Source organism: Bos indicus, chromosome 17 (genome assembly GCF_029378745.1).
Source record: "Bos indicus isolate NIAB-ARS_2022 breed Sahiwal x Tharparkar chromosome 17, NIAB-ARS_B.indTharparkar_mat_pri_1.0, whole genome shotgun sequence".
Classification (NCBI taxonomy): Eukaryota; Metazoa; Chordata; class Mammalia; order Artiodactyla; family Bovidae; genus Bos; species Bos indicus.
Genome location: NC_091776.1, coordinates 67,013,472 through 67,084,356, shown reverse-complemented (window position 1 = coordinate 67,084,356; position 70,885 = coordinate 67,013,472). Strand labels below are relative to the sequence as shown.

The following is a 70,885-nucleotide window of genomic DNA, read 5'->3' as shown; positions in this document are numbered from 1 at the left end:
GCATCCGCCTCCCGGCAGAAACCTTCAGCGACACGGGTGGTGTCAGCGCAGGGCCCTATAATCCGGGGAAGTGGTCGCCGCAGGCCTTGCTCAGCATCCCATGGAAAAGAGAGGCCCAGACGCCGGAAGCACCAGGGGCGTCGGCCCAGGAAAGGCACCCTGGGAATCTGTCTTCCTGCCCATCAGACTCCACGAGGAAGACCCCTCGGAGACCGTGGGATTCGGAATTGAATTGGAGCTGCCAGGGATGTATTTGAGTAGCCATTTGATGCCCTGCTCTTCTAAGCCATCACACACACGTAGCTGAGTTTAAGCTTCCTCAGAACACAGTGGGGTGTCTGGAGGCCCGGGGGGTGAGGTGCCTTGGCTGAGGTCACTGTGGATCGCTGAAGGGCAAAACAACGCTGGACCCAGGCCTTCCTGACCCAACGATCAAACACTTAAAAAATTGTTTTTACCGAGGTATTTTAATGCCCATGAAATAAACCACGTAATGTTGGCCTGTTGTTGTTGTTTAGTCGATAAGTCGTGCCTGACTCTTTTGCGACCCCACAGACTGTAGATTGCCAGGCTCCTCTGTCCATGGGATTTACCAGGCAAGAATCCTGGGTTGGGTTGCCATTTCTTTCTTCAGGGGATCTTCCCGACCCAGGGACTGAACCTGGATCTCCTGAATTGGCCCATGGACTCTTTACCACTGAGCCACCAGGGAAGCCCAATGTCAGCCTATGATGATATAAAGCAAAACAACTCGAGGTGCAAAGTCCAGACTGCAGATTCCAGACTTGTGATCTTTCCAATAATGATAAAATCCATGCTTGTTTAGTTCTTACTATGGATCAGCGACTGTCTTAAGGGCTTCCTGTGTATTAACTCAGTTTAATCCTCATAATAATCCTACGAGGTAGGTACTCATAACTCAGCAGTGGCCACAAGACTGGAAAAGGTCAGTTTTCATTCCAATCCCAAAGAAAGGCAATGCCAAAGAATGCTCAAACTACTGCACAATTGCACTCATCTCACACTCTAGTAAAGTAATGCTCAAAATTCTCCAAGCCAGGCTTCAGCAATACGTGAACCGTGAACTTCCTGATGTTCAAGCTGGTTTTAGAAAAGGCAGAGGAACCAGAGATCAAATTGCCAACATCCGCTGGATCATGGAAAAAACAAGAGAGTTCCAGAAAAACATCTATTTCTGCTTTATTGACTATACCAAAGCCTTTGACTGTGTGGATCACAATAAACTGTGGAAAATCCTGAAAGACATAGGAATACCAGACCACCTGACCTGCCTCTTGAGAAATGTGTATGCAGGTCAGGAAGCAACAGTTAGAACTGGACATGGAATAACAGGCTGGTTCCAAATAGGAAAAGGAGTACGTCAAGGCTGTATATTCTCACCCTGCTTATTTAACTTCTATGCAGAGTACATCATGAGAAACGCTGGGCTGGAAGAAACACAAGCTGGAATCAAGATTGCTGGGAGAAATCTCAATAACCTCAGATATGCAGATGACACCACCCTTATGGCAGAAAGTGAAGAGGAACTCAAAAGCCTCTTGATGAAAGTGAAAGTGGAGAGTGAAAAAGTTGGCTTAAAGCTCAACATTCAGAAATCAAAGATCATGGCATCTGGTCCCATCACTTCATGGGAAATAGATGGGGAAACAGTGGAAACAGCGTCAGACTTTATTTTTTGGGGCTCCAAAATCACTGCAGATGGTGACTGCAGCCATGAAATTAAAAGACGCTTACTCCTTGGAAGGAAAGTTATGACCAACCTAGATAGCATATTCAAAAGCAGAGACAAAAGCAGAGACATTACTTTGCCAACAAAGTTTCGTCTAGTCAAGGCTATGGTTTTTCTTGTGGTCGTGTATGGATGTGAGAGTTGGACTGTGAAGAAGGCTGAAGCGCCGAAGAATTGATGCTTTTGAACTGTGGTGTTGGAGAAGACTCTTGAGAGTCCCTTGGACTGAAAGGAGATCTAACCAGTCCATTCTGAAGGAGATCAGCCCTGGGATTTCTTTGGAAGGAGTGATGTTAAAGCTGAAACTCCAGTACTTTGGCCACCTCATGCGAAGAGTTGACTCACTGGAAAAGACTCTGATGCTGGGAGGGATTGGGGGCAGGAGGAGAAGGGGACGACAGAGGATGAGATGGCTGGATGGCATCACTGACTCGATGGACGTGAGTCTGGGTGAACTCCAGGAGTTGGTGATGGACAGGGAGGCCTGGAATGCTGTGATTCATGGGGTCGCAAAGAGTCGGATATGACTGAGCGACTGAACTGAACTGAACTGAACTGATGAAGAAATAGAGGTATGGATGGGGAGGTTAAGACCTCCCATTCAGGAATGATGATTCGTGAGTTTGAACCCAGGTGGTCCCCTTGGTATCTTGTCTGTTCAACCTTCTGCTCAGAGATGCACCACTATCCTCCTGGGGTGTGATTTCCAAGGGACCCTGCATTTTCATTTTGCAGCCTTGCAATTAGGTAGCCAGCCTTGTGTGTAGCAGTTAAGAAAAAGGACTCTGGACTTGGTTCAGGCCCCTTGCTTGGGCCCTGCTCAGCTGGGGACTCTGAGCAATTCACAGCCACTCTCTGAGCCTTCATGTAGCCCTAGTCAGGTACCCAGTGATATGTTTCACTGGGTAGGGGAGACGCCAGCCCTCCCTGGTCCTTTGTTGGTACCGGGTGGGTACCTGAAGCTGGGCGCTGAGCACCTGCCCTGAGCATCCCATAGGGATGCAGGGAGCACGTGAAAGGCTCAGTCCTGTTACACTTGGGCATTCTGGGGTTACGCCCTGAGCCAACTTGATGAAACCCAGCCTCTTAGTGGAGCTCTGATCTCTTTCACCTTGACGTACAAGAATTGAGCTTGTACGTCAAGCGGCTTCTCCGTGATGACTGGCTTAGTCCTGCTGGAGAGCCAACAGCAATAAATACGCCACCAATTTGCTCTCTGAATGTTCTTATTTGCAGCACACCATGCAGAAAAAATATTAACAAAAAACAAACTCCTCACTCATAACAGGCTGACGAGGGCCTCTTTAGAGAGGCATGTTTGCCTGCGTCTCCTCTCTCCTTTTTGTTCTTTCTAAAGAAGCTATCACTGGAGTTAAGCAACCTCTGGTAACATCTCCTGGGGCACTGAGCCAAGAGTGGCGGATGGCTTGGGAGAAGAGGGGCCCTCAAGGGGGACAGGGGAGTGAAGAATCGTCCTAGGGAGCCAGAGGCAGAGGAATGGGGGAGGCTTGTCCACTTGAATGAGGAGAGCCTGGGACCCAGAGAATCGACTTCAATTCATGAAGGGGGATCCGGGGGTCCTGGGTACCAGGAAAGCCACTCCTACTTTCTGGGGCTCAGCTTCCACATCTGTAAAATGGGTTGATTCAATGACCTCTTCCAGCTGCAACACTCTGTATATGCCAGCCCATTCTGTATCCTTTCTGATCTTCTGAGTCCTGATCTAGCAAGGATCTGAGGGCATGGGTACTGTTCTGTAATTCCAGCATTGCCAAGATCCTTGAGACTCCAGAATTCAGTTGTTCTGTTGTTCCCTGACTTGAAGACTCCAGGTACATAGAGGTAGGAAATTGTAATAAGAGTAATGTGAGCTAACATCACCCATGTAGACAATGCCGGCTTTATGGGCACGTGACTCGTGCTGTCACAGAGGGCCTTGAGTTCCATTTAATGCTTAATTGTCACTGACTTGAAATTCACAAATTTTGAACAAGGGTCCCTGCATTTTCATTTTGCACTGGGCCCCACAAAGGACGTAGCCAGTCTCATGGGCGTAGCATTTCAGAGAAAAGACGCTAGAGCAAGAGGACTTTCTTCTGATTCTGCCTCGACCCCTTCCCAGCTGTGGGACTCTGGGCAAGTGACAGCCCCTCTGTGTATTTCACCATGTCCGTGAGTCAGGAGTCCCGACATGGCTTAGTTGAGGCCTCGACTGAGGGTCTCAGAAATGTGCCATCAAAGTGTCACTCTTTGGCTGTGGTCTCACTGAGGGTCAGCTGGGAGAGGTCTGCCTCCAAGATCACTCAGATTGTTCCTAGAATTCATTTCTTCCTGCTTGTAGGATGGAGGGCTTCAGCATGTTGTCAGTCAGAGACCACCTTCAGCTCCTAGACACCATCCACAGTCCCATGCCGTGTGGGCCTCCCAACATAGGGAGCCTACATCATGGCAGCTTGCTTCTCTAAAGCCAGTTTACAAGCTGGAGATTATAGCAAGACGGGCGTTACAGTCCTGTAGGTAATTATATACATTGTGTCAACTTTGCTGTATTTTACCGGTTAGAAGCAAGTTAGGGGTCCCACTCACACTCCAGGAGAGGGTACTGTGCAGAAGAAAAATATTAGAAGGTATGGATCTTGGGATGGGGGCACCCTAGAGTCTGTTACCACGTGGTTCATTCATTCATTCATTCAACTAGCTCTTACTGATGGCTTGCTCTCTACCAGGCATGGAGGCAAACACACTGAGCAAGACGGATGAAGCCCCAGACCTTGGAAAAGTATGGAGAAAGGGAAGGATGGGCCAGCGCCTGACTTAGCGGGTGGGGGAGGGCGGACCCAGCTCTAACCCTGCTGCCAGTCTTCTGACTTGACCCTGGCCCACCTGGGCCTCCCTGGGCTCTTCTGTCCAGTGGAATGCGTGCCACAGAGCCCTCCTTGACTCAGAGGCGAGATGAGCTCGGTCATCGCTGTGAGAATATGTTGAGCGAGTGTATCGTGTCCCACATTAGCTGTGGTACCAACTCACCCTCACCACAGCCCACCCCTAGGAACTGTGAGCCTGCTCTCAGCCGCGATTCCATTCTGTCACCCACGAGGATACATATGCAAATAGGCTCTGGAAAGAGTCAAAGGAGTGACTTTGGGGTGCCCTGGGTGTGGAAAGAAGAAGGGGACAGAGAAGGGAGGTGCTTGAGTGGAGATCCACTCTGGGCCCCGACTCTCGCTCTTTGAGAACTTGATCTGGACTCAAATGTCTCCACATGCTGGTGCATTCATACCTGTACAGCCATTTGAGACCCCACGTGCAAGAGGGCCTGATGCGTGGTTTAACGCTCCATTATTGCCATCTTGCTGTTTTTGATAATTTTTGAGCCTGGAGCCCTGCATTTCATTTTGCACTGAGTTCCCCCAAACTGTGTAGCCAGTCCAGTGGCCATGAGACCTTGGACAAGCCACTTAAGCCCCTGTGGCTAATCCCTGCTTTGGAAAGAGAGATAACCAGATCATCCTAAACTCAAAGATCACTGCAACAACGATAACCTCACCGGCAGAAATAATGACTCTAAGCTGCATGAACAGAACCCGGGCTTGTCCCTGGCTCTGGGCTAAGTGCTTGAGTGCTTGAGTGATTTCACTTCCTGCCCCCGTTATTCCACCACGAAGGAACTATTGTCACGTCCATTTTACAGATGAGGAAACTGAGGCTCAGAGTGGCAGAGTCGTCAGCGGAAGTCTGGAGTGGAGCCGTGAATGCAACACGATTAGAGCCGCCTCTGATCCTGGCTCTGCTGCTGCTGCTCTGAGGGTCTGCAGAGCGCAATAGGTGCGCCCCCCCACCCCACACACCCTCGACCCTGCACCGCTTCCTTCCTGGACACAGCTATCTACAAGTAACATTTCCCCTACCCAGCTGTCTCCCCTCTTTCCTTTCTGAACCTGGAGCACGAACAGTATTTTCAACAAGCCGTCCAGAGAACAAACTGTCTCTAAGGAGGAGGAAGGCTTTGTTTCTCTCCATCCCCTTCCCCAGCACCGCCCCCCACCTCCAGCCTCCTCAGCAGACTCCAGCCAAGACCTGAACGATTTCAGCTGCTTTGGCAAGAGATAGTGAGAGCAGGGGCTGGTCTGGGTATAGAGTAAGGGCCCGGGGGAGGGGAGGGGGGGGATGGGGGTGGGGCCTGCGGCAGTGGGGGCGGGGCTTGTGGGGACGGCGCATCCTCCTTGGAGACTCCAGGAAGAACACCTGGGGCAGGTGGTTGTGGCGGGGGGCCCACGCAGACGCCCTCTTTTACGGTGCCCTGAGATGCGGAGGGGCTGCAAGTTGCTCCCTGCCCACCTCACCAGCTGGAGGGCATGGAGCGAGAAGACCCGCCCCCAAGTCCAGCCTCCGCCAGTTGACTGGGTGACCTCACTGCAAGGCCCTCCCCTCTTTGGGCCTCAGTTTCCTCTTCAGAAAACAGAGTGAGTGGGCGCATCTTTCTTCTCCGGCAGGCCGTTGACATGAAAACCGAAGAGGAAAATGGAGAAACCACACTATCGGTAAATCAATACCTTCCCCTCGCCGCCTTCTGCGCGCTGGCCTTGACCTGGGGCCCGGCCCTGTCCTCAGCCTGGGCCGCTGCCTACGAAGTTGAGGTGACTGAACTTCCAAGGCTGAGAAGCGACCCGCTGGAAGCGCCATCACCCTGGACTGTAGGCTCCCCGAAGGCAGGCACGATGCCTGGCCTGGCTCCCTCCTGGCTTCTAGCGTGGAACCTGCTGTAGGGCTGGTACTCAATGAATATTTGTGAAATCAACGACTCAGAGACCCTCTAGGTAGGACCATGAGAACACTGGCCAAGAGAGAACTAGCCTGGGAGTCAAGGAACGTGGTTTTGAAACCTGACTGTGTCTCCCGTTCTCAGTCTTTGAGCTTGGGCTGGTCCACTTCCCCGCTCTGGGCCTCAGTGTCCTCACCTGTAGAATGGGGGCACTGGAGTAGCTGAAACTGAAACCCTCTCCAGCTCTACTGGGCCTGAGGTTGCTGTCATCAGCCAGAGAAACCAGCCTTGGAAGGGGACACCAGACAGCTCCTTTCTGTCTGTCCCAGGAGAGGTAATCAAGGCGTTCTCCATTTTCATTTGTGAAATTGCGAGGGACGTCTGGGCATGCAGGGAATATGCATTGTCCCTGGAGCCTGACCTCTGGCCTCTGATCGATCAAGATGTATTTTCAATGCACATTTCCTGGCAGAAGAGCTTGGAGCACACTGCACTGGTCCCAGCCCCCCAGCCGCTCCGTCCAGAGCTCTGTGAATGTGCACTCCACCTCCCTGAACCAGGCCTGGAGTGGCCCATGCACGTTGGTCCAGATGGTCGAGTAGACCTCGGAAGAGAGTCTGGGGGCTCTAGGAGGACAGGCGCCAGGGCTCTGGGCTCTGGCGTGTGGACCCCACCTTGGCCTGTTGGCTCCCAGGCTATGGGCCTCTGTCCCTACACTCCCTTACAAGGCTGGATCCACCACTGATCACGAGGCCGGGCTGTCCTCCATTCTACATTGCTTGCTAGAAAAGTCCTACCACTATTATTAATGATAATAACTAACTTGGATTGGGGGCTTCCCAGGTGGCGCTGGTGGTAAAGAACAGGCTTCCCGATGCAGGAGACGTAAGAGAGACGGATTCAATCCCTGGGTCAGGAAGATCCCCTGGAGGAGGGCATGGCACCCACTCCAGTATTCTTGCCTGGAGAATCCCATGGACAGAGGAGCCTGGCGGGCTACAGTCCATAGGCTCGCACTGAGTTGGACATGAATGACTAAAGTGACTTAGCACACATGCGCAATGTGGATTGAGCGCCTGCTGAGTGCTCAGTCTTTTATAAAATACTCCAACTTAGAAGGGAGGGGTTAAGAGCATGGGGCTTTGGTTTCAGGAAGGCTCAGGGTCCAGGTCCCACTTAATGGTTCTTACAAGTCTTTGAACAAGTCCCGCTAGTGTTTTAAGTCCCCAGAACCAAGCACAACTGCATTCAAACCTCAACCTTCCACTTAGCTCCTTGCCTGACCTCGAGCACAAGCCTTCAATCCTCGGTGCCCCAGCTTCCTCATCTGTGAAATGGGTATAAAAACATTTGAGGGTTTCGTGCACACAGAGTGCTTGCCACGTTGCCTGGCTGCAGGAAACACTCAAAAGCACCCCACCCATGAATACTTTTGTCTTTTTCTAGTCACTCCCGGCCTTCGGCAGGTTTGAGTTACTGGCATCTTGACTTGCAAGGTCCCCCATTCTTGAACTTCACTGGAGCAGAGTTGTGTGTGCCCTTTGTTGCCTGGTTTCTTTGGCTCACACTGCATGTTTGAGAGTCGCCCCTGTGATTGTGGATATTAGTAGTGTGTTCGTTTCATGGTGGGGAGTTCTCAGTTCTTTGAATCTCCCAGAGTCTGTGCTCCGTCCATTACTGATGGGCATCTGGGTAGTTTCTGGTCTGGGGTTATTAAGAAGAGTGGGCTGCTAGCATCTGCCTGTGGGTCTCTGGGACCCACGGGCAGCTCTTTGTCCAGTTTCAGCAGATCTTGCTGAACAGCCCCTTAGGGTGCACCAAGGATCCACTTCCATTTTTAATTTTTTTTTTTTTTTTTTGAAATTGAAGTGAAATTTACATAACATAAAGTTCACTATTTTAATGTGAACACTTTGGTGGCATTTCGTATATTCATAGTGTGATACAACCACCACCTCTGTCTAGTCCAAAACACTGTTTTCACCCTAAAATTAAACCCTGTACCCCTGATACAGTCTGGAGGTTAAACTCTGCATTCTCCCTTCCCACCCAGCCCCTGGCAACCATCAATCTGTTCTATATCTCTATGGATTTACCTATTCTTATTATTTCATATCAGTGGAATCATACAATACATGGCCTGTTGCTTCTGGCTTATTTCACTCAGCATCATACTTGGAGCACGTATCAACACTCTGTTCCTTTTAATGACTGAGTAATATTCCATTGAATGAATGTATGACATTCCGTTTATCCTTTCATCAGTTTATGTATTCTTAGAAAAACTCTTGCTGTGGGGGCAGGTTTAGTGCCAATAACAAAAAATCTCCCTCCCTCCCACCCCTTCCCCAGATAACCATGGTCAATGGACCAGTGTCCTGAACACACACACACACGTCAGACGCACGCACACGTGGCCAAATACAGAAGTGAGAGGCTGCTGGATGTCTTGTGTTGCAGCTGGCTTTGGTCCCCTCCCTTCACAGTCCCTGGAAAGAAGGTGGCAGCTCTATATACTCTCCGCTGGAAATCTGCTAGGTGGTGGCTCCATTCAGGGCCCCAGCTCATACATGGCTGGAACACTCTCCACGTCCCCTGACTTTGGGGACAAAGGGGTCTCTGCTGGGGAGGAGAGGGGTCCTCTCCTGGGACGCCCTTGTCCTTTCCTCTCTCCCCTCTTGACTTTGAACGATGCCAACCCAGACTGTGCTGCTCTGGGAATTTCAGCAAAGCATCACTCAACCCTCACTTCTTTCTATAAAAACCGCTCTATTCTTCAGCGATTCCTCAGGGCTATTATCTCCTTGGTCTGTGACTTTTAAAATCATTTTCTCCCCCTTTTGGCCCAGCTGGCCCTCCCCGCTGGCTCACAAAGCTTTCTAAAATCCTCAAGAATAAGATGCAGACTGGAGGGGAGAGCAGGAGGGGAGGGGTCTGGGTAGGGGGGCCTGGGGGGTGGGTGGTGCTGGGAGCCCGGCTGGGGCAGGCCAAATTCTTCAGGGGTTGGATTTCCTCCAGGTCGGCTTCCCGCGGTGTCTCTCCACCTAAAGAAAACAAACTGAAATCCAGTCCAGGCGGCCACCTCCTGGGGTCCTTTCACCTGGAGGAGGATGGTGCAGACCGCTCCCTGGGAAGGCAGCTGCGGCCAGGAGCTGGGGCAGGGAGGGGGTGGTGGTGTCCTGTGACCCCCACGGTGCCTCCAGACTCTCAGCTGGGGACTCAGTACAGGGTGAAGCCAGAGAGGGGGACAGGCCAGTCCATGGCATGGGACCCCCTGTACTTGCCCAGAACTCCGTGCTCCAAAGGGCCCCACGCTTTGTTTCATGCTCTGCCACTGTTATCGTGAAATTCTTTTTTTTTTTAATTAATTTATGTATTTGGCTGTGCCAGGTCTCAGTTGCGGAATCCTTGTCGTGGCGCTCGGACTCTCTAGCTGTGGCGCTTGGGCTCTCTAGTTGTGGCACACGGGCTCAGTTGCTCCGTGGCATGTGGGATCCTAGTTCCCTGACCAGAGATCGAACCAGTGTCCCTTGTATTGCTATACGACTTCTCAACCACTGGACTGGCAGGAAGTCCCCTGAAAATCTTAATACATTTTCAAACAAGGGATGCCGCGTTTGCATGTTGCCCTGAGCCCAGCAATCACGCCACCTTTCTTTTTTTCTTTCCTGGGGGCTTTAGTCACAGCCTTAGCCAGGCCACCTTGGGCCTGGCACACTCCCTCTATGAGCCTCAGTTTTCCCAACTGCAAAATGGGGGGACCCAGTTGCAACTGGCTGTATGGAATGACTTTTGGGTGCACGACCATCCCTACCCCAAATCTGTTCTTTTGAACTCCTCAGATCCTGGGCCAGTGGCATCAGCTTCACCTGGAAACTTGTTAGAAATGTAATTTCTTGGGTCCACTTAGACCTTCTGACTCAGATACTCTGAGCGTGGACCCAGCAGTCTGTGTTGTAACAAGCCTTCCCAGGGAGTACAGACGTTGACAGCCTCTGCTGAACCATGGGATCCCAGCCTGGGAACTGAAGTCTCCTCCTGCATCTGGATAACCACCTTGTGACCCTAACCGATTTCCTTCCCGTCTAGGTCTCAGCTTCCTCATCTGTAAAATGGGCAAGTCAGATCTACGTTGCCAGTGGCTTTGTGGACAGTCAGTTTAAAGCATTCCAAGCACAGATCAGTTTTAAACCACTTATAGGGAATAAGGAAATGAATGACTCTGACCCCTTTGGTTACCTGTGTGGGCTGTCTGCACTGACTTTGGCACCTGCAGGTCACCTCTCCCTTGGTGCAGACTGGAGGCTTCTCTAACCTCTAGACAAGGATTTTGTTTGTTTGTTTTTGGCAACTGGTAAATGATGAGGGTGGTGGAGAGAAAGCTGGACTTTTAAGTCCTTTTTTTCTTCTTTAAAGAGAAATGCAATTGGGCACATTTAAAAACTTCTCTGAGCCTCAGTTTCTTCATCTGTAAAATGGGGAGAGAATTAACCTCCTTTCAGAGTTGTCATGCAGATACGTGAAATAATGTACAGGAAGGAAGGGCTCCGTGTAGGGACTGGGGTGCAAGTGTGGATCAAGAAGATATGCATATGATTACTATTACTAAAAGATCAATCATCAAGTCCCGCCTGCCCTTGTGTTAAAGGGGTAGAGATCCGGAGTTAGAATCCCCTTCCTCTTAGAGTCATATGAGCAAGAGAGCATGAAAGTAGAGACACAAAGATGCTGAGACCCCTGTGGGCCGCCCCTGCCCACCCAAGGTCTCCCTCCATCCTCACAGAGGCCCCCAGGAAGGCCGGGCACCTATGATGCTACAGTCCCAGGAAAAGGCTGCAGTCAACCAGCCAGGACGAACAGACCAGTCTTAGCTGCTGTCAGCCTAACTCTTGCCAGATTCCCCCTGAATGGGGGCTGGTGGGGGGGGCTATGTGGATGGTTTGATGCCTGCATTTCAAGGGTACCACCACTCTCAGAGTCAATGGAGGTTGCAAAGATGACCCCAGAGTGAGCTGGTCCTACAGCAGAGCGATGGAGGAGAGTCCATGGGGCGAGGGGGTGGGCGGGGAGCAAGGCCTGGGGAGGCTGAGTGTCCAGGAGGTCAGCTGGTGGCCCTGGGGCCTCCACTCTCAGCGGGAACAGGTTGGGATGATAAAGATGGAGGGAGGGAAGGGGGAACAGGGGAGGCAGAGTCCCTAGGACTTGAGGGCAGGGGTGAAGGGGTTAGGGGAGGGAGACACAAAGGCAGCCCTGGGGGAGGGGAGGGCAGGAGGAGGGGCCTGGCTCCCCATGTGTTTTGAGTTCGGGGCTGGCTGAAGCTCTGAGCCCTGTTTGCTTTGGAAGGGCCTCCAGTTAACTCCTTCCTGCCCGGCGGGGCACCCGCGGCTGGTTGGAGATGGAGGGGCTTGGATGCTGAGAGGTGGTGGCCAGGCAGGGAGGCTCGGGCTCATTTTTCATACCCGGTGATCCAGGGGGTGCTGGGGTGATGGCAACAAGGACCCCCAACCAGGGCTGGGACTGGGCACCTCCCTAAACTGTGTGCCCTGCACACCTCGCTGGTCTCACCTCGGTCCTGCTCTGGTCCACACACAAGCTCAAATCTCTGCCCATGCTGTGCAAACTCACCTACATGTAGTCACACTCATTTTCTCTTCTGGTCTGCATCACACTCCCCAAGGGATGGGGAAACTGAGGCTTGGAGGGGCGTAGCGACTTGCCCTCAGTCACTCTGTAAGTGGCTGAGCCATTTAAACTCAGGTCTCTTGGGCATCAGGGGCTGATTTAAAAAATCCACCCCCTCCTCCACCCTGGAGTGTGGCCATGGGTCCTACTAGAGGCCCAGAGGGGCTGGGTCCTCATCCCCTTCTCCCACCTTCCTTCTGTTGGGGTCAGGCCACCACTCCCGAGTCTTTTGTCCACACTTTGCTGGAGCTCATCCTCTGCAGTGAATCTTTGAGCTAGAAAAATTGCAATGCAGACTTGGGGCTTGGAGGAGTACATGGAGGGGGACCCTCCACCCTGGAAGGCCTCAGGGACAGGGGGACCCCGGTGGCTATCTTTTTGCACATTTAAAATTTTATTTTCATATTAACAGATTGAAAAGAGGTGACTGAGGCCTCAGTGCTGTAACAACAAGAGCTAATATTTAAGAAGAGTCTACTATGTGCTAGGGTCCACCATCCCCATTTCACAGATGCACAAACAGAGGCCCCAAAATGTGCTGCTGTTCAGCCCAACTCTCTTGTGGCCAAGCTGGAGTTTGAGCCTCAGATGGGCTAGATCATTAGTAACTCCTGCAGCTGCATCCCACATTTTGGGTTTTTCCTGGCACCCCTGGGACTTCTTAGCAGCTCTGCATGGGGTTTGATGGAGTCAAGGTTTGTTGATTGAACCATGACACAGAAGGGCCTATGGCTGAAGGTTTTTCTTCTTCCGTTTGGGTGATTCTCAAGGTTACCACTGGTAGTTACTGAAGCTCAAGAGGGACTGGATTATAGAGTTCTTCCCCCTTCTGATCTCAAAATCATAGTTTTCCTTGCCTCTGAAAAACAGCTCTGAAGGCTTTGCTGTTTGAAGAGAACTGAGAAGGGCTTTTTTTTTTTTTTTTTTTTCCTTTCTTTCTTTTTAACTTTTTGACCACACTGTGTGGCATGCAGGATCTTAGTTTCCCAGCCAGGGATCGAACCCCTGCAGTGGAAGCACTGAGTCTTAACCACTGGACAGCCATGGCAGTCCCAAGAATGGCGTTCTTAACCTGTAAGAAACAGCATGATCTGGGGAAAAGAATCCTTTCTCGGGAGTCAGGCGCCATGGACTCCTGTTCTGAGCTCCTCTTCTGTAGCTTTGGGCAAGGTGGTCAAGATCTCTGGACTTGGGGGGTTCCCCTTCCAATAACTGGAGGACCCTCACTTCAAGGAAAGAACACATCTTGAAGAGCCTGCTGAAGTTTGGAATAGAGTCCAGTTTGCGCGCTTGGAAGCGTGTCCGGGAACCTTGGGGCAGGAGGGCCCTCGTGAGTCTTCCTGAATCTCTTTGGCCTCAGTTTCCTTCTCTGAACATTGAGGCAACAGTTCCCGCCCAAATAGGGCTGGTGAGCAAATGAATGGAGGGCCCCTGGCACGGACTGGTAGCCAGCAGGCGTGCAGAGACTCCGAGCAATCAGCTAAATGGCGTTTCTCCAGCTGTTAGGGCAGGAAGGTTCTTAGAGAATCTCGGTCTTACTTTGTGGTCGGGGAGACAGGTTCAGTGTGGCAGGGACTCTTCTCGGACTCAGAGGGATGAGGCACAGTGTCCGGGCCGACATGCCCGTCTCCTAAGTCTCAGCCCCTCAGTCTCATACCCCACCAGGCTGGAGCCCCTAAAGGAGGATGAGGAAGACGCTCAGTGACACCCACACCATCGCACACTTAGCTCGTGTTCGTGAAACCTCATCTCATTGTGACAACACCCTACAAGGTGGGTGCTGTGGTTACTGCCATTTCACAGGAATGTGCTCTGAGGCTTGGAGGTCTAAAGTGGCAGGACATTTGGGTAGTGGGACTCCGCTAATTGCTGCAGTGGATCGGCAGCCACTCTCAGCCTTTCCCTTGCCTGGAACAAATCCATTGGAAGGCCAGGGAGGGAGGGTGATGTCACTAGAATCCACACTCAGTGGAAACGAAAAGGACCTAAGTCAGTTGTGAGTGTCAGCACTTGGACGGTTACTGGCAGCAAAAGTCTCAGGACGTAGTTCACAGCCAAGGGTACCAGGGTGGGCCTTAGGCATCAGCTTCTGCTAAAAGTCAGAAACGATGCTGTTGACTGCAGGGTCCCAGAGCCATGGGAGGGGTCTTTGGGAAAAGCTTTGGGGCGTATAGAACAGCAATACCGACTGCGAGGTGGGCTTCTCTGTGACCTCAGCGGCGTCACTCGGCTTCCTCCGGTCTTCATCTTCTCATTTGTGAAATGAAAGGGTTTGCATCTAATAATAACCCAAGTTCCCTTCTGACTCCAGGGCCCTGGACAGGGTAGCCTATATGTTGGTTAAGAGAATGGGTGTTGGAATTTAGCAGATCTGGGCTTAAGTCCAGATGAAAAACCCATCCTCTGAGAGGCTTAAGCGAAACAAGTCAAGACATATTAAAAAAAAAAAAAAGAAAACATACACACCAAAAAATAGGGGGAGTGGGGAATGAAAAAATACTGGCTGCAGTAATTGGCATCAGCTTCAGGAATGGATTGATCCAGATACTCAAATGGGGTCACCAGGGCTCCATTTCTCTGCCTCTCTAGCCTTATGCTGTTTTGACATCAATCAATATGAATGAATATAAAGTGAAATTAGAATTATTGTGTCCCGGCCCATTAATTCCAATTCTATTCCCCTCCCCAGAGATCAATTCATTCAATACCTTGATTTGTCCTTCCAGATCTTTTCTGAAGTGTTTTCATCTATTTCCCACAGTCCCCAGCATAGTTTAGCTTTAACTTTTTTTCTCATACACGAGACTGTGCTCTACATGTGATCATTACATTTGACTGAGCCACTTTTTGTCCACCTGATATCTACATACTCCCCCAGCTTGCTTGCTTTTGCTGGAGCAACTGATCTTCAGCCAAAGGACAGTGCACCCTAGAGTGGCCCTTGATGCCCATTCTTCCCGTGCACAAGTGATTGTGTGTGTGTGCACGTGTGTGAGTGTGCAAACGCTCAGTCGTGTCCAACTCTTTGTCTTCCCATGGACTGTAGCCTGTCAGAATCCTCTGTCCAGAGAATTTTCCAGGCAAGAATACTGGAGTGGGTTGCTATTTCCTTCTCTAAGTGATGACGGGGCCGCAGTATAAGAGAGTACACTTACACTGGTGGACTCAACCTGGATCCCTGAGTCCCTGTGTTGAGGGAGCTCTCCTGGAGGGACTGAACTTCCATCAAACTTTGTGTGAACAAGAAATGAACCATTTTTTGTAGTAAGCCCCTGAAGTTCTGGGGCATATTTGTTATCGCTGCATAACCTGACCTATGCCAACTAACATGTCACGTTCAGCTCACTTGCTCAGTCGTGTCTGGCTCTTTGTGGCCCCATGGACTGCAGCATGCCAGGCTTCCCTGTCCTTCACAAACTCATGTCCATTGATGGTATTGGTGATGACATCCAACCATCTCATCCTCTGTCATCCCCTTCTGCTCCTGCCTTCAGTCTTTCCCAGGATCAGGGTCTTTTCTAAAGAATCAGCTCTTTGCATCAGGTGGCCAAAGTTTTTGGAGCTTCAGCTTCAGCATCAATCCTTCTGGTGAATATGCAGGATTGATATCTTTAGGATTGACTAGTTTGATCTGTTTGTAGTCCAAGGAACTCTCAAGAGTCTTCTCCAACACCACAGTTCAAAAGCATCAATTCTTCAGTGCTCAGCTTTCTTTATGGTCCAACCCTCACATCATGACTACTGGAAAAAACAGCTTTGACTAGAGGGGCCTTTGTCAGCAAAGGAATGTCTCTGCCAGGTTGTCTAGGTTGGTCATAGCTTTTCCTCCAAGGAGCAAGCATCTTTTAATTTCATGGCTGCAGTCACCATCTGCAGTGATTTTGGAGCCCAAGAAAATAAAGTCTCTCTCACTGTTTCCAGTGGTTCCCTGTTTATTTGCCATGAAGTGATAGAACCGGTTGCCATGATCTTCATTTTTTGAATGTTGAGCTTTAAGCCAGGTTTTTCACTCTCCTTTTTCACTTTTATCAAGAGGATCTTTAGTTCCTCTTCACTTTCTGCCATAAGGGTAATGTCATCTGCCATGTCTGAGGTTATCGATATTTCTCCTGGCAATCTTGATTCCAGCTTGTGTTTCATCCAGCCCTGCATTTCTCATGATGTACTCTGCACATAAGTTAAATAAGCAGGGTGACAATATACAGCCTTGACGTACTCCTTTCCCAATTTGGAAAAAGTCCATTATTCCATGTCTGGTTCTAACTGTTGCTTCTTGACCTGCATACAGATTTCTCAGAAGGCAGGTCAGGTGGTCTGGTATTCCCATCTCTTTCAGAATTTTCCTCAGTTTGTTGTGATCCACACAGTCAAAGGCTTTAGCATAGTCAATGAAGCAGAAGTAGATGTTCTCTGGAACTCTCTTGCTTTTTCCATGATCCAACGGATGTTGGCAATTTGATCTCTGATTCCTCTGTCTTTTCTAAATCCAGCTTGAACATCTGGAAGTTCTCAGTCCACGTACTGTTGAAGCCTGGCTTGGAGAATTTTGACCTTTACTATGCTAGAGTGTGAGATAAATGCAATTGTGCAGTAGTTTGAGCATTCTTTGGCATTGCCTTTCTTTGGGATTGGAATGCAAACTGACCTTTTCCAGTCCTGTGGCCACTGCTGAGTTTTCCAAATTTGCTGGCATATTTGTGATACTTTCACAGCATCATCTTTCAGGATTTGGAATAGCTCAACTGGAATTCCATCACCTCCACTAGCTTTGTTCATAGTGCTGCTTCCTAAGGCCCACTTGACTTCACACTCCAGGATGTCTGGCTCCAGGTGAGTGATCATACCATCGTGGCCATCTGGGTCATGAAGATCTTTTTTGTATAGTTCTTCTTAATATCTTCGGTTCTGTTAGGCCCATACCATTTCTGTCACTTTCTTTATTTTGTGGACATCTTTCCCTGCCCTGACTCGTAGATCGCGCTCCCTCTTTTTAATATCTGCCTAATGTCCACAGCTCCCACAGCATGGCTTCACCTTGACTTATTTGACCTGTCCTCATTAAGTGGTTTGTCAGTTGTTTCCATATTTTTTGCTATTACACACGATGGTGTGTTACCATCAAGGCTACTATGATAGCCTTGTGTATCCTTACACATTTTTGTGCACGTTGATTGCTGGGTCAGTGGACATGTGTTATTTGCTGTTGTTCAGTCGCCAAGTCCTGACCGACTCTTTGTGACCCCATGGACTGCAGCACGCCAGACTCCTCTGTCCTTCTCTCTGTCCTGGAGTTTGCCCAAATTCATGTCTGTTGAGTTGGTGGTGCTATCCAACCATCTCATGCCCTGTCTTCCCGTTCTCCTCCTGCCTTCAGTCTTTCCCAGCATCGGGGTCTTTTCCAATGAGTTGGCTCTTTGCATCAGGTGGCCAGAGTATTGAAACTTCAGCTTCAGCATCAGTCCTTCCAATGAATATTCAGGGTTTATCTCCTTTAGGATGGACTGTTTTGATCTCCTCCAGTGAATATGTACATTTAACATTTCTGTAGATATTGCCACATGACTCTCCCCCCACACACAAAAATAATACTGGGTCTTACTCCCTCAGTGGTTTTTGAGAGGGCCTGTTTGCTCTGTCTTTAATATAATATCCCGAATGAAGGATACCTCTGATCTTTTCATTTTTGTCAATGTGGTAGAAGAGGGTGTCTCATAGCATGTTTTTTTCTTTTTTTTGTAGAGTTGATTTTTCCAGCTATCCTGGAGGCATCCCCCTACTTGTTTGGGAAAGAAAGAGATTCCACCTCTCAGAGATAGGCACTGGACACACACAGATCCGCAGGGACCGGGAAGTGAGACAGAGATGGAGGTGATGAGAGACGCTGAGATGCAGGTATAAATGTAGATTCCAAGGCTCTTATATGGTGGAGCTGGAGACACCCAAAGAAGAGAGAGACAGAGCACAATGCACCCATCTCCTCCTCAGCTTCCCACACCAGCTCCCCTATCAGTCTCACTCAGCTCAGGTCCTGAAGCTGGACTCCCATCACCTCTGTGGCCGATAACAGGGGGACCAGCCAGCATCTGGATGTGGGCTGGGTCTGGGGAGAATGGTTGGCTCCATTCCTGTTGGCCTGAAGTCACGAGCCTGGCTTGTTTGTGTCGTTCTGCGTGCTTCTTCCCCGTATCTTGGTGGTTTTGGCTCTGAAGCAGCCCCTTCCCAGCCAGGGAGGAGATAACCGCACTCAGTCTGGGCCTCTGGGGGCACTGGGAAGGATGTCAGGAAATAGCCAGAGCGTTACACACCTCCCCGCCCTCCGCTGTCCCGTCTCATCTTCCTAAAGTGTGGAAAAAGAACGTGGCTGCTGAGGGAGCCTTGAACATTTGGAGTTGCTTCCTGTTTTCTCTCCAATTAATCCTTTTCCCTGAGACGCCGTCTCTGGGCCTGTCGAACCCTGTCTTCTGGAGGGTGTGTCCTGCATGTCTACACTGGCCCATGCAGATGTGCACACTTGTGTACTCCGGCTTCAGCGAGCCAGTTGACAAACAGGCCTCAGGAACCCTCAAGGTGGACCCCTTTTCTTTTTAAAATCTTGCAGCCTCCCAAGAAAGAGAGGAGTCATCCAAATGCCTCTTCTTCCAGGAAGCCTTCCCAGATACCACAGTAACCCTCTTTGTTTCATTCATGTCTTCACCTACAGTGTTGAATGCAGGACCCAGTAGCATATAGAGGAAATCAATGATTGAATCGGGGCTACCCTTCTGTCATAGAACTGGGAGCAACTGTGGTCCAGAGAGGATAAAGGGCTTGCTGCAAGTCCTGCAGAGGGTCTGTGGCAGAGTGAAAAAGTGGAACTTAGCGTTCCTGGAGCCCTCGTGCAAAGTTGATCTTAGGATATTCAAAGAAACTGACAAATATCAAACAATGACTTCACATATTTATTTCTTGCTGCTGCTGCTAAGTCACTTCAGTTGTGTCCGATTCTGTACGACCCCATAGACGGCAGCCCACCAGGCTCCCCCGTCCCTGGGATTCTCCAGGCAAGAACACTGGAGTGGGTTGCCATTTCCTTCTCCAATGCATGAAAGTGAAAAGTGAAAGTGAAGTCGCTCAGTCGTATCTGACTCTTAGCGACCCCATGGACTGCAGCCTACCAGGCTCCTCCATCCATGGGATTTTCCAGGCAAGAGTACTGGAGTGGGGTGCCATTGCCTTCTCCATTTACTTCTTAGGAACAATCTATTAAAGAATAAAAGAGCCATTATTTCTCCAACATCGTTGGTGGAGAAACTGAAGTGGTAGAAGTTTAGAGCTGGCCCAGTGGCATGCTACGGATAATCCAGGATTTGACAGTCAAATTTCCCAAAACTGGTTATTTTGTTCAGGAGCCTGGATGGCAGGACAGAGCTGCCAGGCCATGGTGCCCAGGCTGCAAACAGCACTTTCTGTCTTGGTGTTAACAGCAATTACTGGTTGATCCCAGGTGGCCCTGTCAATGGAAAACGGAAGAAACGTGAAGAGGTTCCCAGAGGGATGGGGAGCCCATTACAGCTGCATTGAGGGCCACACCTGCTGTGAATCCCCAGTCCTCCTTGTGCCCTCTCTTCTGGGTGATACCCATGGGCTTGTGCACACCCACACACTCTCACACACATGCACACATGTGGATGGGCACCCCTAGGCTGGAGGACTTTGGAACCCAGACCTCATCTTTATCTCCGGGGTCATTTGGTGATCTCTCCAATCACAATTGCTCCCCTGGTAGCTCAGATGATAAAGAATTTGCCTGCAATGCAGCAGAGCCTGGTTTGATCCCTGGGTAGGGAGGATCCCCTGGAGAAGGCAATGGCAACCCACTGCAGTATTCTTGCCTGGAGAATCCCATGGATAGACCATGGGGTCGCAAAGAGTTGGACATGAATTGTGAGCGATTAACCCAACTGATAGCAGTTACTTTCACCTGTAAAAGGGGGTGAAATTCCTATGGATGAGTTAAGGATGCGGTGTGTGCCATGTCCCACTGGTCCCTAACATCAGCTGGAGTCGCTGTGTGACTGTAATGTTACCCCATCCCCCTCTCTCCTCGATTGGGTCTGTTCCACCTTTCCCTCTTAGGAAGCTTGCTCACTGCACTGCACATTCTCCTAGGAGACCCGAGTGGTCCAGTTCGTCCTTCCCAGCCAGATGCTGTAAGTCTCTGACCAGCCAGTGAGCGATTCACTTTAGATGATGCTACTGCTTTTGCCCAATCAGTGTGACCAGGGGCAGGTTGCATGACCCCAAACAAAGGACTGCTTAGGGAGGTAGAGGGGGCGGCTGAGGATCCTCCTAGAAATGGATGAGGGTGGTCTGGCTCCCTGAAACGAGCCAGGAGCAGCCAGGGAAAAGCAGAGGCTCAAACCCTGCTCCGTCATTTGGGTGCCTTTGGACAAGTCCCCGGAATGAAGCTCTTTGGCATCAGTTTCCAGGCAGCATAATAATTCCCAGCTCCAGCGTGTACATCGAGCTGCAGAATGCAAGCCAGGCTGTTGGCACAGGCTTGGCCCCAGGTAGACTGTCAGTACACATCCATTCCCTTTGACTCATCCAAGGGGTTCTGGTATGGAGGGCTTTGGACTACCTCCTCTCAATCCTTTATGGAAGACAACTTGCCCAACACCGACAGCCACTTGGACCCAGAGGCTTCATCTAATTTTAAGTCCCAGTGAGCCACTGATTTATTTTGGTCCCTGAACTGTTGCTCGGCACCTGTTGGCATCTTGGAATGCAAAGTCCTTCTAATTTTAAGCGCCCGCGGGGGCAGGTCTAAATTTAGATGGCTCTTACTCTGGGGGCTCTCCCAAGGGATGCAGTCTCTGTCTTTTGGAGCGCCTGGGGCGAGGCAGGTACAGATCGAGCTGGTGATGTGTCTCAGAGGGACTCACGCAGCTCGTTCCCACACATTAATGGCTATTTCTTCAGATCTTTTCTTTTGGTGGGTTTTGTACCAAGCCAAGCACTTTTCATGTAGCGTCAGATTTGCTTTTCCCTTCTAGCTCAGATCGGCTGACACTTCCTGAGTGCTGACTATGTGCTCAGTGCTGGGGATGCCCACAGGAATCTGATCCAGCCCCGCCTATGGAGCCCTCACGGTCCAGCGCTCACGGGCAAGTCAAGAACGGTTACGATGCAGTGTGATCAGGGGCCCGTGTGGTGCCTGGCACCCAGCTGTCTTTGAAGAAACATCTGGCAAATGAATGAAAGCAATTCTCACGAAACAGACAAGACAAAGTTGCTGCAAGAAGGCACATTCCAGTTCTCCTTAGGGCATTTGGAGAAGGTTGACTGGAGGAAAACTTATACTCCAAGCTAGGTCTTGAAATAGAGAAAGCGTTTCTCCTCATGGAGAAGGAAGGAGGATGTGGCTTGTACTGGGGACCCCACCTGTACCCCCTTGGCACACCAGCCCCATCCGATGGCTAGCGCCAAAGGTTCTTTGTCTGAGGGTTTGGCCACTAGTGTCTGCTCTGCCCTCTCTAGGGGCAGGCAAGAAGGGGCTGAGAATTAAAACCCTGGAAAGCCCTCAACCACTGACATACAGGAGCTGGTGCATCACCACCCCAGCTCCCTCCCGTCTTAGGCAGGATACCCCTGAGGCATGTGTCTATGGAAGCTCCAACGCTCCCTGGAGAGATGGAGACCCTGGTGGTACCTGCCCGTGATAACACATCCTTTACAGATGCCTCCTTCTCTCGCTCTTCTGCTCCTCAACAAGGGTTACCTTGCACTTTCCAAGCAAACGACTCATCTCAAAGCCTGCCTCTGGGGGATCCGAAGACGGTGGAATAGTTAGTGAAAACTTTTTTTTAAAGAAGAGCTACAACTAGAGAGTCCATGCACCGCAGTGAAGGATCCTGCGTGCCATGACTAGACTCAACACAGCCAAAGAAATAAACAAGATAGGGTAGCTATTACCCCAAATTAAAAAAAAAAAAAAGCAGGACAGTTGGGGATGGTGAACAAGCCACATTCCTGAAAAGTGATGCGGGACCCACGTCAGTGATTAGCATTGGACTCCGTCATCATTGGTCATCCCCATTCTGGTTTGGATCAACCCAGTGGGGGAATATCATTATTCTCATGTTGCAGACAAAGACTCCAGTGCCTACAGGAGGGCGGTGACTTGCCCAGAAACACAGAGCTGGTGGGCCGTAGAGTGCAAACTGGAGGCCAGGAGGCCATGGTTGCAGGCCCGGCATAGTTCCACACCCAACTTGCCAGATGGCTTTCGGGTCCCGTGACTCAGTTTCTCCATGTGTCACTTTATGGTGTTGTGGAGTGGCCTGCAACGCCTGTGGGCAGATGAATGCCCTCTGTCCCTCAGCCGCAAACCACCTCCATCTCTCGGGGCAGCTGCCAAGCCCCGTGGTCCCCTGGAGTGAGGTGGGGGACAGCGAAGAGAGAGTGTGTGAGTGTTGGGAGGGGTCCACGTTGGTGCAGATAACTCAGCCCTGCTGGGTTGGGCCTGGGTGCTTGCACAGTCCTCCCTGAGGTGCTTAGACAGTGATGTCTCCACTGAGGGGATCAGATCTGGAGGAAGGCGTGTCTTGGACTGATCACCTGGCAAGATCAAATTCAGCTTCTCCTTGCATACCTCCTTCCGATGCTCCTGTTCTAGGGACCGACAGTGCTGGGAACCCCTTCTTTCTCCCTGGAGGAAATCTGCTCTTCTCCAGCGACAGCCGTTTGAATTCCTGCTTCATTAGGTCAGGGCTTCCCTGATGGTTCAGACAGTAAAGAATCTGCCTGAAATGCAGGAGACCCAGGTTCGATCCCTGGGTTTGGGAAGATCTAGCAAAGGGCATGGCAACCCACTCCAGTATTTTGCCTGGAGCATTCCACGGACAGAGGATCCTAGTGGGCTATAGTCCATGGAGTCGCAAAGAGTCAGACACCACTGAGCAACTGACGCTACTTCTCAAAGGCCAAGAACATGCATTTAGAGACCGAGGCTGCTGGTCTGGGAACCACACTTTGAGAACTGGGCAGGATGAATGCACATCCTTGTGAGCCGAATGGTGTCTTCGATGTTCTGCTGTGCCCTCTCCTTTTCCCCAAGGTCCATAAGGCCCCAAGGGTTTTTGGAGGGGCTGGCAAACCCAGAAGAAGGGCCCAGAGCATTGCCCTGAGTTGGCTTTGAACAAATTCAGACGCGGCACAGGTGAGATGACTTAGAACGTCTGGGATCAATATATCTATGGAGACTAGGAGCACAGGGCTGGGGGGCGGTGGGGGTCAAGGTGACAGCTCCCGGAAGCCTCCGCTGTGCCCCGCCCCCCTCCACCTACCCACCAGGTCCCAGGATTCGCCCTGCCTCTGCCAGGCTGTTCTGATATATGGGCTCTCCCCTGAGTGCCTCCCCACTTGCAGTTGGTAAACAAAGCCTTTATTTCCTGGGCCGGTAGGGGAAAATTTCAGGCCTTTATAATTAAGTGTCCCGGTGAAGGGCAGCTGCCGAATTCTGGCGCTGGGTGCCCGTCAGGTGGTGATGGATGGCCACAACACATCATTCCAGCGCCAGCCCGGCTGTGAGCTATGGGGGTCGTAATTCACCGCAGGGCCGGCTGATCTTCACTGTACAGGCGCACGGGAAGCTTGGGCTCTGGCTAGGGACGGGGGCGAAGAGAGGACTGGGCTGGCCGGGGGGGCTCCCCTGACCTCTCATGGTGCAGAAGAGGAAGTCAAGGGGCCAGAGAAAGCTGGGGTGAGCCCCCGTGTCTCATCTCTTCTGCCTGCTATAGATGTCCCCGTCTACCTCATCACTCTGGGAGAAAATCAGAAGCCAAACTTGATTCCACCCTTTTCCTTACCTCTAACCCATCAGTGACATTCCTATTGCTTCTGCCTTTAGACGGCTGTGGATTTCCTCTACTTCTCTCCGTCATGGCCACCATCCTCATCCCAGCCACCTCCTCTGTCCCTTGCGATGTCCTCCCACTGTTGGGGGGATGTCATTCCCCACCCCTGAAGGAGATGGGCAGCTTGCTTTGGTCAATAGAATGGAACAGAAGTAAAACAGCCTATCAGTTCTAAGTCTGAGCCCCAAGAAGCCTCACAGCTCCTGCTTCTCTCTTGCCCTCCCACATCACTATGAGAAGGGGACCACCAGGCTAGTCCCCCAAGTCTAAGGAGGAGGAGGAATGTGTGGAGCAATGCTTCTTCAGCCTGATGTAGAGCACCCTCAGACACCATCTGACCCCCAGAGTGTGAGCTATAATAATTGATGGTACTTCCTACACTCCACTAAGTTTAGGGCTTGTTTGTTATGCAGCCGTAGCTGGCTGATACATACAGCCCACCGCTACTATATGATTTGAGCCCTTCTGACCTCTTCAATCTCATCTTAAGCTATCCTCCGTGATTATTGCTCTTTCTTGCCTCAGAGCCCTTGCCCATGCAGTGCCGTCTACCTGGTTCTTTTGTTCCCACACTTTAAGTCTCAGTATAAATAACAGCTTCTTAGAGATACTTCTCTTGACCCCTTCAAGAGTAGGTTTTCCAGCTCATTGCTCTCTGTTTCAGTTTCTTGTTTACGTCTTTTGAGAAACTTGAAACGCTTCCTTGGAACTGTGTTTTTTCTCTCCCACTGTCTCCCCAGCCCCCTTGGTTTTTTTCTGTTTCCTTCTCTGTACTGCTGGCCTGATGATGACAGGGGCCGAGTCTTGAGATCTCGCTCATTTGCAGCTGTGCCCCTGGCACTGAGCTCATTGCCTGGACTTGGCCGGTGCTCAGTCAGTTGTTGTTCAGTCGCTCAGTCGTGTCTGATTCTTTGCAACCCCGTGGACTGCAGCACGCCAGGCTTCCCTGTCCTTCACTATCTCCCAGAGCTTGCTCAAACTCATGTCCATTGAGTCAATGATGCCGTCCAACCATCTCATCCTCTGTCACCCTCTTCTCCTCTTGGCCTCAATCTTTCCCAGCATCAGGGTCTTTTCCAGGGAGTCAGCTCTTTATATCAGGAGGCCAAAGTATTAGAGCTTCAGCAACAGTCCTTCCAATGAATGTTCAGGGTTGGTTTCTTTTAGGATGGACTGGTTTGATCTCCTTGCAGTCCAAGGGACTCTCAAGAGTCTACTCCAACACCACAATTCGCAAACATTAGTTCTTCGGCGCTCAGCTTTCTTTATGGTTCAACTCTCACATCCATACGCAACTACTGGAAAAACCACAGCTTTGACTCTACGGACCTTTGTTGTTAAAATGTTATCTCCACTTTTTAACATGCTGTCTGGGTTTGTCGTAGCTGTCCTTCCAAGGAGCAAGCATCTTTAAATTTCATCTTCCAATTTCCTTTGATTTCGCTCAGTCAGTACTGTTGATTAAATGTTGTCTTGATGTGCCACAGTGTTTGCAAAGTAGCCCTGGGCTAGAACCAGGTCTTGGTGGCTTGTCCATCAGTTCCTGTCTCTGGCTGACAAAGGCTTTGTATTTATATAAGGTGCATCAGTGCTGTGTGATGGGAAACCCAGAGCTGCTGAAGAGGGCAAACCTGGACACAGGAAGGGGCAGTTGTGCGTGGGCTCCACGAGGCAGGGCAGGGACACGAGCATCAGGTCCCTGGGGTTCACGCCAAACCTGGCCCAGCACAATCTCCATAGCTATTGTTCGGCCAGCAGATGAAGGAAGGAGCTTCCTAACTCAGGGCTCAGATGGACCCCAGGGGCCCGTGAACCTTTGAATTGGTGAGCACTTTGCAGAAGTCGCAGCTCTAGGCTGTGACTCAGGACAGGCCCTGTGGGTCACTCATACTCTCCTGGGCTTCACAGAGTTCATGAGGTCTGGTTCCTGCAGACCTTTCCAGAGCCTTTAATATGCTAATGCACACTGGGACACCCAGAGGGGGTTTAGAATGCCTTTGTTGCCCAGCAATATTGACCAGGGAACTCTTTAATGAGGGGTCATTTTGTGGATTCCTGGTCTGCAGAACACTCTAGCCTGGAATAGGGTCAGGAATTATGACCTTCCTGGCCGTATCTAGTCCTCAGCGATTTTTCATTTGGCCCACAGAGGGTTTAGAAGGTCAGCAACTCTTACTTTAAACAGAGAAAATTCTACATTTCCAGCTTCTCTCAAAGAACTAAGAAGAAGTGGGTACTGTGGGCGCACATTTCTGCCTGGCAGTAGCGCCTAGAGGTTGGAGTGGTACTCTACAGTTGGCCCCAGTCCCCATCACTCCCCACTGTCTTGCATTCTGATTTTATGCATTTCCCTTCCTTCTTAGGCTCTAATCCTTCTGATATGTTACCTGTGGCCCAGGATGTCATGTGCAGCCCAGAAAGCTGGCCTTTGCCCAGAAGGAGAGTATGAATGTCCAAATCTCCTGACTGGTTGGCACATTTCCTAGGGGAAAGGCTCTGAGCCTGTCTGGAGAGAGAAGATGCTCCAACGACAGCCCCGCCCTGGGTGGGACAAAGGGAAGGAGATAAAGCGATTTCTTTTCAGAGGTCTTTGGGCTATGGGGTAGAGGGGGTTGAGGGGGGTTGAGGGCAGGTGGGAGGGGATGGGACCTGGAACCAGCTCGCATTTCCCCAGCAGCTTGTTGTTTAGCCTCCTCCTTGCCTGCAGCTTCCCTGGTGGCTCAGACGGTAAAGCGTCAGCCTGTAATGCAGGAGACCCAGGTTCGATCCCTGGGTCAGGAAGATCCCCTGGAGAAGGAAATGGCAACCCACTCCAGTATTCTTGCCTGGAGAATTCTATGGATTGAAGAGCCTCGTAGGCTACAGTCCATGGACTCATAGAGTCGGACATGGCTGAGCGATTTCACTTCTTCATTTCTTATCTGGGGGTGGGGAGAAGGGGTGGGGGTGGGGCTTCCCTGGTGGCTCAGATGGTAAAGAATCTGCCTGCAATCCAGGAAGTGAAAGTGAAAGTCGCTCAGTCCAACTCTTTGCAATTGTATGGTCCATGGAATTCTCCAGGCCAGAATACTGCAGTGGGTAGCCTTTCCATTCTCCAGGGGATCTTTCCAACCCAGGGATTGAACCCAGGTCTCCCACATTGACCAGCTGACCCACAAGGGAAGCCCAAGAATACTGGAGTGGGTAACCTATCCCTTCTCCAGCGGATCTTCCCAACCCAGGAATCGAACTGGGGTCTCCTGAATTGCAGGCAGATTCTTTACCAACTGTGAGCTATCAGGGAAGCCCCAGTGCAGAAAACTCAGGTCCAATCCCTGAGGCGGAAGATCTCCTGGAGAAAGAGAATGGTTACCCACTGCGTATTCTTGCCTAGAGAATTTCATGGACAGAGGAACCTGGCAGGCTGCAGTCTGTGTTGTTGCAAAGAGTCGGGCATGACTGAGCAACCAATACACACACAACACACACTTGTCTGAGAGGTCTAAGCTGGGGTCCTAGCAGTCCAGGTGAGGGGAGTCCTGGGAAGGTCAGGGCTGCCCCTGCTGATGTGGGGGCCTGGGCCTGGTATAACACTGGGAACAAGCGTTTGGGTCAAATTCCAGAGTCTGCATGGCCAGAAGTGCTCACTGGAGGGGGACAGTTATTACTCTTATGATCTGTTAATAGCATGACCAGAGCGATAATCTGGAGGGACAGGCCCCATGTCCTCGGAACTAGGTCCAGCCTTTATGTGCACAAGACCGGTGGTTTTCCATGTGGGCCCTGGCCTGCCAGCATCAGTATGACTGAACGAGCCCGCATAGTCGGGGGCCCAGGGGCTGAGGAGCCCCGTAGGCCCGTCTGGTCCAGTTCATTTCACCCACAACACACCTTGGTGGCCAGGTGCTGCCACGGCCTTGATCTTACAGATGAGAGACACCTGGGGACACGGAGAGGCAAACTACGTGCCGTGAGGTCTTGAACCCAGGCTGGTTCCAACCCCAAGCCCCAGGTTGGGCCCCAGTAGTCACAGAAATTCCCCTACTGGCAATGCATCTTCTGATTGCTCATCCCAGGCTTGTCAGTGAGGATGCTGAGGAGCAAGGGAACAATCTGACCTCAGACACGAGAAATCAAGGGCTGGAGAGACTGCCGGTGTGGTTCCACGGGGCAGGACTAGAGTCCAGTCTCTGAACCCTGCCTCAGTGCCTTGAATGGAGACCCAGAATTTCATAAGAGGGAGCCCCATGGGTTTGTGAGGGCCTACTGTGAGTCAGAAGGTGAAGTCGCTCAGTCGTGTCCTACTCTTTACAACCCCATGGACTGTAGCCTACCAGGCTCCTCCCTCCATGGGATTCTCCAGGCAAGAGTACTGGAGTGGGTTGACATTTCCTTCGCCAAGGGATCTTCCTGACCCAGGGATCGAACCCCAGTCTCCCGCATTCCAGGCAGACGCTTTAACCTCTGAGCCACCAGGGAAGCCCTAGTGAGTCAGAAACTCTTCACTATATCTGCAATCCAATGATTGTACCCATTGTACAGATGCCAAAACTGAGGCAAGGCAAAATGGCTTGCTGGAGGTCTCATGGAAGCAGACCTCCTGAGACCCCAGTGCCCTGCAGGGAAACTCTTTCCCCCGCCTCCCTCCCACTCAAAAGACCACGATGCCCCAGGTAAGGTCTTGCATGGCTGAACCTTTGCTCACATGGTTCCCTCCACCTGGAGGACCTTTCTCTTCTTAGTCTCGTGGGTCAGCTCCTTTCCATCCTTCAATAGCCAGACCACATGACCCATTGGCTCTGCGGCCTCTGTGATGCTCCTCAAAGCAGGACAAGCTCCTGAATGGGCTCAGCCTCCTGCTTCCTACCCCTGGGGAGGGCCCTCAGTGAAGCCCTGTTTCCAGGGGCTCAGGTGAGGGAGGGTCAGCTCTCCCCACTCCTAAGTCACCCTGTGCTTCCGTCCCCCATGACGTCACGTGTCCTCCCAGGCCAGAAGCTCTGTGTGGGGTGCCCGGCCAGGTTTGCTCTGCCCCTTACCCCCACCGGGTGCCCTTCTTTCCTGGAACCCCTTCCTTTGCTCAGTGCCCAGGGCTGCGTCTGAGCCAGGCTGAGGGCGGCTCCGTGAATGGCCACCCTGTCTGGGCCGCCTGCGCCCCCTCATCCCGGGCCATGTGGTCATGTCCTGTATGGGGCTTAGGTAATGGGGTGGCAGGAGGTGGCACAGGGACCCCAGCGAGGAGGCTGGCCTGGCCCAGCTGTGAGATGAGCAGTCTTTTCCAGGCCCTGCTGGGCGGCAATTCCTCCCACCACTGGCCCAGCTGCCAATGCAAACATGAGGGCTCTTCTTTTCAGGGCTCTGGCTGTTGAAATGGGGGTCCGGAGGTGGTACCTGGGGCTCCTTTCACATGGCCTGCGAGCGGTTAACTCTTTGCACCCTGCCCTGGCTTTGCAGCCGGGTCGCCACAGAGGAGCAAGTGGACGCCGGTGACTCCGTTTCCCTCAGAACTCCCGTCTGGGACCCTGGTGAGGTCACAGTGTATGCACAGGGCTCTGTGCTTCTTCCCCCTCCTCACTCAGCAGAGGGGGAAGCCGAGGCCCAGGAAGGAGGAGGTGGGCTTCTGTGGGTTCTGGGGGCTCCACTGTCTATCCCCTTTCTGGTCTGTGCTTTGGGTCTGGAAGCATGAGCTGTGGACACAGCTGAGCTGTTAGAGACCATCAGGGGTCATCCTGCCAGTGGGGAAACTGAGGCCCAGAGGGGAGAGAGGACTCACCTGGGGCCCTGCTGCTGGTCGGCTGCGGGGCTGGGATGATGATAACAGTGATGATAATAGGCAATTGTTCTCCTGCTTACCATGTGCCAGGCCCTGAGTGATGTATGTTTATTAACTCATCTCATCCTTACCATAACCCCAAGAGGTAAGAACTTCTTAGTATCCCCATTTGACAGATGAGCAAATAAAGGCACAGAGAGGCTAAGCCACTTACTGAATGTCACACAGCTCATCCATAGCCGACCCAGGATGTGATCCTCTGAGACAGGGCTTCCAGCAGCTCCCCCTGCCTCCTGCCTAACACCTTTCTCACCTGAGTCCTGGTTCTCTCTGAACCTCAGAATCCTCATCTGTTGAGTGGGGATGAGAATTCCTGTCCTCCCTGCTTTGGGAAGCTGCTCAGAAGAGCCAGGGAGCTCTCATGAAGGAAGGAAAAACATGTTGCAAACTATGAAGGGCTGTGGACCAGGCTGCGGTGGGCTGTGCCATTCATTTGCATATATGTGTGAGGCTGATTTTCAGGGTGTTGCCTTCACACTCCCTGATATGCTAGGCCAGCGTTAGAATCTCCCAGGGCCCCTTTTCACAGTGCTAATCCTGACAGCCACCTAGAGCCGGAGTCCACTTCACAGCCACAGAGTCCTCCCATCAGCTCAACTTTGGAACTGCGATGGTCCCTGCTGGCAGAGGCTCAGAAGTAGCTTGTGGGGAAACTGCTGAAACAGAAGTGGTCCAGAGCGTCTGGGAAGCACCAGCTCCTAGTGGAAGGAGCTTCCAAGTGGGGTGATAGACACACAGGTAGGAACTGAGGTCGTTGCTTTGGTCCAGGAGTGGGAGGACTGGCTTGATCAGGAACAGTTTTGTTGGGCGGGAAGATGCAGTGAGTCCAGGGACCCTGAGGGTGGCTGGCGGTATAGCCTCCCTCTAAAAGCACTGGGAAGGGGGTCCCGTGGTTAGTGAGCCAGGCCAGGCCCCGGGCGCTGTGCAGAAGCAAAGATCACACACGTGCCACGATACGAGGAAGGAGCCCCAGGCCAGGGCTGACCTCTGTGGGGTCTTCCTATCATTTCCAACCTTGAGAATGTCACTGGAGGCAATCAGACAGTGTACATGTCCTGGGGAGGCGGGGTCTCAGATCCCGGGAGGAGCCATCATCCCATTTTTCCTCCCAAGCACTGGAGCTTGGTTCCTGAGGGTTTGCAGGAGAGGTGAGTTTGAAACATCTCATTGTTGGGGGACACCCTAGGCCACGTGGTTCTGCGGGAGGCGGGAAGCGAGAGGGGACCAGATGTCTCCCAAATGGAGCAAAGAAGATTGTCGTTGCTTCTGCCAGCTCAGCGCTGTTCCCAGGGGAGTTGGTACCCTCAGTAGACCCCTGGGACAGGCTGATGGGCAAACGGGCTCATCAAGGCAGAAGTGGCCTCCCTCAGAGCCTGTTTGAGAGCCTGGGTCTGGAAGGCACAGCATCAGCAGCCTGCCTGGAGAGTTATCAGGATGATGAAATTGCCCCAAGAGGGTAGATGGCCCAACACGTCTCCCCGGCGTTCCGTCCCCTTGTTCCCCATCCTGCCCGGGAATTTGTGGGGATTTGCTGCCTAAGGAGGGCGAGGAGATGAGGCTTCCTGGACCGCCCTGCCCCTGGTGTGACCTCACAGTCACACCCCTGTGAATTCACCTTGCATCACGTGCTGCTGTGATACTTCCCACTCACCCTGCTAGGCTGAGCCGAGGCCAGAACTCGTGGGCTGCGAATGCTTATTCTCTGTAGGGAGAAAGGCAACCTTTCTTTCTGCATTTCTTAACTTTTTAGGCACACCCCCTCCTCCCATTTTCTATAGTGGAATGATGCTTCTGACCCACCTTGAAGGGCTGGACCAAGGCATCCGGTCAAAGTGCCCCCTGGAGAAGGTGAGTGCGGAGCACGGGGGGCTGGGTATAAGGTGATGCTAGGGGTTCATTCACTGACGCGTGGTGTGTGGCCCAGGCCTCGGTTTCCCCCTGGAAAGAGCATTGCGACAAACGGTGCTCTGAGTCTCCGTTTGAGCCCCTCCACCGTGCAAGGCCAGCCCTTCCTCCTGGGTCTGGGTCCCCCCTGCCCCCACCGGGCCCTCGTCTGCTCAGCCCCCGTCCCTCAGTCTTCCCCGCCTCCAGTCACCATCTCAGAGCATCTGGTCTGTGCGTGGCCTCGCCCGGTGTCACCATCTGAGTGGATGGTCCAGATCCAGGGCCAGATCCCAGTTGACATCGAGGAAATAGGCCCAGAGAGGTATAGACAGCTGTCCAAGGCCGCCCAGCCATCGATAGCCAAGCGTGGACTTGTCCACGACAGCCCGGTCCTCATCTATTCCCCCGTTGCAAATGGTCATGAAAAATACCCAGCTTTCACCATGGCTCATCACTTGTGCTTCCAGTTGGACATTTGGGGGCAAAACTCAACAGACCAAACCAACATTGAGAAAAAAAAAAATGTCACAGCTAAACCTCCCTCCTCTGTTCCTCCCAGACCTGGGGGTTCTTTCTGGGCGTATCTGTAGGAGGTGGGGGGCCAGCGAGAGAGGAGGGGTCACCCTACGACTCTTTGTGACTCAGGGGAGCGTTTCTGAGGCCCCTGTGCACCCCCCCAGGACCCCTCCCCTTTCTCAGGTCTCCGGGCAGGGCCAAGGGGGGCCTGGGCTCTTGTCAATGCATCTTAGCAATCGGAATGTGCCCTCTGACCCCGCCTTCGCCTCCCCGTGAGTTACAGAGAAGGTTCTTTTTTCCAAACCGCTGCCCCTCGGCCTTCTGGAAACAAATGACGCTTGATTCAGTCTGTGTGTGGCTTGAAAAGCCACTGTTTGGGGGGTTACTTTGGAAAAAAAAAGTCTTCGGAACCCCTGCAAGGTTGGAAGGACTTTTCTTTTCGGCCGAGAGGATCCAACTGGTGCTTGGAATGCGATGTCTGGGAGGGGGCAAGAGGATCCGACCTGTCTGGGGGCCAGAAAGGAGACCCCCTCCACCGAGCTGCCCACCTGATAGCCCCAGATTGGGTTTCTCACCGACTTTTCATTGTCTCCCAAGTCAGAGCTCCCTTGGGGGCTGGAGGGCCCTGGTGACTTAGAAGGGCAGGGGCTACGTTTTCTAGAATGCAAAGAAGCCTTGGAAGAGGAGGAAAACGGGGGTGGGGGAAACAGCAGGCTTGAAAAGTCAGAGGCAGCTGAGAGCCTCAGGCTTTCCCCTTGTCTAGAAACTGCAGCTGAGAGCCTCAGGCTTTCCCCTTGTCTAGAAACTGCAGCTGAGAGCCTCAGGCTTTCCCCTTGTCTAGAAACTGCAGCTGAGAGCCTCAGGCTTTCCCCTTGTCTAGAAACTAGAGACGTTTCTGCAGCAGGAAATGAGTCTTTCTCAGCTGTCCCTCCCCTCCCACCCAGGCACACCTGTCCTGGCCACCCCCACCCGCAGCCCCTCATCTCAGCAGCGTTCCTTGGGAGTCCATGGGCTCCAGGGGTAAGGGGCCCCTCTATGGGCATCATTCTTCTACCTTAAATTATATGAAGCCAGGATCCAACCATCCTTAATTGCAGAGCGGGGCTCAGCAAACTTATCTGTAAGTGAAGCGAAGCCGCTCAGCTGTGTCCGACTCTTTGTGACCCCATGGACTATACAGCCCGTGGAATTCTCCAGGCCAGAATACTGGAGTGGGTAGCCTTTCCCTTCTCCAGGGGATCTTTCCAACCCAGGGATCGAACCCAGGTGTCCCACATTGCAGGCAAATTCTTTGCCAGCTGAGCCACAATCTGTAAAAGGCCAGTTAATCTATTCGGTTTCGGAGTGTCTATATTACTCAGCTCTGCCACTAGAACATGGAAGGAGTCAAAGACAATATGTAACAGGACGGGGGTGGCTGTGTTCCAATAAAACTTTAATTTTTAAACAACAGGTGTTGGGGGACTTCCCTGGTAGTCCATTGGTTAAGACTTTCCAATTCCAGTGCCGCCTCTGCAGGGGGCACAGGTTAGATCTCTGGCCGAGGAACTCAGATTCCACGTTTCACATGCGGCTGTGGCTTAAAACAGAATAGAATGAAATAAACTGATAGCTCTGTTAAAACCAAACAGAATGAAACAGGCGGTGGGCTGGATTTGGCGCTCGGTGGGCGGTGGTGTGCCAACCTCCGGAGTAGATGCTTGGGTCACAGTCCTTGGGGTGGGCGTGTCTGAGTCCAGAATGAGAATATGATTGGGTCAAAGATGGTAGACGGTCAAAGTGAATGAATGAAAGTTGGGATTTAGGATTGGGAGGCCTGGGTTCTAGTTCCGTCTCTGAGGCATGACTGCTGTGTGACCCTGGGTCACTCACTTCCCCTCTCTGAGCCCCAGTTTCCTCCTTTGTTAAATACCTACTCTTAGCAATGATGGCTTAGCAATGCCTGGTGCATGGTGGGACCTCAGCAAAGGCTGTGTGTGTGCTCAGGCGTGTCCAGCTCTTTTGTGACCCCATGGACGGTGTAGCATGTCAGGCTCCTCTGTCCATGGAGTTCTCCAGGCAAGAATTCTGGAGTGAGTTGCCATTTCATCCTCCAGGGGAATCTTCCTGAGCCAGGGATCAAACCCATATCTCCTGTGTCTCCTGCATTGCTGGTGGATTTTCTTTACCCACTGAGCCATCAGGGAAGCTCTGGACTGCTTGAGTGGGCCCTAAATCCAAGGACAAACATCTTTATAACAGACACAGAGAAAAGGAGGCCAGGTGAAGATGGAGACAGAGGGATGCTGACGTGAGTCCAGGAGCACCTGGAACCCCCAGAAGCTTGAAGAGGACAGAAGGATCCTCCCCTGGAGACTGTGGGGGCATCGCTGCCCTGCCAGCTCCTTGATTTCAGATGTCCAGCCTCTAAAACTGTGAGAGATTACGTTTGTGTTATTGTAAGCCACACAGTTTGTTAAGACAGCCAGAAGACAGTAATACAGGGCCCCGCCCAGCAGTAGAGGGTCATCCAGGCCACACAGACATGGATGGGTCAGGCTGTCTGGGGAGCTATAAACATCCCCACCTGGAGAAGATGTGGAATCTGAGCAGGAAGCCCCCCGCCTAGAATTTTCTGAGATACAACCTGAGGCCAGAGAGGGATGAGCTCTTCCCAGGCATCTAGCCCACAGCGGCAGGTTGGCGATGAGGACTCGGGGCTCCTTGGCCGGTGACTCCTCCTGCGTTCACAGCCTCAGGTGAAACTCCCTCGTTTGTTTGGACACCTCCTTGTCCTGGCCCTTGACCTCCATCAGGATGGCTCGTGGGTGAACGTGAGGTGGGCAGGGCCACTCGGCGCTAAAGCCACCCCTGGACAGCTGCCAGGACCCCAGACAGGGTCATCGGTCATCCCACTGTCCCTCGTGTCTGCCAGGACCCCCCTTGGAGAGTGGACAGGCCTGAGGGGCTGACACTGGGCCCTGGGTTCAAGTTTCAGCTTGGTTGGTGTGACCTTGGAGAGCACGGTGAGGAACAGGAGTCTTGCATTTAAGGCTGCCTGCAAGATGCCTTGCCTGGTGTCAGGCCTCACTAAATAGAAACTGTGGTCATCACTGTTAGTGTGGTCACTATTACGGTCATCTCCGCTTCCGCTGGTTCCCCTCTCACGCTGCCATCGCTGAGACTCACTTGTTTTTATTTTGCCAAGTGCCTGCCCACCCTGCCATTCTAGGAAAGATCAGTAAGAACCTGGCTATCAGGACACCTGGGTATTAACTCTAGCTTCATTCTCGATTTGCTGGGTGGCATTGGACACATTCATGACCCTCTCTGAACTTTTTCTTTAAACTTTTCATTTCGAAATGAGAAGCTGTGAAAAGAATACAGAGAGTCCTGTGGACCCTTCACCCAGCTTCCCCCAGTGCTGACACCTTACAATCAGGAAACCGACCTTAGTACAAGCTGTTAACTAGACCTTGGGACCTTACTGAAGATCTTCCCTGGTGGCTCAGATGGTAAAGAATCTGCCTTCAATGCAGAAGACCCGGGTTCGATCCCTGGGTCAGGAAGATCCCCTGGAGGAGGGCATGGCAACCCACACCAGTATTCTTGCCTGGAGAATCCCTTGCCCACAGAGGAGCCTGGTGGGCTACAGCCCATGGGGTTGCAAAGAGTTGGACACGACTGAGTGACTAACACTTACTTACCGAGTTTTCATTGGTTTGTACATGAATGTGTGAATGGAGTTCTGTGCAACTTGCTCTCACGTATGGACACCCAAGCTACGATAAACCTAGACAGGGTGTTGAAAAGCAGAGACATCACTTTGCTGACAAAGGTCTGTATAGTCAAAGCTATGGTTTTTTTCCTGTGCCAAAAAATTGATGCTTTTGAATTGTGGTGCTAGAGAAGACTCTTGATAGTCCCTTGGACAGCCAGATCAAACCAGTCATTCCTAAAGGAAATCAACACTGAATATTCATTGGAAGGACTGTTGCTGAAGCTGAAGCTCCAGTACTTTGGCCACCTGATGCGAAGAGCCGACTCATTGGAAAAAGACCCTGATGCTGGGAAAGATTGAGGGTGGGAGGAGCAGGGAACAACAGAGAACGAGATGGTTGGATGGCATCGCTGACTCAATGGGCATGAGTTTGAGCAAGCTCTGGGAGATGGTGAAGGATAAGGAAGCCTGGCATGCTGCAGTCCATGGGTTCGCAAACAGTCAGACATGACTTAATGACTGAACAACAACGATGGATACCCAGGCCCACCCCTTCCCCCACCCCCACAGTCAAGATGATCCATCCCCATGCAGGAGCTCTGTGTGACCCCCTGTTAGGGATGGGCCCTTCCTGACCTTCTTCCAGTCCCCAGGCCACCCTCATCTGTGCTCCAACGCTGTAGTTTCATCATTTCAAGAATGCCGCACAAACTGTCCTCTCTGAACTTTGGATTTCTGTTCTCAAACATTCCTCTTTAAAGGTGCCACAGCCCTCTGTGAGGCTGTAGGATGCCATCGGATGAGCTTGCATCCTTGTCCACAGCACAGCAGGGCTGTGAGACAGATGGGGACGCTGAGGACCAGCAAGAGAAACCAAGCCACATAGCCAGCCGCCCGCAAGCCCGGCTGGCTCCCTCTCTGTTCCCAAGGACCCTGTCAGCCCGGTGAAAATGCAAACAAACAACCCGACCAGGTGACAGGCCCTCAGACGGCCCCGCTGACCTCCCGCCCGCCTGGTTCCGTGGGTGGCGTCTGGTTTCTGGGTGTTCCCTCCCGGGTGTGGGGTGTGGGTTCCTCCCCGCTCACCACGGTTTTCTCAGATGCTTACTCCCTGAGGGTCCAGTAGGAAAATCGAGATGCTGGTGCCAGTTTGGAGAGAGCTGACAGGTAGGACCGTGCCCATCCGGGTCCAGGTGAGCTGGGGCCACCAGGCTGGCCACAGACAGGCCACTCAAACTCGGGGCGCTGGGCGAAGGCTCAGACGCGAATGTCAATAAACGCCGCTGTCGGAGAGCTGACCCACGCCCTCCCTGGAATTAAGAGCTTATTCATAACTCTCTCCCACCACCAAAACACACTTTGGAGAGGGTTAAAGTAAATAGCGCCGCTTAACCTGACCTCCTCGGGGTTCGTGGCCCTGCCCGGGTCCTGCCACTCAGAGGGGAAATTTGGCACCTCACCCCCAGACCGCTTGGACCACCCCCAAAGTCTCCCCCCTTAGAGAAATAATCAGATCATCTCCACGGTCCAGCAGGGGTGGGGTGAGGGGGTGCTGAGAGTGGGGGTGCGGGTGGTGATGGATGGGGCTGGAGAGGAGGTGACAGGCCACTATTGATTGAGGGCGCACTGAGGAAACTGGATCCCATTCCGAGAGCAGTGGGAAGCTCTGGAAAGGGTTTTAAGTGGGGGGATGATGTGAGATGATTTATGTTTTTGAAAATATTGCTCTGGCCGCCGTGTGGAGAATTGACTGCAGAGGGCGGGCGTGGGAGCTGGGAGGCTACGGAAGGCGCTCGTGGAGGAGGTGACGGTGGATTGCGCAGGGTGAGAGCTCAGGAGATGGAAGGAGGTGGCCAGACCCAGGTGAGGCGACCGCGGGCGTAGGGTGGGAGACTCACCTCTTGTGAGAGGCAGATGACGGATGGGGGTCCTTGATGGGGGGGGCGGTGGAATCAAGCCCCAGTGCCGTGCAGTTGTGTTGTCCAAGCTGGCCATGAATCTGCTGGGTGGAGTTTAACGAGCCACTGGCTACGCCAACGTGGAAATCCAGGAAGCTTCCAGCCTGGGATGGGGAGTGAGCCCCTCAGCCTGAAGATGGCCTTCAGTTCCAATGCCCAGGGGATTACCTGGACAGTGAACAAAGCGTGAATGACTTCTAGGGCTTCCGTGTCAGGTAGGTGGGACAGCTGGTGGAGGAGATCCATGCCAAGGCACCTCAGACCTGGAGAGGATGATTCAAGAGGGACAGAAAGGGGCTTCCGTGTCAGGCAGGTGGGACAGCTGGTGGAGGAGATCCACGCCAAGGCACCTCGGACCTGGAGAGGATGATTCAAGAGGGACAGAAAGGTCCTTAGTACCCAGTAGGATGACAGAGGATGCAATGGTTGGATGGCATCACCAACTCAAATGGACGTGAGTTTGAGCAAACTCTGGGAGATGGTGAAGGACAGGGAAGCCTGGCGGGCTGCAGTCCATGGGGTCACAAAGAGTCGCACACGACTGAGCCACTGAACAGCAATAACCCAGTGTCTGTGAGGGGTCTAGCCAGGTGAGGTCTGGAAAGATCCCGTATGATTCAACAGCATGGTACTCTTGATGACCCCATACTAGAGCATATTCAGGCGGATGGTAGAAGCAGGAAACCCACTACAGCAACGACAATCACAAAGGAGCCCAGAAACAGACTTCTGTGCCTCGGGAAACTTCGTACGTGATGGAGAAAGCGTTACCGGTCAGTGGAAAAGAGGTTGGGCCATCTATAAAAGAAGGCTGGTGGGTATTATCCATCACGAGAAAGGAATGAGCTATCAAACCATGAAAAGACATGGAGGAAACGCACATACATATGACTAGGTGAAAGAAGCCTATCTGAAAAAGCTTCATACTGTATGATTCCAACTCTATGACATTCTGGGAAAAAAGCAAAACTATGGAGACAGTAAAAAGTGGTTGCCAGGAACTGGAGGGGGGTGATGAACAGGCAGAGCATCGAGGATTTTTCAGGTCAGTGGAAGCACTTTGGATGATATCATAACGATGGGTACATATCATTATGCTAAGTCTGCTAAGCCGCTTCAGTCGTGTCCGGCTCTGTGCAACCCCATAGACGGCAGCCCACCAGGCTCCACTGTCCCTGGGGTTCTCCAGGCAAGAACACTGGAGTGGGTTGCCATTTATACATTGGTCCAAAAAAATGGGCTTGCTGGGTAGCTCAGCTGGTAAAGAATCCGCCTGCAATGCAGGAGACACGGGCTCAATTCCTGGGTTGGGAAGTTCCCCTGGAGAAGGGAAAGGCTACCCACTCCAGTATTCTGGCCTGGAGAATTCCATGGACTGTATGTATAGTCCATGGGGTTGCAAAGAGTTGGACACGACTGCGCGACTTTCACTTTCCAAACAAATAGAACATACACCACCAAGACTGAGCTGCTAGAACGTAAACCGTAGGCCTTGGTAGATGATGACATGTCATTGCTGGTGCATCAGTTCTAACAAAGGTGCCCTTTGGGTGGGGGGATGTTGAGAATGGGGGAAGCGATGCATACGGGGGTATTTATGAAAATTTTTTATGAAATTTTATGAAAAAAATTTATGAAAGATCTCTGTATTTCCCCCTAAGTTTTGCTGTGAACCTAAGTCACTCTAAAAATAGAAAGTTTTAACCAAAGAGTACTGGCAAATGATGGGCAACGTGCACAAGATAGCCTCAGACGATGCCGTGATCCCGCCTCCTGATTTTCAGGTCCTTGCGCAGCCCCTGCCTCTTGAGTGTGGGCAGGACTGGCAACCTAATTTCTAACCGACAGAATACAGCAAAGGGGATGGACGTCACTGCTCCCATCACCTTACATCACCTAAGACTCTGTCTTACTGGGGGTCTGTCTCTCTCTCTCCCACTCTCTCTTTCTTTCCATAGCTGGCTTTGAGGAGACAAGCTGCCATGAATCCTACAGCTACGATCCTTTCCCCCAGCTACCACAAGTTTGATGAACTTCTATTTAAATTGAAGTCCCCATGTTTGGCTAGACGTGAATTCTGCCAACAACCTGAGGAGCTTGAAATGGATCATGCCCTAGTCAAGCCTCTGGATGAGAACTCAGCCCCAGTCAACTCCGTGACTATGGCATTGGGTCAGACTCTAAGTAGAGGCTCTTGCTAAGCTGTGTCCAGACTGTAGACCCAAAGAAACTGTGAGAGAATAAATGTGTGCTGTTTTAAATCACCAATTTTGTGCACAACTTTATCATGCAGTGTTGACAGCTAATATAAACAATATTAAATTAGATACCAAACTGCATAGCACAATACAAACAAATAAATTCAAGATGCAGTAATGATCTAAATACAAATAGGGGAAAAAATTAAATTACAAATGGAAATATAAGATGTCTTTATAACCCTGGGATAAGAGATTTCTTATCATAGCACAGAAAACAAACCTTAAAGAAAGAGTGTATAAATTTGACTGCCTTAAAATTAAAAACTTCTTTTCAATCAAAGTCATCATAAGTAAGTTAACAGAGTAGACAAAACTAGAAAACAATTTTGTTGTTCTTTAATCACTAAGTGATGTCCAGCTCTTTTGTGGCCCCATGGACTGTAGCTTTCCAGGCTCCTCTGTCCATGGGATTTCCCAGGCAAGAATACTGGAGTGGGTTTCCTTCTTCCAGATAGCTTTTCCAGAGGATCTTCCCAATGCAGGGATAAAACCTGCATTGCAGGCAGATTCTTTATCACTGAGCCACCTGGGAAGCCCAGAAAGCAATATCTGAGCACATATAACTAAAAGAGAATTGAATCCATAATATGTAAAGAGCACTTGCAAATCAAAAAGAATGACACCAATTAGCCAGGAGAAAAATAGGCAATAGGTACAATCAGACAGTTCTCAAAAGAGAAAACCCAAATGACCGATTGTCATGGAAGACGTTTAACTTCACCGGTAATCAGGAAATACAAATGGAAAGAACCGTAAGAGGCCACCCATCTGCTTAACAGAAAATTTAAAACTTGAGAATACCAAGTGTCAATGAGCACGCAGAGCAGCCAGGCCTCTCCCGGGCCGCTGGTGGGAGTGTGAGTTGGTACAAGTGTCTTGGAGAGCTATCTGGGAGCATCTAGTCAAGTTAAAGCTTTGTGACTTGACTGAACTATTGCTTCCTGGTGAATATTCTCTAGAAACATTAGCCTGTTGCCCGGAGGAATATGTCCCAAGATGTTCATCACAATGTTTTTAGTAACACACTCCTCAAGATGAGAACTAAACAACAGGCTGCTTATGCAGTAGAATACTATAGTTTGGTGAATATGAACTAGTGTGATGCTGATTTGGGGGTAAAAAAAAAGCAAGTTGCAGAATGATGTATAGAATAATTTACCATGTATACAAAGTATTAAAATGTGAAAAATATGCTATGTATCACTTGGGGATCCATATATAGTAAAAGCATAAAAACATGAATGGGAAGGATAAATACTGAGATGTAAACATTCGAGACAGTGGGTAAACTCAACAGAGGAAAAGGGGAAAACAGATCCGTAACATCTAATTACATAAAAAAAAGATCAGAAGCAGATATGACAAAAATGTAGACATTCGATAAAGCTGATGGGTGGTGAGTATGCAGTGTTCACTGTGTGACTCTCTAAAGTTGAGTGGTTCTACGCTGTAGTCTCTTGCCAAACATGGGCCTTCAATGTAAATAGAAGTTCATTGAACTTATGGTTGCTGGGGGAAGGATGCGGGGAAGGGATAGTTAGGGAGTTTGGGATGGACATGGACACACTGCTCTATTTAAAATGGATAGCCAACAAGGACCTACTGCATAGCACAGGGAGCTCTGCCCAAGATCGTGTGACAGCCTGGATGGGAGGGGCGTTTGGGAGAGAATGGATACATGCGTACGTAAGGCTGAGTCCCTTCCCTATTCACCTGAAGCTATCACAGCATTGGTCATCGGCTGGCTATACCCCAATACAAAATAAAAAGTTTAAAATTAAATACGTAGAAGTTCACTAAAAGTAAACGAAATTAAAAATTTTATTTTCAGTAAATTGCTCAGTCACCCCGGCCACGTTTCAGGGGCTCGACAGGCAGATGTGGCTCATGGATCTCATACTGGACGATGCAGATAAGAGAGCATTCCCATTATCATAGAACCTTCTTTTGGACGGTGCTGTTCTAGAAGGTTCTGTGTGCTTTTCATATCTCAGAATGATTTCTTAAAAGCCGGGACTGGAAGGTGAATAAAGGAGGTAGGGAGGGTTCTTTGGAAGAGTTTGGAGAAAAGGAGGAAGACGGCTAAAGAGCTGGAGGACACGGGGGTTCAGAGGAATTGATGGAGAAGGGGTTGTGGGGTCTTTATCTGTTGCATTGAGAGACGCCCTTGAATGCTGATGAAAACGGTCAATAGAGCTGGGAGTTCAAGGCTGGCTTGTGGGGCTGGGACTGGGGACAGTGGAAGGGGTGAGGCTTGAGCAGGGAGGGGGAGGTGGCCACTGTCCCCAGCGGTCCTCCGAGGCCCCTACCTGGAGTCCCTCTCCGAGGACTCTCACCCGGCACCCTTCCAGGCTCCAGGCGGTGGAGATAAATAACTCCTGCCATGCCTGTCACAGATATTTGAAAAACATATTAATCACTTTAACAAATATTAGCTCAGAACAGCAATAAACAGTCTCTAGAATCTCCTCTTTGCGGCTGTATCACAATGAAAAATATGCTAATATGGGTGCCTAATTGATTGTGTTTGAATAACTTCCTTTATGACAATAAGAGTTGGAGCTGGCATCACTCAGAGTCGTAAACGGCATCTCCCCAACCCGGAACGCCTCCACTCTGTTCCCGCAGAGTCACCCTCTGGGGAAAATGTCTCCGAATCAACAAAACAGTAGAACTCTTGGCTGCCCATCTACAAAGACCTTTCTGAAGACCCCAAAGGGGCTGGCATTTGGGCTGTGGCTCCAATGAGCCATCAGCTCACACACAAGCATCTCCTTTAATCTTCATGGTACTTCTACAAAGTCAAGATTACAGTCCTATTTCACAGAAGGGAAAACTGAGGATATAAGAGGTGAAGAGAACTTACCCAGGGTTCCTGAGTGATGTGGCCAGAATTCTCCTGCAGGCTTGTGAGTCTGCAGCCTGTGTACACTGTCATCACTCTCAAGCCAGGAGAAACCTCTAGAAACATCCCATGGCAAACTACTCGATATTAATCCCACAATTCTCTGTTCAATTGGATGGGCAGCTGGGCCAGGTGATTCTCAAATGTCCTGTGGTGCCCGGCACAAATAACCACCCTGGCGGTTGTGTGGGGTCTTCTCTCCCCTCACACACACACCTCCTGCAATCAACAATGTTGTTTCTTCTCCCTTAATTCCTTCCCTTGGTTAAATGCATTCTGGACACCTGTGCCATGCACAGGATCAGAGGATTCCTGGGGTGATGAAGCCATTAAGTGCTTCTCCCAAATAGTTCCCGAATCCTCTCATCCTTCCTTCTTTCTGTCTGCACATCCCTCAGCAGCTTACGGCTGCCGCTGTAACCTCTAGACTTGCTCGAGTTCAGTTCCTCTTCTCCATCCTTGCTGCCTTGCAAGCGAGTCCAGGCTGCAGCATCTGCCACCTGGGCTCTGGTTGCACCCCCTGAGGCCCCAGTGGGTGGAGGGGGGCTTGGATCCTGTTGCAGCTCCAGCCCCCAAAAGGGACAGCATCTAGGTCCCTACCTAAGGAGGGATGATGCTTTGGTTATGGACTGGCGAACATTTTCTGCAAAGGGCCAGATAGTAAATATTTTCAGCCTTGTGAGCACAGGGTCTCTGTAGTAACTCCTCGACAGCTGTTGTGACCAGAAGGAGATCGGAGACAATCCATACATGAAGGACATGCCTCCCTTCCAATAAAACTTTATTTATGGGTGCTGGAGTTTGAATTTGATAAAATGTTTATGTGCCACGAATTATTCTTCTGTGAGTTTCTTTATAAACCATTTAAAAATAGTTAATGAAGGTTATCCTTTTAAGCCTTCGGACCATACAAAAAAAGGGCTATGAACTGGATTTGACTGACCTTTGTTCTGATTGATTTATCTTTCCTTTAAAACAAAGGCTTTTTTTTTTTTTTTTTAAGTTTTCTGGCTTATGCTTGAGGTGATGCTGGCGTGGCCACTGTGATGAAGCAGGTTGGGTACAGGAGGGGGTTTTTAATGAGCAGAAAGGGCTGACCAAACATCAGGGTGATGTTGGGAAGGATGTGACCAGTAGGCTTTGGGAGCTGGGAATGTTCTGGGTCTTGAGCTGGGTGTTGGTTACAAGGGGTGTTGACTTGGTGAAAATTCACCAAGCCGGACTCTGAGGATGGATGTGCTCTTTTATACAGAAAAAGTAAAGAACAGAAGGGCTGATGCCATCCTGTGCTGGTGGGGTGCTGGGCACACAGGGGCTCCCACGCCATGCTGGGGAGAGTGTGAAGTCTGCCCCCACCCTCCACAGAGAAGCAAAACAATGGCCCATCTCACACACGCCCAGGGCGTTCTCACCCTTGTGTACCAAGATCCATGTGCAAGACTTTCGTGTCAGTCCCTTCTCCAGGGGATCTTCCCAACCCAGGTATCGAACCCAGGTCTCCTGCATTGCAGGCGGATTCTTTACCAGCTGAGCTATCAGGGAAGCCCAGTAGGAAGACTAGGAAAGCTTCAGTGCAGCTTCACTGAATAAAGGATGTTGCTTCTCTAGACAGAGTACCACAGTCACTGAGAGGAAGGCAGGGGCGGGTCTTGGGACAGGATCATCTCCAGGTGCCACAAAAAAAAAAAAAAAAAGGGATGGGTGTGAAAAAAAATCAAGCAGATACACACATACACATGTGCAAATGCTTTCCTCTACAAGCAAGGACAGTTTTCTGGAAAGATACACAAGAGATCTGGATACGGCTGCGGGCTCAGCGTGGAAGGCTGAATGTACCCGTCCTTAGGGCTGTTTGGTTTTCTGTGCTTGCTTGTGTCCCGGGGACTTTACATTAAGGACAGAAGACAAGTGAAAAAAATCAGGGCGATGGTTTCCCATACGCTGGGTATCTACTAATCCCCCAATATTTCCCAAGCCCCTAATGAATCTTCAGGCCCATCCCAGGGGGCCCCCTGGAGAACTTGAGACAGCCCAGCTGCTCTGCAGACCCAGCGCGTCCCTCGTTGGTCCGAGGGGTGCGGCAAGACTGGCTGGCCGACTGAACAATGGGCAGGACAAAGAAGCCTTTATGCCTTCTCTCCTGCCCCAGCAGAGCCCCAGGGCCGGCCTCTTCAGTTACAGCCCCCGAGGGCTTTCGCTCTCAGCCGGTTAAGCCCCAGGGTAAATGCTCTCCAGGATCACCTGGCAGGCATGGGGGAGGGTCTCCCCAGTGTTGGAGTCTCGTCCGCACCCCACCACCCGCCGATTTCTCACGTCAGCCTCCAAGGTCCTGTCAGCTCCTTGATGGCTGGGTCCGAGGCCAGCCAGTTGGCTGGAATCCGGGACACGGGCTGGGTGACCTGGGCCAGTGGATCTGCCTTGCTAAGCCTCAGTTTCTTCATCTGGAAGATGGGATGAAAGTCGCGTCCACCTCCTCCGCAGCTGGTGGGGAAGATTCGGTAAGATCATTTGTGTGAGCTCCTGGCTTAAGAAACGGCCCTCTTGTCTGGAGAATGAAAAAAAAAAAAAAAGGTGCAGCTGCATTGGAAAAGAGTCCAGAGGTTCCTCAAACAATGACGTCTGGAGTTACCGTGTGATCCGGCAGTTCCATTCCCAGGCATTCACCGGAGAGAGATGAACACATATGTCCACACAAAAAAACTGCAAATGAATGTTCATAGCAGCGTTATTCGCCACAGCCCGAAAGTGCAAATGACCCACCTGCACCTCGAGAGAAAGAGATAAATCCAGTGGGGGTCCAGGCACACGGTGGACTACTATTCAGCCGTGAAAAGGGACACAGCGTTGACAAAGGCTGCAATGTGGGGGAACCCTGGATACGTGACGCTAAGGGAAAGAATCCAGACACACAAAAATCGCGTCTTTTATCCCTCTCTTTCAGTGAAAGGTCCAGAGTTGGGAAAGCTCTGCTCAGCTTTCCTCTTCAGCTGGCAAGTGGAAGTAACTATTGCTGCTCAGTACGTGGTGGTGAAGTTTGAAACAGATGTCGGAATGGTTGCAGGTAGTGGGTGCTTATTGAATGTCACACAGGGAGGGAGAAAGAGAGACATTCAGTACTTTTATTTTGGCAGCATCATTTTTTTTTTTAAACCTCAGATCCACCCAAGTCTAAAGAAGGAATGGATGGGGCAGAAGAGCATAGGTCCTAGAGTTGTCTCCAGGATAGCAGAGTGGTACCTGGGTGAGGAGGGTAGGAGGAGGGAGACTCTTTCTTTTTTCAGCAGTTGTGTTGAGATATAACTCGCTTACCATACAATTCGCCTTATGGGTACAATTCAGTGTTTTAAATATACTGACAGACTGGGAGTCTGGACCAATCAGTGCCCTGAAGGGAGACTCTTCAGTATACAGTCGGCCAGCCACCTTTGGGTCCTGCATCCAACCACGGTTCCACCAACCTCAGATAGAAAATATTCAGGAAAAAGAATTCCAATAAATGCCAGTAAAAAGCAAGACTAGGATTTGCTCTTTGCAGGCACCTATTCACATAGCGTTCCTGTTGTCTTTATAACTATTTCCATAGTATTGACATTGTGTTCACTTCAGTCGCTCAGTTGTGTCTTTGCGACTCTTTGCGACCCCATGAATCGCAGCACGCCAGTCCTCCCTACCCATCACCAACTCCCGCAGTTCACCCAGACTCACGTCCATCGAGTCAGTGATGCCATCCAGCCATCTCATCCTCTGTCGTCCCCTTCTCCTCCTGCCTCCAATCCCTCCCAGCATCAGAGTCTTTTCCAATAAGTCAACTCTTCGCATGAGGTGGCCAAAGTACTGGAGTTTCAGCTTTAGCATCATTCCTTCCAAAGAAATCCCAGGGCTGATCTCCTTCAGAATGGACTGGTTGGATCTCCTTGCAGTCCAAGGGACTCTCAAGAGTCTTCTCCAACACCACAGTTCAAAAGCATCAAGTTTTCGGCACTCAGCTTTCTTCACAGTCCAACTCTCACATCCATACATGACCACTGGGAAAACCATAGCCTTGACTAGACGAACCTTTGTTGGCAAAGTAATGTCTCTGCTTTTGAATATGCTATCTAGGTTGGTCATAACTTTCCTTCCAAGGAGTAAGCATCTTTTAATTTCATGGCTGCAGTCACCATCTGCAGTGATTTTGGAGCCCCAAAAAATAAAGTCTGACACTGTTTCCACTGTTTCCCCATCTATTTCCCATGAAGTGATGGGACCAGATGCCATGATCTTCGATTTCTGAATGTTGAGCTTTAAGCCAACTTTTTCACTCTCCTCTTTCACTTTCATCAAGAGGCTCTTTAGTTCCTTTTCACTTTCTGCCATAAGGGTGGTGTCATCTGCATATCTGAGGTTATTGAGATTTCTCCCAGCAATCTTGATTCCAGCTTGTGTTTCTTCCAGCCCAGCATTTCTCATGATGTACTCTGCATAGAAGTTAAATAAGCAGGGTGAGAATATACAGCCTTGACGTACTCCTTTTCCTATTTGGAACCAGTCTGTTATTCCATGTCCAGTTCTAACTGTTGCTTCCTGACCTGCATACAAATTTCTCAAGAGGCAGGTCAGGTGGTCTGGGATTCTCATCTCTTTCAGAATTTTCCACAGTTTATTGTGATCCACACAGTCAAAGGCTTTGGCATAGTCAATAAAGCAGAAATAGATGTTTTTCTGGAACTCTCTTGCTTTTTCCATGATCCATCAGATGTTGGCAATTTGATCTCTGGTTCCTCTGCCTTTTCTAAAACCAGCTTGAACATCAGGAAGTTCACGGTTCACGTATTGCTGCAGCCTGGCTTGGAGAATTTTGAGCATTACTTTACTAGCGTGGGAGGTGAGTGCAATTGTGCCGTAGTTTGAGCATTCTTTGGCATTGCCTTTCTTTGGGACTGGAATGAAAACTGACCTTTTCCAGTCCTGTGGCCACTGCTGAGTTTTCCAAATTTGCTGGCATATTTGTGATACTTTCACAGCATCATCTTTCAGGATTTGGAATAGCTCAATTGGAATTTATCACCTCCACTAGCTTTGTTCATAGTGATGCTTTCTGAGGCCCACTTGACTTCACATTCCAGGATATCTGGCTCTAGGTCAGTGATCACATCATCGTGATTATCTTGGTCATGAAGATCTTTTTTGTACAGTTCTTCTGTGTATTCTTGCCACCTCTTCTTAATATCTTCTGCTTCTGTTAGGTCCATACCATTTCTGTCCTATATCGAGCCCATCTTTGCATGAAATGCTCCCTTGGTATCTCTAATCTTCTTGAAGAGATCTCTAGTCTTTCCCATTCTGTTGTTTTCCTCTATTTCTTTGCATTGATCACTGAGGAAGGCTTTCTTATCTCTCCTTGCTATTCTTTGGAACTCTGCATTCAGATGCTTATATCTTTCCTTTTCTCCTTTGCTTTTCGCTTCTCTTATTTTCACAGCTATTTGTAAGGCCTCCTCAGACAGCCATTTTGCTTTTTTGCATTTCTTTTCCATGGGGATGGTCTTGATCCCTGTCTCCTGTACAATGTCACGAGCCTCATTCCATAGTTCATCAGGCACTCTATCTATCAGATCTAGGCCCTTAAATCTATTTCTCACTTCCACTGTATAATCATAAGGGATTTGATTTAGGTCATACCTGAATGGTCTAGTGGTTTTCCCTACTTTCTTCAATTTAAGTGTGAATTTGGTGACATTGTGTTAGGTAGCATTAAAAAATCCAGGAATAATTAAAAAGATGGGCATAGGTTATAGGCAAACACTATGTCCATTTTCTGTAAAAAAAAAAACCTTGAGTATCCGTGGATTTTGGTGCCTATGGGAGTCTGGACAAATCAATGCCCTGCAAATACTGAGGAATAACTGTACTAATAGACTTTTTAGTATACATCCTTTTGAATTATGAACCGTAATAGTATATCCCTTGCTCAACTGCAAAAAATCAAACCGAAGCAAAACAATCCAACACAAGCAAGAACAGTGAACGTGTTAGTCACTCAGTCGTGTCTGACTGTGAAACAATGGACTGTAGCTCACCAGGCTCCTCTGTCCATGGGATTGTCCAGGCAAGAATACTGGAGTGGGTAGCCATTCCCTTCTCCAGGAGATCTTCCCAACCCAGGGATCAAACCTGGGGCTCCTGCATTGCAGGTGGCTTCTTCACTGTCTGAGCCACCAGGAAAGCCCCAACAGGAACAGTGGCTCAGGTTAATTTGAATGCTCCCGCTGTGAGGATGTACATTTTGGAACAACCTCTCAAATATGCTTTCCTTTGCTGGACTCATTGTCTGACTTAGGGATCCTTGCACGCTCAGTGGGTCCCCTGTTGGTCTTTGGAGAAGCCTCCAACCTGAATTGGGAGTTCAAGGCTCCTCACTGCTTTGAGAAGACACAGGTAATGGGAGGTCCCTCTGACAATCAGACAATGGATAAATGGATCTAGGTGCCTGCCAGAGAGCCTGGGGGCTGGGTGGGTACATCTCCAAAAAAAGTCCTTCCCACCATCATTTATCTACATTTTTACCAGGTAAGGGATCATTGCCCAGGTCTGTTTACTCTGCTGGCCTCTGGTTTCTCTCAGTAGGAGCTGGGTCTCAGAGCTCGTCCTGGAGGACAATGGTCTGTGTATCCGCTGATGGAAGAAATGGGTGGGGGCCCCAACAAGTTGGACCAGAAAGAAGGCTGAGCACCAAAGAACTGATGCTTTCGAATTGTGCTGCTGGAGAAGACTCTTGAGAGTCCCTTGGACTGCAAGGAGATCAAACCAGCCAATCCTATAGGAAATCAACCTTGAATATTCCTTGGAAGGACTGATGCTAAAGATGAAGCTCCAATACTTTGGCCACCTGATGCGAAGAGCTGACTCATTGGAAAAGACCCTGATGCTGGGAAAGATTGAGGCCAAGAGGAAAAGGAGATGATGGAGAATTAGATGGTTGGATGGCATCACTGACTTAATGGACATGAATTTGAGCAAACTCCAGGAGATAGTGATGGACAGGGAAGCCCGGTGTGCTACAGTCCATAGGGTTGCAAAGAGTTGGACACGACTTAGCGACTGAATGACAACAAGCAAGTTAGTGACTATGGAGCCGAGGGAAGCGGAGGGTCCAGGGGGCCACAGTCACAACCCCGAGGTGCAGGAAGGGTGTGGGGCCCACGGGGTGGCACTTTGGGTCTTGGGACAACCTGGGCAGAGTCAGCTGAGGTCCTGGGACAAGCTGAGCTCAGGCTCCCAAATAAAGGATGTCCTTGATGCCTCCTGACTGCCCTTCCTGCCTCCCCAAGGACCTACCCGGCGCTGGCACTGCAGCTGCTCTGCCCACCTCCCCACTGCAGTCCCAGTCCAGGCCATCATCTTTGCTCATCTCTGTTAAGAGATGGTCCTTCTTGGTCGGCTCTGATCAGCATCCATGCAGCAGCCATAGGTGTTTAAAAGTCTGACCCTGCCACCTCTAGCTTTCAGCCTTCCACCCTGCTCCTACCCCAGGCTGCCTCCAGGCCCGGCTATTTGGCTTCTGCTGTGACCTCACTTCTCCCCAGCCTCCTCCATGCATCCTGACTCTCCTCGGGGCAACTCCATTTGTCTTTCCCAGGCCTCCCACTCAGGAGGGTGTGCAGGCCTCCCGCTCAGGAGGGTGTGCAGCCCTCCCCATGTTGCTCAAGTCTCTCTTTACCTGCCTGCCTCCCACGAGGGCAGGGTCCCGGCCTGTCTTGTTCATAAGCAGCACTAGCACGGGAACAGTGCAACCTCAGGGGCTCAGTAAGTGTTGGCTGGATTAACCATAGCCTGGCCCCCAGTCCCAGAGTGCCTTGAGGGGAGCAGACTGAGGCCAAAGGGGTCTGGAGAGAACTGATGACTGAGCAGCTACTGTGCGCTGGGTCTGCTCCTGTCTGTCTGCATGTGTCCCCTTGTTGGATCCTGACGTCGACTTTGCGAGGGGGCCTGATCTTGTCTCTACTTCCCAGTTGATGAAACAGAGGCCGAAGGGAAGTCAAGTCTACAACTCTGCTCTGTATTGTGAAAGCCAGGAGAGGTAGACCAGGATCTGAACCCAGAGCCAGGGCTAATTCTGGAGCTGGTTCTCTTGGATCTAGAAGCCAGTTGCTTGGATTTGTGGCCCCCTCTTGACCTCTTACCAGTGAGCCATTTCCCTGGTCCAGGTCTCAACTTCCTCATTTGTAATGAGGGGGTGGAACCAATGTCTGCAAGTGATGGAAGAAGTCACAGGTGAGTGCAGTGTAAATGGCAAAGCTCCGAGGACAGGCCGGGGCTAGTATTCCTAGCTGAGTGAGCGTGGCAGACACCGCTGATGCTCACCCACTACCCCTTGGCTCTCATCTTTCCTATGCTGGCCCACCCCATGTCTTCTAAATGCCAGTCCTTCCCTAATGAAGTTGATACTGACCAGGGGGCTTGGCCTTCCCCTATCAACAGAAATCAACTAAAGGCCAGTCAATCCTAAAGGAAATCAACCCTGACTATTCATTAGAGGGACTGATGCTGAAGCTTCAATACTTTGGCCACCTGATGCGAAGAGCCGACTCATTGGAAAAGACCCTGATGCTGGCAAAGATGGAAGGCAGGAGAAGAAGGGGGCAACAGAGGATGAGATGGTTGGAGGGCATTGCTGACTCAATGCATATGAATTTGAGCAAGCTTTGGGCGAGGGTGAAGGACAGGGAAGCCTGGTGTGCTGCAGTCCTTGGAGTCACAAAGAGTGGACACAACTGAGCGACTGAATAACAAAAAGTCCAGATGAGAAATTCAGGCAAGGCTTCCAGGGGCTCATGTGCCAGCTGCAGAGGGAGCTAAAACAAGTAACTCAGGTTCCTTGCTTGCTTCCGGAGGAGGGGGGCAAGCTCAGTCTTCTATGGGGTGAGGGTGAGTCCAGGGGTTGGCTGGAGGGGTGTCTGAGGTGGTTTGACCACTCCTTTGTAATGGGGAGTGCAGATGGCATGAACAATACCCCGCTTTTGCTCCCAACACCCAGCTTTTTTTTTTTTTTTTTTTTGTTCCTGGCTCTTCAGAAGTGACAGCAGGGCATTTTTTTCTTCCTTTTTTGATATCTTTTGATCCAGAATTTGCCCCAACTGTGCCGGCACACAGTCCCGTGTAGTTTCTCTGAATTGTGTAGCTTGAGGAGACGTGCATCCAGGGGCAAGCTTTGCCGCCCTGCAGCAAAGAGGCCCAGGTCCCAGGCCGGTCTCATGGGGACAGAGGTTAACACACCAGGGGAGTACCCCTCGGCCAATGGCAGACCCTACGGGAGATGGAGGATCAGTACCCCAGCTCCCCCTTCCCTTGGGTGAGACACTCCTAGGCGTGGTTCAAGGTCTCCCAGAGGTCCCCAGGGGGCTGGAGCCCCAGTCACTTCTTCTAACTTCTTCCTTGCTTCTCCCCCAAACCCTCTTATATCCTTTGCACCACCATGCTTGTCAGCAGAGGTGTGCTTTTGGGGCAGCCCACCCTGGACGGGCAGGAGAGACATGCTCCTTTGAAACAAGACCCAGAGCTTTGCTTCTAGGTTTCCTGTAAAGCCCTCCCTCACCCCCTAATCAGGGCATCATGGCGGGGGAAGCATCCTGCATTTGTTACCTGGAGGAGGGAATGATGCTTCTGGGGCATGAGGAGGGACGATCACTTCACAGGTCAGAACCTCAAATATAAGCAATTCATTGGGAAGAACTGGTGACCCATGACCCACCCCACCCCCAACGAGACAGAGACCTCCTGCCCCACCCCCCACACCCCAAGCCCCACCCCCACACCCCACCACCCCGTGAGGCCGCCAGAAAAGAAGAGAAGCCGGAGGTCACCCCATGACAGGAGTCACACGGCAGGTGCGATCAGAACCGAGCTCGGGTGGCTTTGGTCCCGCAAGTTCAGTGACAGGAAACCAACATTTGTGCTCTGCAGACTTGAGTTCAGGCCAAGAGATTCTTGCTATTATTTGGAGAGAAGCTTGCCTGCCTGACTCACTTACAAAGCACTCTCTCCCTCCCTACACCCCCAGGCTCTTTCTCGCTGCACTTTCCCCTCACCTGGCTCTGACTCACCTTGCTCCTTCTGGCCTGGAGGCCCCAGGGTGTTTTCTGGAGCCCAGCCCTTCTGGGGAAGGAGACACCTGAGGGGGACACCTGGCTTGGGGGTGGTGTCTCTCCCTCCAGACAGGAAAAGGTGCTGCACGTTGGGATTAGCCTGAGTGGGTTGGGCTGCCAGGGAGCCAGAGGCTGGCTGCAGGGTCTGGGGAGGCACTACTGGAGGGGGCTATTTAGCCAGGCTCTGCTGTGTGACCCTGGGGAAGTCAGAGCCTCCCTCTGAGCTCTGTCTCTGCAGAGTGAAGGGCTTAAGATTGGTCTTCTGTCTCCTGATCTAAATATGCTTTGATTCTGGAGCAGCTGGGCTTTCAGTGTCAGAAAGACCCCTGAGCTTCCTCCCTCCCTTCCTCTGTCCCTTCCTTCATCCCCCTGCTCCTCCCCCGCCCACACCTGGCCTCACTCAGGATGCTGAAGGCACAGGGAGCATCCGCACTGGCCCTGCCTTAGGGGCCCACTGTGGCAGCGGACAGATGTGTTAAGAGCCGGTTGCATGAGAAGGCAGGAAGGGCATGTTACCAATGACCTGCACCTCTGCCCGAGCCCCTCTTTGGTGCCAGGTGCTGGGCATGCCTTACTGCACTGAGTCTCAGAGCCTCCCCAGAGTCAGCGTCCTTTGTCATCTCCACTTTCCAGGTGAAGAAACCGACCAGTGAGAGATGAGGGTCCCACATGTAAGAAGGGAGGCTTGGGATTGTTCTAGTTTTTTAAGATTTTTTTTTTTTATGTGGACCATTTTTAAAGTCTTTGTTGAATTTGATACCATCCTGTTTCTGTTTTATGTTTTAGTTTTTTGGCTGCGAGACGTGTGAGATCTTAGTTCCCCGACTAGGGATTGAACCCACACCCCCTGCATTGGAAGGCAAAGTCTTAACAATTGGACTATCAGCGATGTCCCGGGATCGAGGTTTGAATCAGGCCTACCAGGCCCAAGGCCCACACTCAGAATGACCAGTTTTATTTCATTTTACCACAGGAGATAGCAGGAGCCTTGAGCACCAGGAGAGAAGGCTGCCTACCCAGCTCTGCTGGGGAGCAGAGGGGAAAAGGGCACAGACGTTCTCCGCCCAAGGATCCCAAAGCTCTTAGTTGCCTTGTCTCTCTCACCCTCTAGACAGACGAAACTTGGAGAGCCAACATTTGTCACAATTACGTGACAGCCATACTAGCTGATAATCCCTGATGAAGAGCCTCCTTAGCTCTGATTGGTGGGCTTCAAAAGGGTTTTTCATACTGTTCATGGGGTTCTCAAGGCAAGAATACTGAAGTGGCTTGCCATTCCCTTCTCCAGTGGACCATGTTTTGTCAGAACTCTCCACAATGACCCTTCCGTCTTGGGTGGTCCTACACGGCATGGCTCATAGTTTCATTGAGTTAGACAATCCTGGAATGAGAAGTCAAGTGGGCCTTAGGATGCATCACTACGAACAAAGCTAGTGGAGGTGATGGAATTCCAGTTGAGCTATTTCAAATCCTAAACGATGATGCTGTGAAAGTGCTGCACTCAATATGCCAGCACATTTGGAAAACTAAGCAGTGGCCACAGGACTGGAAATGGTCAGTTTTCAATCCAATCCCAAAGAAAGGCAATGCCAAAGAATGTTCAAACTACCACACAATTGTACTCATCTCACACGCTAGCAAAATAATGCTCAAAATTCTCCAAGCCAGGCTTCAACAGTACGTGGACCGTGAACTTCCAGATGTTCAAGCTGGATTTAGAAAAGGCAGAGGAACCAGAGATCAAATTGCCAACATCCGTTGGATAATCAAAAAAGCAAGAAAGTTCCAGAAAAACATCTCAGTTCAGTTCAGTTCAGTTGCTCAGTCATGTCCGACTCTTTGCGACCCCATGAATTGCAGCACGCCAGGCCTCCCTGACCATCACCAACTCCCGGAGTTCACTCAGACTCACATCCATCAAGTCAGTGAAAAACATGTACTTCTGCTTTATTGCCTATGCCAAAGCCTTTGACTGTGTGGATCAAAACAAACTGGAAAATTCTTCCAAGAGATGGGAATACCAGACCACCTGACCTGCCTACTGAGAAATCTGTATGCAGGTCAAGAAGCAACAGTTAGAACTGGACATGGAGCAACCGACTGGTTCCAAATAGGAAAATGAGTACTTCAAGGCTATATATTGTCACCTTGCTTATTTAAGTTATATGCAAAGTACATCATGCGAAATGCAGGGCTGGATGAAGCACAATCTGGAATCAAGATAGCTGGGAGAAATATCAATAACCTCAGATATGCAGATGACACCACCCTTATGGCAGAAAGAAAATAGAGCTAAAGAGCCTCTTGATGAAAGTGAAAGAGGAGAGTGGAAAAGTTGGCCTAAAATTCAACATTCAGAAAACTAAAATCATGGCATCCGGTCCCATCATGTCATGGCAAATAGAAGGGGAAACAATGGAAATAGTGAGTGACTTTATTTTGGGGGGGCTCCAACATCACTGCAGATAGTGATTGCAGCCATGAAATTAAAAGATATTTGCTCCTTGAAAGAATAGTTATGACCAATCTAGACAGCATATTAAAAAGCAGAGACATTGTTTTGCCAACAAACGTCCATCTAGTCAAAGCTATGGTTTTTCCAGTAGTCATGCATGGATGTGAGAGTTGGACTATAAAGAAAGCTGGGTGCTAAAGAATTGATGCTTTTGAACTGTGGTGTTGGAGAAGACTCTTGAGAGTCCCTTGGACTGCAAGGAGATCCAACCAGTCCATCCTAAAGGAAATCCATCCTGAATATTCATTGGAAGGACTGATGCTGAAGCTGAAACTCCAATACTTTGGCCACCTGATGCGAAGAACTGACTCATTGGAAAAGAATCTGATGCTGGGAAAGATTGAAGGTGGGAGGAGAAGGGGATGACAGAGGATGAGATGGTTGGATGGCATCACTGACTTGATGGACATGAGGTTGAGCAAGCTCTGGCAGTTGGTGATGGACAGGGAAGCCTGGCGTGCTGCAGTCCATGGTGTTGCAAAGAGTTGGACATGACTGAGTGAATGGGCTGGACTGGACTGAACTGAACTGACCGTAAGGGTTTGATCCTGACCAATCTCTGTAGTACAGAGGAATGGGCTTTGCTGATTGGCTGGTTATGGGGGATGGGCTTAGTCCTGGCACTGGTGGGCGGGCTAGTACTTTCCAGTCCACGCTGAGAGTCAGGGAAGGGCATTGCACATCAAGGTCCTCTTAACAGAGGAGGTAAGAACAGAGACATCCCTTAATCCAGCATTTAGGAAAATCAGCTCATTACTCCCCACAAGTGACCCTGAGTTATAGAGAGGCTAAGAGACTCACCCAAGGTCACACAGCTCCTAAGTGGCCGTGCTGGAGTTTGAACCCTAAAAGTCAGGCTCTGGTGTCTGTGTTTTTAACTGCAGTGCTATGCTGCTACTGCTGCTAAGTCGCTTCAGTCGTGTCCGACTCTGTGCGACCCCATGGACTGCAGCCTACCAGGCTTTTCTGTCCATGGGATTCCCCAGGCAAGAATACTGGAGTGGGTTGCCATTTCCTTCTCCAATGCATGAAAGTGGAAAGTGAAAGTGAAGTCGTTCAGTCGTGTCTGACTCTTACCGACCCCATGGACTGCAGCCTACCAGACTCCTCCATCCATGGGATTTTCTGGGCAACAGTACTGAAGTGGGGTGCCATTTGGTGCCTCTCAAAATAAAGCTCAGAGCTTGAATCAATAGATCCTGTTTGGAAGTGGGGAGTGGGGGAAGGAGGTGGGAGGTGGTGATACTTTGAGGTTACCAAACTCCTGCATGTTAGCCTCCTTCCCACCCCCAGAAACCTGACCATTGTTTCACAGATGATAAAGGTGGCCAAACCTGGCTGGCTTCTGCCGTTCACACTTGGCTCCGTGGTTACCGGCAGTGGGATCGCCACGGCCTTAAGAAACGGATCTTAATCGCACCCGTTGCAGCCCCAGCTGCCGCTTGTCAGCTCTGCACAGGGGACCCGCTTTGGGCAGTGTCTGCAGAAGTTCAAGTAGCTTCTTGAGGACACGTCTTAGAGAGGGACCTCAGGGTCAATTGCCCAGGTTTCTTGACTGTGTGGGGTGGATTGAGGGGGAGGATGGTGGTTTAGAATACCAATCTGCCGGCATTAGCATTCTTTGTCCTCTTGAGAAGATGTCTCTTGCTTTCCTGTGTCTAATTTTGTTGCAGCTTAAATATCCAAGAGATGTCCCTAAACAAGTATTTTTAAACCCAAATGTCCTTTCAGAGGCCTTGGCTAAATGCACTCTGGAAATAACTCCAGAACCAACTTTTTTGTTTATTTCCCTTCTTTGCTCTTGTTCCTCCCTCCCGGTCCACCATCTGGCCTTGAATAAACCTATATTATGCATTTACTCTTTGTTAGCACCCCATGTTAACATCCCAGGGAGACACAATGAACTTGCCCTTGGCTTAAAGGAGCTCCAATCTTTTTGGAGGAGACAGAGTAGCAATTACCATGTAGTGGGAGCCCTTGAGGGCAGGAGGAAAGGAGGTCACCCCTGCTGGGAGGATTTTAAGATTGAGTGTGGGGAAGGGAAGGCACCCTGAGCAGAGGACACAGCACAGGGCAAAGCAGAGAGGTGTGCAGAAGTCAAAGTTCATGAGCATCACGTGGTTTGGTTGTACAGACAGGGAGTCTCAGGGGTTGAGGCAGGAGTCATAGCCAAGCCACTGAGAGCTGTATTGTGGCCGAAGGAGGAGAGTGTGTGTCCCAGGGCCAAGAGAACACTGGACTAGGAATCCAGAGACACAGTCCAGGCTCTCTATGTTAAGGATGCCGTGGTGAGTCAGGGTGCCTCTCTGAACCTCGATCTCTTCCTCTATAAGAGCAGACGCGTGTTCAGTTGACCTTTAAAGCACTTTGTGACTCAAACATCTGATGTATTTCAGTGATGTTCCTTTCCTTGTCCTTCCTGGAATCCCTCCCCAGCTCAAGCATCCAGCAAAGGCCTTGACTCCCCAGGCCTCATCTGGTTCCAGAGATAAGTGGTTCTTCCTCATCCTGGTGGGTCTATCTACTGAAGCTTTGAGGGGTGCTCCTGGGGTGTCATTGCATACCACCTAATTGATTTTGATTTTAGTTCCACAGCCGTGCTGTAATTATGAAAGCCTGCTGCAATTATCAAAACACAGCTCCAAATATTTCATTATTAAAATACCCCTATGGTCTATTATTAATTCATTAGATAAATTTGGATTATATGACTCAATAATTAATGTGCAGGCATGAACCTGGGGAGCTTGGCCACTGTGAGTCATGTGACAACTGAAGGAAGAAATGGAAAGCAGGGAGAATGAGGGTGGAGATGGGAGAGAAAGGAATAAACAAGAGGAAAAACAGGTGCTTATGGAGGGTTAATCACCAGTTGCCCTCTGACATTCATTTAACCATCCGTTCAATCAACATTTATTGCTGGTCTACTCCATACTCAGAATTTCGAGTACCTCACCATCCAAGTATTAATGGTTATGGGATGGTTTCTGGGGTTTTCTTTCATCCATCTGTATATTCATCTACCCATCTATTCACCATTCTATGCATCCATCCACCCACCCACCCGTCTACCACCCAATCCACCGATCCACTCTCCTATCCATCCTTCCATTCACCTACCCATCCACCGTCCCATCCCTCCATCCAGCCAGCCACCACTCATCCATCCATCCTGATGGATTCCACCAGGACATGTTGGTTCAGTTCAGCAAAGTTTTCTAGAATACCTGTGTGCCAAGGCTCTGTGTCGGGAACCAGTGGTCCCTAACTTGATAAATCAAGAAGCGGCCTGATGTGTGCAGAGATCTAATGGCAGATAATCTAGAAGGTGGGAGCACGGAGAGCCAGGGGACACTGAAGCCGTGGAAATCAGCAGCAGTCATATCACGGAGGGTCTCAATGGTCAGATGAAGGAGGTTAGATGTTTCTTGAGGTTCCTGAGGGCCATGGGAGGATTTGTCACTAGAAAGTGGCATAACGAAAGGTTATGGGAAATGCATGGCTCTGGTTACTGTGCTGAGGATGGGCTGGGAGGGGTTAGCTCAGAGGTCAGGACCTGTTGAGAAAGTTGTTGCTGGCATGTAGGGGAGAGATCCAGAGGGCCTCATAGGAAAGCATGGCTTTTCTACTTGCTTGCTGTGTGACCTTGAGTAAGTTACCTAACTTCTCTGTGCCTCTGGAAAAAGAGAATCATAGTAGTTCCCTTCTCACAGGGTTGGATGAGGTGACCCAAAACAGTGTTTGGAATGGTGCCTAATGCATAACAGCTCCTATTGGGATGGGGGGGTGGTGGTGGGTGGGAATGATGATGCTCCTCGACCTCTGATCTCTTGGGACTCAGTTTCCTTATGTGTAAAACATATCACCACCGTGTGTTTAAAGGGTTGTCTGGGGATTCAACGGTTTGATACACACCATGTGCTAGATAGAATAGAGACCGGCCGGAACGGAATTCCAAGGAATCCGCTATGAAATCCAAGGATCCAGTTGCAAACTGAAAACGCCAGGCTTCCTGTTCAAAATTACGTATGAACTTGAAGACGGCAACAGCAGAGCTTCACATCGAGCACAGGCCCCTTCACGTCAACTTGACAGGTCGACAAAGGGGAAATTCCAGGCAAAGGGAACAGCTTGTACGAAGGCTCACACGGGCCCTGGAACAGAGAATCTGAAGCTGGGGTTGTTTCGGAAAATGAAAGCCCATGGCTGTCATGATCCCAGGATATTTGCAGGATGCCTCAGACACACGATGCCTGTCCTGATCCTCCATCCCTCAGTTTGGGCGGGGGCCCAGCTGGACCAAGTGTGCCCCTGGACCAAGTCCCCAGAGACTTGCACTGAGTTTTCCAAGGATGCGCAGCCTGTTTGGGGGCAGGGCCTGAGCTAGAGCCGGTTGTTCAGGGCCCTTCACTAGAACCCCCTCTGCCTCTAGGCGCTCCGCAGACATCAGGAGTGGAAACAATTCAGAGACATTTGGAAAAAAAAAAAAACCCAAAACCCAAGCTGGCTTGTCGTTTCTGTCACTGTCATACTTCAGAAAGATCTACTGGGGGCAATCAGAGAAGAATAGGTCTGTAAAACTCAGCGTTTCCCTATTAGCTTTCAAAAGTTTTGCACAACATACTTTATGTGTGTTTATAGAAAAGAAAAAAAAAAAAAAAAAAACCAAGACCCACATTGATTGAAAAAATGTGTTGTTATTGAAAGGGCCGAGTTGAACTCTCTGCAGAGCGTGGTGCTCGACAAGACTTGGAAGGCGAAGATTTCACATAAATAGTTGTGCCGAGTTGTTATGGCAACTGAAATTTGAAAAGTAAATAGGTTTAGGGGAAATATTTTCCCTTGTCTCTGGAGGAGTTTTCTGTTGCGGATCATTTGCAAAAGGAGGAGTTACTTCGATGCCCAGTGGATTTGGTGTATGTTGTTGAAGGACAGACGTGTGGGGTTCCTGTGCTGGGGGCGGTCTCCGTGCCCATGGGGCAGCTGCTTTCCTTTCATCAAGTAGGGGTTGAGATGGGTGGCAGGGTCACACACGCTGTGTGGCCGTGCACCAATGACTTGCCCTCTCTGGGCGTCCACTTTTCTCTCTATAGAATAGTTTGGTGGAAACGCATAGTCATACAGGTGAGTACCTATTGTTTTGGGGATAGGCACCTACTTGTGGGTTGGACCATCACCACAGGGTACTGGGGTAGGTGTGTGTGCTCCACTCCATTGGTAAGAATTGGGGAAATAGGCTCAGGGCAGAAGAGAGGCTTGCCGGCCATAACACAGCAGCCAATGCAATGCTTGCATTCCTGCCCAGAGTATCTTCTTCTGCCATGTTCCTCAGCAGCCTTGCTCACGAAAGCTGGCAGCTGGCTCATCGTGGTGAGACCCCAACGACCACCCATCTCCGGGGAGCCCTGGCCAGCAGCCATTCACCCGTGGGAGCCTTGTGAGGGCTGGAGACACTCCTGGGTGGAATCAGGCTGGATCCCAGGACACAGCACAACCCCTCCTATTTGCAGAGAGGCCCCGGGTCCTCTGATTCTCCCCTCTCCACAGTGGGGACACCCTGCTTCAAATGGGGAAGGGCCCGCTGGCTTTGGAGGAGGCAGCAATGAAGAATGATTACTCTCACATTCTTGTCTCCTCAGAGAAGAGCTGTACATGCCCCATGGCATATAAGCCTCATGGCAGCAGAGACCAGGTTGGCGCTTGGTACATTGACTCCATTCGTGGTTGCTGACCGAGGCGCAGAGCAGTAAAAGGTGTGTGTGTGTGGTGGGGGGCGGGGGGCATGTCTTCAAGTCACGTGGCTGGCAAGTGAGGCTTCTTCTGATGTCCTGAGTGGCCTGGCACTGGGGTGAGTGCCCAGGAATGTAATGAGCGCCCCACCCCCGGGGGCATTCAAGCTCATAGGCTGGACTTGGGAGAAGGTTCTGTAAGCAGGAGGCTAAACTGGATGACTCCAAAATATTCCCAAAGAGCTTGGAACATGGGCCATGTGCACATGTGTGTGTGTGAGCGTGCGTGCATGTGTGTAAGCGTGCATGTCTGTGTGTGCGTGGTTCATTGTGTCCACATGTCTTCATTTGTGCGTGTCTGTGCTTGCACGTGTCCACACGTGTGCCTGTGTGTACACTCACACGTATGTGCTCTTGTGCGTCCACACACATGCCTCTATGTGTGTATGTGTGGAGTCACCTGCAAAAACTCCCCCTTTTCTACTACTTGTGTCTGGACCACCTGGTCCTTGGCTGGGCCCTCAGGTCACTGTGGATTTGAGGACCCAGCACCTGGGGTGGGGCGGGCGTGGGGCCGTGAGGACTGTCTTAAGGGCTGGGACGACGAAGCCACCCGATTTGAATCCTGCCCTTTTCTGTCTGGGAGGCTGTGGCTTGAGCAGGGTAGCCCCTAAATCCCAGTCCCCAGCAGGGAGCTGGGACACTGTCAGGGCATGCCTGCCGGGTCATGGCCAAGGTTCAGTGACGTCTGTCTGCCTGGCCCACTTGCCCCTCTCCCCAGGCTGGCGTCCTCAACACGTCTGCCTCCGCCGCCGTTGATGGCACCAGATGCTCGGGGCCAGCACAGACACACTCCCCCAAACCCAGAGACAGCCAGCTCCAGCTCTTCCCAGAAGAGGCCAGGCCTGGCTCCCCCAGTGGGGATCTAAAAACACACCATGGGCTGGGGGGTCCTATTTGGGGAGCCCCCTGGGCTCATTGGGAGCCTCTTATTCAGGAAGGGTGACTTTGATAAACTGAAGTTCTGAATTGTTTTTCAAAAATGCAAAAGGAAAGGAGAGAGACGGACATGGAGACAGAGAGACGTAGGTATCCATCTCTATGTATGTATGTATGTGTGTGTGTCTCTCTCCTTCCATGTCTGCCTCTCAGAGTCAAGACGGGAAATGAACATATTCCCAACAGCTCGGGGTGAGCTTTATTGGAAACTGATCGGAGGTTGGCCTCCAAGAATCCAGAACCAGCCCTGTCCCTGGCCAGCTGGGTGACCTTGGGGAGGCTGTCCCCCTCCAACCCTGGACTTTCTCGTCTTCTGCTTCACAACATGAGGATGGAGGGAAGGCAGGGTGCCTGGGATGTTGCAAAATGTCACCTGAATATATTTGCTCCTTCTTACCAGGTCTGGAAGCCTCCAAAGATAATCCTCCCGTAGGTGGGTTCCAGGCTGCCTTGAGAGACCACCTGAACCCCCACCCCCACAAATAATAAGGGCAGCATCGCCTATGAGTCACCTACACTGAATGTGTTTGTTCCCTCTTACTGATGGAACTTGCAATTTTTGGCTGGGTACGTGGCCTCCCAAAATAAAGACTGTATTTCTCAACCTCCCTTGTGACTACATTTTGGTCAACAAGAGGCAAACAGAGTGATGTGGAAAGAGTTTCAGGGAAACCTCTTTAAAACATCGTGGGTGGGCACCCTGTTGCCTTTTCCTCTTCTGTGCCAATTTCCTGCTGGCTGGAAGGTGGACATGATGGCTGACGCTCATGCAGCCGTATTGGACTGTGAAGACAAAGTTCCATACAGGGAGTCTCCCTCTGGACTTCTGTTATATCAGCGAGAAACAGCCTATCTTGTTGAAGCCACTGTTATTTGACTTCTCTCTCAGTCGGTCTTAACCCTAATGGATAGAATAGGAAAAAGGTAATTTCTCTTATCTGGTCTCCTCTTCTAGGATGATGGAATTTGGGCTGCTCAGCATTGGCAGAAACTGGAAAAGTCTACTTATCTTGAAGTGGATAGTCTGGCAGAAAAATACTGTCAACAGCCGTGTTCGTAGTCCAGTATTAATAACAACAATAAATGCAGTGCTATTTATCGAAGCACTCACTCTGACCCAAAGTCATACAGAGGCGGGGCCCAGATCCACACCCACACTGTGCCAGGCCGACGCCAAGACCCGCGGGTTTCTCCACTTGCATTCACGCCCTTTCTTAGGCCAATGTTTCCCAGCGTGTCACGGGTCACACTGACCGCAGTGGGCCTTTGCCTGGCTCACAGTGGGTCTATGACGTTGCAGCCAGCCCCAGGTCCACGGCCTTCTGACTTTGCACTGACCCCCTCTCCGCCTCCCGTCAGCCGCTTGGATCCACATTTGCCTCCCTCGCCAGGCTCTCTGCTCCTCGGGAGAGGAAAGAAGCACTTTGTGTTTTTATTTCCAGCTGAGAGCCTAGCACACAGTGGGTGCTCGGGGAGGTCTGATCGTGGACCCAGAGTCCTGTGTCCAGCTGGAGGCAGGACATGGAGTGGCACAGAGTGGGTCCCTTGCGGGCAGCTCTGACCATACGTTCATTCTCCAAGCATCGGAGTCAATGAGCATCTGTGTGTTCTCCAGGAGGGGACCTGAGCGTGGAGAAGAAGGGCAGGGGCACAGAGAACTGGGGCGCGGGGCAGTGCAGGGGCTAGACAGAGGGCAGGACAGGGGTGGGGGCCACAGGGCCTGGCCAGAGCGCGCTGGGCCAAATGCCCCGGGGCTCCACCGCCCTTCCCCAGGGGGCCCGGCCTTCCAGGAAACCAGACCAGTGCACGGCAGGCTGACAGGTCTCTCCAAGCAGAGAAGCGGCTGGCAGAGAGTGAGTTCTACTCACCCCGGGGTCTCTGCACAGTCCCTCAGGCGGACAGAAGCAACCACACCGCGGTCCCTTCTTTCCCTGGAAGTCAAGAGCATGGGCTCTGAACTTGGATGCAAATCCTGACTCTGCCACCCTTGGCTCATGTCCTTGGGCAGCCGACCTTTCTCTGAGCCTCGGTTTCCTCACCTGTCACGTGACGTGGAATCTCAGCTGCAAGAGAGCAAGTCACCCCTCTCTTTGTGCAGACCAGGGCTTCCCAGACTTCGCCGGGGAACTTATTAAATGAGACAGCGGGTCAGGGGCAGAGTCTGAGCTTCTGCATCTCTAATGAGGGGATGCCCAGGTTGCAGGTCCGTCCAGGGACCGCACTTTGAGTAGCGAGGCTACCAATGATCAGCCAAGTCCCGCCTGCTGCCTGCTTTTGTAAATAAAGATTTTAGGGACACAGCCACCCATTGTCTACACAAACGGGGTTGAGGGGGCAACGGAGACCCTGTGGGTGGCAAAGCTGAAAGCGTTTACTCTAGGGTCTTTTCACAGCCCAGGTTGGCTGACCCCTAGGTGGGATGTTGATCGCAGGAACGAGGAGGTGGGTTGGGGCGTCCCCTCTGCGTCCACCATGGGGATATTTCTGGCTGTGAGCTGCCCTCCGTGGGCATCTCCTCCTGACTCAGGAAGACCCCTCCCCTCGGCTGAGACAGCTAGAAAGCGGGAGGCAGGCAGAAGGCTCAGAAGGAGGAAAAGCTGGAAGAGAAAGTCACTCCAGAAAGCCCTTCCCCACCAGCCCCAGGGCCCCTCCAGCCCGCCCCACTTCCCCGCACCCCCCGACCTCGGAGAGAGGCCAGCGCTGCCCTTGCAGGCCCAGCTCCAGGAAGTTCATCTCAGGATGCACAGTCGGGTTGCATCCAATTTCCCCGGCCTCCTCATCAAAATGAGAAATCTGAGGCCCGGGCAGCCACGGAGAGCTGATAACACTCTCCCAGGTGAACCTTCCCACTTATCACCGTCGGGGTCACCTCTGTCTCGAAAGACTTGTTTTCTTAAAAAAAAAAATTAAAAAATAAAAGATTCCCTGGGATGTGTGATGGGGTTGGCGGTGATGGGGGCGGGGAGGGGGAAAGGGAAGGATAAAAAGAGACGAGGCACACTTATTTTTCCAGACTTGAGGGAGGCAGGTATGCCCCGCTCCCTGCTCCCCCTCCCCAACTGAGTCGGGGGGCACCGAACTCAGGATTCGGGGAGGAGGGGCATGTAGGATTATTTAGATGGTGGGGCGGGGGGTCTCTCCACGTGGCAACAGTTGCCACGAGAAAGTGATGTAGCTCAGACTCCGCCCAGGTTTGTTTGGCCAACAAAGCAGGGCTTGTACAGGAAGCAGGGTGACCGGCGGCAGTGAAGGGGCCGTTCTAAGCCCCCTCTTGCCCCTGCCCTCTTGCCGGCAGCCTGCGGGTCCTCACCTGCCTCGTCACGCTGGCCTCTCCCTGGTCTCTCTCAGCTGCAGGCTCCCTGTGCCCTGGTTTTCCGCCCCTGGGTCTCCTTGTCTCTCTCCTTTGTCTCTGTGCCTCGGTGTCCCCGCGTCCCTCTGGCTGTCCCTGTCTCCGGTGGTTTGTGTCGCCCCGCTCTACCCACTCCCGGCCATTCCCTCCCTCCTGGCTCTTCTCCCCCTCTCGTCTCTCCTGTCTCTCGTCTCTCTCTCTGTCTCTTGTCTCCCTCCCGCTCAATGCTCCTCTCTCCCTCCGTGTCTCTGTCTTCCTCATCTCTGTCCGTTTCCCCATCCTCTGTCTGGGCATCTCCCCTCCTGTGTTTTCGTCTCCTCTCCCCTCCTGTGTCTGCCTCCTCCATCTCCTCACTCATTTGGAAGAAACTTTCTCTCCACTGGCCTCTCTGCTTTCCCACGCCACGGGGCTGGACCCTGCAGACCCCAGTACGGACTCTCTCTGATGCTCGGGGGTCCCCACCCTGCCCTGCAAGGTCTGAGGAGTGCCTTAGCCTGCCAGAGCCGCCCCCGTCCCAGGTCCCAGGATGCCTCCACCCCAGGACTCTGCCTGGTGAAGGGACAAGTGTCGCAAAGGGGACCAGAGTCCCCAGGAGTGAGGGTGGACCCGAGGGATGGGAGGGAAGACAGAGCTTCTGGTGGCAGGAGAGTTGGGAGGCCCAGAGTTAAGTCAGATGGGCTCAGAGACCCATGAGACACACGCAAGTACCAACTGCCTGGTAAAGGGGCAAGAACTGATCGCTTAGGGCTCAAATCCTGGCTGTGCCATGTACCAACTGGGAGACCGTGAGCAAGTCATTTTATCTTTTTGGATCTCATTTCCTCATCTGCAAAGTGGGGATCACAATAATACCTGCCTCGTGAATCAATGTGAGCATGGGAATTATTCAAATTGTGTAACACTCTTAGAACACCCCCTGACACACAGGAGGCATTCTATGAATATTAGCTTTTGTTATTATTATTGGGGCTTCCCTGGTGGCTCAGATGGTAAAAAATCTGCCTGTAATAGAGGAGACCCGGCTTCAATCCCTGGGTTGGGAAGATCCCCTGGAGAAGGGAAAGGCTACCCACTCCAGTATTCTTACTTGGAGTGTTCCATGGACAGAGGAGTCTGGTGGGTTACAGTCCATAGGGATTATTTAAATTGTGTAATACTCTTAGAACACCCCCTGACATATAGTAGGCATTCAATAAATATTAACTTTTGTTATTATTATAGGGTAATCACAAGACAGGGGAGTTCCTATATTCTGATGTGAGATCAGAGAGAAGGGCATTTTAGCTGGGGTCTTGAGTGTTGAGTAAGAGTTTTCTTCCCCCCTCTCCGTGCCCCATTCTTTCTCTTTTCACTGTTTCTATGCAACAAAGAGTACTCAGGTCATAAGAAATGTTTTTCCTTCTCCTTGCTGCCTGGGATAGCTGCTCAGCCCTAAGGTTTGCCACACACCGTTTATTCACACTGCCTGAATTCGAATCCTGGTTACCCAGAGTTCTCAGCTTAGTATGCCATTCCTCTCTTCTATTGCTATATAACCAGCCACCCCAAAACTGAGTGTTAAAGCAACACCATTTATTTTGTTCACAGATCTGCAATCTGGGAAGAGCTCAGCGGGACAGCTTCTCTCTGCTCCACTTGGCATCATCTATAGTGACTCAAAGGCTGGGGGCTGGAACCATCCACAGTCTCCTTTGCTCACACGTCTGACAGTTCATGCTGGCTCTTGGCTGGGAGCTCAGCTGGGGCTGGAACATCAAACGTGTGCCCTCTCCATGTGGCTTGGGCTTCCTTACAACATGGTGGCCGGGTTCCAAGGATGAGTGCCCTGAGAGAGGGAGGGCCAGGTGGAAGCTGAGTCATCCTTTGTAACCTAGCCTTAGAGGTCATGCGGCGTCTCCTGCTATATTCTGTTCGCTGCAGCATTTACAAAAGGCCGTCCAAATCCAAGGAGAGGAGAGCTAGATTCCACCTTTTTGTTGGGAGCAGGCAGGGTCAATGAATTTGCTGCCATGTTTTAAAGCCACCGCACAGCCTCTGCTCTGGGGTCACTGAATGCACTTCTTGGGTCCCGAGTGCACTCCTTGAACCAGTCCTTCTTGTTGCGGAAGGGGATGTTGTGACTGTCCAGGCCTGGGTCACACCCAGATTTCTGGGGCCAGTGTGCACATTGGCGGGGAGGCGGGAGCGGGACAGGGAGGGTGAGTCTGTAACTGCAGCCAGGCTAGAGCCACATGCAACGAGAGGCTGAGATTTCTCCAGAGAAGGGAGGGTGGGAAAACAAAAACAACATATGTCCTCTTTGGAGAATAAACAAATAAACACTCAAGGACATTATTACCCAGGGTGATAAATGCTCTGTCGGCAAAAGACAGGAGGCTCCAAAGAGCAGTTCACGCTGAAGCAGGCTGTGGGGATGAAGCCTTGGACGGATGGTCAGGGACAGCCATCAGGGCAGTGATCTACACTGAGGCTGGAAGGGTGTGAGGGAGCCAGTGGGTGGAGGGCGTTTCAGGCCCACAATTTAGCCTGTGCAAAGGCCCTGTGGTCCAGAAGCTTGGCATATTCAAGGACGTGAGTAGTCATGTGGCTGGAGCAGGGTGAGTGGGTTGGGGGTGTGTCAGAGGTGAGTCCCAATCACAATGTGTCTCAAAGGCTACCCATGGCCAAGAGTTTGGGAGCGAAGGTGCTGGTGAGGTCAAGCTCAAGTTTACACATTGCTTGTTAGTCGCCCAGTCGTGTCTGACTCCTTTGCAACCCCATGGACTGTAGCCCATCAGGCTCCTCTGTCCATGGGATTCTCCAGGCAAGGATACTGGAGTGGGTTTCCATGCCCTCCTCCAGGGGATCTTCCACACCCAGGGATCAAACCTGCATCTCTTATGTCTCCTCCACTGGCAGGCAGATTCTTTACCATGGGGCCATCATGCCCCAAATGCTTGGCAAGGAGTTATTTAATAACAAGGTACCTCTTCCAAGGCTGTTGGTTCCTTTCCCCACTTCCTTTTGGCCCCTCGCTGAGATTCTTCTCTAAAATCACTACCCGTGTGGATGTGACATTTCCTGCACCCCACGTTACCCAACATCTTTCCCGTGACTCCCTCTTCCTCCAGCTTCCTGCGGCCGCTCCACCCGCTCCATCTGCCGTTAGTCATCGGAGCCCCGCCGATCCCGCTGAACCCGAGACACGCGTGACGTCAACAGGTGGCGGCCGGAAGGCGATTCCTCCGCAGCCGCCGCCCACGCTGCCTGCAGCGCGTCCATGGCTCCCTGGCGCACTCAGTCCGTCCAATTTAAATAAACAAATCCCCCAAACAGGGCCCTGTAATAGAAACGCTGACAGGCCCTTATCTACAGCGTCTCGGGGTGTGCACGGGTCCATGATAATTTGGGCCTCGCCGAGGCGGAGGAGTTATTGCAATTGTGCTGCGTCTATGACAGTTTAATCAGATCTTGAAAATCAGGGGCATTACACTGTGCACCTGCTCATGGATACAAAAAGGGGGGAAAAATGACTGGTGGAGTTTTCTATTACAGGTTTTTTTTTTTTAATACCCAGGCAGGACCCCACCATTCCACTCCCCCACTCGCCTAGGGATATAATTCACTGCATGTGTGTGTGAGGGTGGTGAGCAAGAGAAGGGGGAACTAGAGTTCTTCTGAATGATGATAAGTATGAGGGAGGGCATCCATCCCACGAGTTTCTTTTGTCTACACTGGCTGAATCTGGGGATGATGCGATGTGTCTGGGATATGACGCAAGACACACCCGGGTTTGAGCTGTTTGTTTCTCTGCCTCCCTCCCTCTCCCCCTCTGTCCTTGCCTTTCCTCCCCTTCCCTCCCCTCTCTCCAGGGTCATTTGTTGGCCAGGTCCTAGGCACAGGATGCGGTAAAGATCCCAGAGTATCCAGGCTCTGCCTTCAAAGAAACAGCAAGTATGGTCAGCGAGAAACAGCTGTTCATCAAATGTCTTAACTTGGTTCCTAAGAAAGCGGGACTCGAGACACAGACTTAGATAAGATGTATTTGGAGTTGATTACAGGAAGCAGGGGTGAGGGAACTGAGGCTGAGATGGAGAGGAAGAAAATCCCATCGAAGGGTGTATTACTGGTCCCGGAACCACTGAGGGTGTGGCATCACACACCTGGGACAGCTCCCACACTTGGACGACGGTGGACTTCCTGGAAGAAGTGGCGTACGAGATGAAATCTGACAGCTGTAGGCAACAGGGTGGGGTTGGGGGAGGAGGAAAGAGCATTTCGGGAAGGCAGAATAGCACACACTAAGACCCAGAGGCAAGAAGAAGTGTGGTGCTTTGGAGGACTGAAGCCATATGACTGACTGATCAGTGGCAATAGAAAGAGGGCGCTGCTGGCCTTGGCCTGGGGACAGTCCCTTCGTTGCAGGATGGGATGTGTCTGCCCAGCCACGCCATGCAAGCTGTTGAGTGCGGCGCACAGGAGCATGCGCTGAGATGTCTGCACCCAGCACAGGACAGGAGACTCCCGACTCCTCGGTGCTTTCTCCCCCTCCCCCAAGCCAGGCTCTTACATAAACAGGGCTTTCCAGAACCCCCTCCAGCTCTGACCCCCCCCAGCATGCCACCCCCCACTGAGATCTTGTCTCAAGTGTTTCCTTAATTAGGTTTCTCAGTCTCAATCCAGGAGAGCTCTGCCAGAAAGATCCTGGGGTTCAGCACCTTTCATTTTCAGTAGATGACTCCCTGGGGGGCAGGGTATCCAGTCATTCACACCTTGGTGTGAACCGGGCTGAAAGCTGTGAATGTGCTAAATGCTAAAGGCAAGTGGCCAACTTAGTGGCCTGATCAGTCAAGAGAGCTAGGCTGCCCTCTCCCAGGCTGGAGGGCGGAGGGAAGCTGGAGGTAGGGGGACGGCAGAGGGGATAGAACCAGAGACCCCACTCTCTTCCTCTGTCTGCCCCGCCCTTTTCCCCTTTGTGTAATTGGCAAGTTGGGCTATGAAACCCTGAAGACTTGGCACCTTGGAGCCCCAAATGGGATTTGTATGTCACCTAGCACCAGCATGGT

The 70,885-nt window shown here is 51.2% G+C and overlaps 1 long non-coding RNA gene and 1 other non-coding gene across 3 annotated transcripts; both read left to right on the top strand.

The window, feature by feature from the left end:
- The first annotated feature begins 26,800 nt into the window (after positions 1 to 26,800).
- TRNAY-GUA (transfer RNA tyrosine (anticodon GUA)) lies at positions 26,801 to 26,873 on the top strand. The gene has a single exon. It is a non-coding gene; the product is annotated as a tRNA-Tyr (tRNA).
- A 10,731-nt stretch (positions 26,874 to 37,604) lies between these two features.
- Positions 37,605 to 63,075, top strand: LOC109571015 (uncharacterized). 2 transcript variants are annotated; one of them, XR_002182575.2, is made up of 3 exons: positions 37,605 to 37,863; positions 61,403 to 61,516; positions 62,892 to 63,075. It is a non-coding gene; the product is annotated as an uncharacterized lncRNA (long non-coding RNA). The 2 variants fall into 2 exon arrangements; XR_011561218.1 differs by lacking the exon at positions 37,605 to 37,863 and adding an exon at positions 59,632 to 60,887.
- Positions 63,076 to 70,885: the final 7,810 nt, after the last annotated feature.